Below are 72,089 nucleotides of genomic sequence, written 5' to 3'. Positions count from 1 at the left end.
GTGTGCCGGCACAACTGCAGTGGGCAGGTCAGATGGAGTAGACTGGATCCCCACTGCAGTGCCCAAGTCAGACGGGGTGGTCGTGGACTCCACTGCAGTGCCTAACTCAATAGTAGCGGAATGGGGTTCAGGTGAGGTCAGCAGGTCAGGGGGGGGCACGGTCCCCACATCAGTGGCACAAACTGAACGGGGGTAGAAGAACAAGTGGTAAGGGGGGGGACCTGAGCATTTTGGGGATGGTGTATCTGTGGGAGGGGGAACCTGGGGCAGGGTGCGGCGGGGTAACCTGTGGAGTGGTGGCCTGGGGGATGGAGGACAGAGACTTTGTCGTGGAGCTGCGGGGTGGGGGTGGTGTCTTGCTCTTCCGGCTACGGGGGGACTTACGGGTGGGGGCCTCAGACTGACTGCACCTGGGGGAGGTGTCCGGGTGTGAGGGACACTCCCCTCTGTGTGTGGGGCTTCCTCTTCCCCTTGTAAGCTGGATCTGCTGGGTCGGTGGGGAAGAGGCCAACGTCACAGAGGAAGAGCTTCTGGGGAGATGGGGTTGCAGGTGAAGGGGGCTGGGAGGGAGAGGTATCGGAGGACTGGTATTGGAGTGGTTGTGGATGACTGTGTGTGTGTCTGCAAACCATCCCCTGTGAGTGTGGTATCAGTCCCCTGATGTTGCTTGTGTGCACATCTAGCCCTTGGTTTGGGTGTTTGTGTGCTGCCCGTGTCTGTGGGTTTGTGTGAATGTGCTGGTGTGTGCGTGCTTGGGACAGGTAGGGTGCTAGGAATCGTGGGTGGTGCAGGGATAGGAGGGGTGCAGGACTGTTGGAGGAGGGACACTGCTTTCATCAGGAAGGAGGCCACGGACTGATTGGTCCTCTGTAGGGCATACATGCCCTAAGAAAAGCCCTCCATGAACGACACCAGTTGTGTCAACAGACTGGTGTATGCATTATTATTATTATTATTATTACTGAGTTTTATATAGCGCCTGGTTACCCTTGGGCATCCCCGCGCTCATCCAGAGAAAAAAGACACCATAACACAGAACAGCAGCATTAGGCAGGGAACAGGTGGGTCTTTAAAAGTTTTCGGAAACGTAAAGTACTCGTTTCAGAGCGAAGGAGTAACGGAAGGGAATTCCACAGAATTGCAACATTTATGGAGAATCTTCTGCCACCGGTCCTGGCCTTCCTCACTCTCGCAACTTGCAACAGATGTTGGTGATCCGAGCGCAAGGTACGAGGGGCCTTGTAGGGTTGAACCATCTCCCGTAGGATGGGTGGCCCTTTACCCTGCAGGATTTTGTGGGCCATGCAGAGTGCTTTAAAATTCACCCTCTCTCTGATAGGAAGCTTGTGAAGCACCTTAAGCGCCGGGCGGGCAGATTGACGCCTGGGAAGATCCGTCAGGAGCCTAGCAGCAGCATTTTGTACTTGCTGCAGTTTGTTTAAGGTTGTTTCTGGGGCCCCCAGAAACAGTGCATTGCTGAAATCCAACCGTGAGATGATGAGTCCCTGGATTAGCAGCCTCCTTGAAGCCATCGGGAGAAGAGGTAAGATCTTCCGGGCAGCCCGGAGCAGGCCAAATCACACGCCTGCTGTTATTTTAGCGTGCGTCCTAAAAGAGAGGTCCTGCTCCAGCCACACCCCCAAGCTCTTAATCTCCTGTTTGGGGGTGGGTGCCACTCCCAGGCAGCTGGGCCAGCTGCTCGGTGAGAGGGAGGGAGGGGAGTTCCCCAGCATCATCAATTCGGTTTTCGAACCGTTAAGTTTGAGTGCTGAGCTGCACATCCACGTAAAGATCTGAGATAAACTGGTGTGCAGCCGGTCGGGTTGGTTTGCCGACTGGGGGAGCCCTACCACCAGCTGGGTATCATCAGCGTAGTTGATAATCTTGATACCCAGTGGCAGCACCACACTCTCCAGTGGGGCCATATAAATGTTAAACAATGTAGGGCTCAACGATGAGCCCTGTGGCACACCACACTGGAGACGGACAGATGTTGATTTCTCCTGGCCTTCCCATACCTCAAACGTCCGGCCCTCCAAAAATGACGCGAACCATTTCAGGGCCATCCCGGAGACCCCCACCGCCGACAGCCGTTGGAGTAACACCTGGTGGTCTACGGTGTCAAATGCCGCACTAAGGTCCAGGAGGATCACTGCCACCGATCCCCCTGAATCCAAAAGGCTCCTGGCATTCTCCACGACTGCGAGCAGGGCAGTGTCCGTCCCCTGACCAGGGCGAAAACCCGTTTGGGAATCACCCAGGAGGGAATTGGATTCCAAAAAACCCGATAGACGCCTGTTCACGAGTTTCTCCGCCACCTTGCTAATGCCAGGGAGCAGGGAGATGGGCCTAAAATTAGCAAGGTCCGCGGGGTCCAGGCTAGGCTTCTTCAAAAGGGCCTTGACAACCGCTCCCTTCCAGCTGGGGGGCACCACTCCTTTGGAGAAAGAAAGATTTATAAGATCAGTCACAGGGCCGCCGATGATAGAGGCGACCTGCTTCAGATATTTAATCGGTACAGGGTCTCTCGGTGACCCACTCTTCACAGTTGCCAGAACCCCGAGAGCTTCCTCCACCGTGACTAGGCCAAAGGAATCCAGCTCCACTGCCCGCGGCCCGGGGCAAAGCCATGGGCTGCCACCCGAGTGTGTCTCCTGGGCTAGCTGAGGAAGAGATGCCAAGATGTTTTCAACTTTGGTCTTGAAGAAAGAAGCAAGTTCGAAACATTTCTCACGTGGGTTATCGTGAGTAACCGGGGGTTCAGGAGTTTGCAGGAGTTCTCTGATAACCCTGAAGGATTCTTTCGAAGAGTTGGAAGAGAGACCTATTCTCTCCTCGAAAAACACAGCCTTCGCTGCCTTGATGGCAGATTTATAAGTACCGAGAGCCACCCGATATTCTATCCGGCTGTTTTCACTCCAGTCCTTCCTCCAAGTCCGCTCCATCCTCTTGCAGCCCTTCCTGAGTATTCTCAACTCTGGTGAATACCAAGGGGCTGATCCCACTCTTCTACCCCTAGTAAGTAAACATTTCTTAGGTAGAATGGCATCGAGCGAATTGGTCAGCCAGGTGCTAAGGTTCACATCGGCTACCAACGGATCAGACCCAGGAAGGGGCCAGGACGACTCCAAATGTGTTGCCCATTTGTCCACTGGAAGCCTTGACCAGGCTCTTTCAACCGTAAATACCCTGGGAGTTGATGCCACTGCGACATCAAACTGCCATTGGGCCGGGACCATAAAATGGTCTGTCCAGGGCAGAGCCAGCGCGGGCAATATTTTGAGGCGATCCGAGTTTGAAAATATGGGATCAAGCAGATGTCCCTTCGCATGCGTTGCACCCGAGTTGGCCAGGCTGATCTCAAACGCCTTGATGTCGGACTGCAGATCTGTACCCAGGGAGCAAGAGGGGTCGTCAAAGTGAATGTTGAAATCACCCAATGCCACAAAGTTGGCAGTAGAGGAGGCAAGGAGCGCGACCGTTTCGAGAAAGGAGTTGATAAAATTGCCCATGGTCCCAGGGTGGCGGTAAATCAAAAGGCCAGCCAGGGACGCCGTAGGCGACAGGCGTAGGGAGAACTGACAGCTCTCGCAGTCACTCAACCCTCCATCTCGAGCCTTACACACTAACGTATCCCTGTAAAGGATGGCAATTCCTCCGCCCCGGCCCACAGGTCTATCTAGATGGAATATGAGGAAGCCTGGTGGAAGTGCTCTAACCATGTCCGGGCCGGAGCATGAGGAAATCCAGGTCTCCGTTAGGAACAGGACATCCAATTTATGGTCAAGGATGAGGGAGTTGATTTCCGTCGCGTGGTTGGATAACGAGCGGCAGTTCAGCAAAGCTAGTGATAACACAGAGTTATCCAAATCCGGATTGCAGGCCCTACAAGGGAGGAACGGGTACCCACCCTCATGAGCAAAGCTACAAGTAGATACCATGGGGGACCGCCAAGAAAGAAGATCATCCCTCCTATACCTGATACATGTAGAAGGTGGCTCCTGTGAGACAGGCAGGGGGGCCAGCCCTGAGCCCGTCTGGGCCCGAACGGGCCCAGACGGGCTGAACTCTGGCGTAACTCCGGCGTCAGTCCGGCGTCCCCGCTGCACGTGGCCGCTGCGCGTCAACATGGCTACCTAAATACTCTCCTAGCGAGGTAGAGATAGGACTTCAGCACGCGCTAGGACCCACTCACCTAAGATGGCCGCCACGGGACAGGGGCAGAGGACCCACAAAGAGCGGTGATTTCACTATTAAAGTGCAAGTATGGTGACAGAGGTGGGGGTATGCGAGGCCAGGCTGATTAAAAACAAGGAATAAGTGTTCAAAAAGCAAGCTCAATAAAAAGCAAAAAACGGGTATTTTAAAATCAAGGAACTGCCAAGAGCAGCGCTCCAGGTATAGCGCTCACACTGAAATAGAGCAGCGCTGCGGGATTTGCCTGCCTAAGTACTCTCCTAGCGAGGTAGAGAGAGGACTTCAGCACGCGCTAGGACCCACTCACCTAAGATGGCCGCCACGGGACAGGGGCAGAGGACCCACAAAGAGCGGTGATTTCACTATTAAAGTGCAAGTATGGTGACAGAGGTGGGGGTATGCGAGGCCAGGCTGATTAAAAACAAGGAATCAGTGTTCAAAAAGCAAGCTCAATAAAAAGCAAAAAAACGGTATTTTAAAATCAAGGAACTGCCAAGAGCAGCGCTCCAGGTATAGCACTCACACTGAAATAGAGCAGCGCTGCAGGATTTGCCTGCCTAAGTACTCTCCTAGCGAGGTAGAGAGAGGACTTCAGCACGCGCTAGGACCCACTCACCTAAGATGGCCGCCACGGGACAGGGGCAGAGGACCCACAAAGAGCGGTGATTTCACTATTAAAGTGCAAGTATGGTGACAGAGGTGGGGGTATGCGAGGCCAGGCTGATTAAAAACAAGGAATAAGTGTTCAAAAAGTAAGCTCAATAAAAAGCAAAAAACGGGTATTTTAACATCAAGGAACTGCCAATAGCAGCGCTCCAGGTATAGCGCTCACACTGAAATAGAGCATGGAGGACACTCAGCATTGATGTCTGCCCTACATGGATCTGTAGAAGCAAGTCCACAGACTCCTCACTCAGGGCAGCAGGGGACACAGGGGTAGGGGGTGCGGTGCTTGGCACAAAAGAGACATGCTCCCGAACACGGGAGCCTCCATGGACCTCTGGGATGGGAGCCAATGGGAGGGTGGTGATGGTGGTGGTGGGGGCGGTGGTGGGGACAGCCTCACTAGCTGGAGTTTGGGGGCTGCTGACACCCGCCTCCACAAGGGAGTCATCCTCCGAGCTGTTGTGGCCCTCAGCTGGGGTGGATGGTGCTGAGGACTCCTCGGTGTGGCTCCACTCACCCTCCCTGCCACTGGGCCCCTCCAACTCCTCGCCTTCTGTCACAGTCAGGCTCTGTGGCTCCTCCTGGTCAGTGAAGCTGTCCCCTCCTGTGGCTGTTTATGTATCTGGATAGAATTAGGAAAAAAGAGAACAACATCAGTCACCTGCATTGACTGCACACACCACAGTGAGTACATCACAGGGCAAGCCCTGGCATCATCAGCTGAATACTGCTCAAGTGCTCACACTATTTAGAATAACCCAATTGTCAGTCTCACCATCAACTATGGCACACATATCCCTCCTGGACTTGCACCCATATGTCTGTTGCATGTTGGATGCTAATACCCCAATGTGCCGACATGCACCACCTACACATTTGTTGGACATGCAAGTGAACATGTAGGAGTATGTCACTATACACACATAACATCTCTTGCCACTGACTCAGTACAGGTGTCAGGATGAAGGGATGGCCAGAGTGTCATTTCACATGCTTGTGATGCATGCCAGCAACACACACTATGATGTTCTCGTGTCCTGATAGTCAATGCCACAATGGGGTGCATGGTGCACACTTGAACACAATGCAGGATCACTCCTAGCAAGTTAAATGCCATATCACTGGCATGCCTGAAAAGTCAGTCAACACTGTCTCCTGTCACAGGGACTGGGCATCCAGACAACAACAGTATGCACTATGTCACAATCATTGGTCATGGGTAAAGCAAACTCTGCAGCTGACAAGTGCACTTGTCCATCCCCTGCAAACAACATATCCCGGACCCAGAAGACCCCACATCATACAAAACAGACATATGAGTCTCTGTGAACACAACTCCCAGTACATGAGCACATCAAAGTCTGCTGTGCATGAAACACAGCTGCCTGAAGTTCACAGTTGCATTCACCATTGTGTACTGTCAAGTGATCACTCACCTAGATGTCATGCAGGTCTTGTCTCTCATAGTCACAACTCAGATGTCATGCTGACCCTGAAACTCATGAACACCACAGTTGTACGGAAAAGGAAGCCACACCACAATGACACAGAGGCAGACACCTGAAGGCACATGTCACTAAGCACAACCTGTAAGTTGATACACAGGAGTGGGATTACAGAGTGTTTCTAAATGCCCTTGAGTAGGCATGACTACCCAGGTCTACGTGAAACAGTGTTTAGCCCTGGACAGTAGTCAGGTGGCTAAGCAAGTGTGACACACTTGATATACATACTCCTGAGGCACACAAATTGGAGTCCCCTGCTGCATGGGTTTGTTTGAAATACCCCAACCACATGTGATGAGTCAGACAAGCAATTGTAACACATATCAAGGGCACACACAGATCATATGTCAGATCTCAGGCATTGTGTAAACAATTGACCCACCCATGAAACCCACAACAGAGTCACGGTAACAGATGCTGTCCGGACGCTGAAGCATAGCTGACTGCAGGGACACAGTGCCCTAGTGATACAAGCAACAGACTGTAGGGTCCACACCTGCGGATCAGATGAGGAGGGTGCATCACACAATTGAGGGACATGAGTACTGGACTACAAGACCTACGTAATGTGGAAGTGTGACCAGGCTAAAAGACTGCAAATAGCATGTCAGACATAGTACACAGATTAGGCATGGACTTACCCCCTCCTTGCTGCTGTCTGGCCTTCAGCTGCCCACTGCCAGGATCCTGAGCATGTGGGGGGTCAGGGTCCGGTGTCTGCCCCTCCTGCGAGGAGGCGACAGCTTCAGCTGGACCCTTGCGATCCTCCGGGTCCAGCCCCGAAGGTCCTGCCACCTCTTCTGGCAGTTGCGGATCTGGCGCTTGTAGACCCCCACCGAACGAACTGCCCGGGCGATGGTCAGCCATATCTCCTGCTTCTGGTGCGCATCAACCTGTGAGGATGACAAAGTTAAAAGTCCATTAACACACATGGCCCATATTTGTGCTTCACACAGTTGGATATACATGTTGTCATCACGAAGGGGTGCTTGGTGGCGCAAGTGCGGAATGGCCGACATTGCGTGAGGCTCCAGCTGCCCGGTGTTGAAATCTGTCAGTTGATCCTTCTCTATTGCCAGTAACCGTCTGTAAATGGCGCATTTGCGGTATTGGTGTACTGCAGCAGAACCGTGGGAAGTTTCAGGTGAGTTGGTGCCAGGCAGCGTATGGTGGCGGAGGTGAAGGATACTGCCGCTGCGACGCCCAGAACGGCCAGGAGCTGTGACCCGGCAGAGCCAGCCTGCGTGAGGCCGTGGTGCCCACGAGGTGCACAGGCCTCGCCTACCCGGGTGAGTGACTCTGCACTGCAGCATTGGATTAAGGCAGCAGTGGTGCAAATGACCCAGTAGGAGGAGAGCTATGTGAGCAGATCGGGTGGCAGGCCGGCCATCTAGAGGCAAACACCAGGCACTGTGTCACGCTTTCTGTATGATCCCCTGCTAACAGCGGACAGCATTCAGTTAATCTACCGACCTGCTGCTGCAATGTCCAAGAGGCTTCTATTGTACAGACTTGCGCTAAACAGTCTGTAGGCGACAGAACTGAGGAGCTAGTGTGCTGAGGCAGAGGCGCCGAAATTTTCGGGCAAGTTGGTGCATGGCAGCGTCTGCTGGCGGGGGTTGACGGGTCCCACTGCTGCGAGACCCAGAGCGATTAGGAGCAGCGATTCTGCAGAGCTAGCCTGCGCGAGGCCGTGGTGACCACGAGGCACGCAGGCCTCGCCTACCCTGATGAGTCGATCTACGCTGCAGCGCGACTAGAGGCGCCGCGACATTCCCCGCAAACTTTGGTTCTGGGCAGCAGTTGAGCCGATGACCTAGCGGGGGGAGAGATAAGTAAGCAGATCGGGTGGCAGACCGGCCATCAAGAAGCTACACCAGGCACTGTGTTGCGCTGTATATGTGACCCCCTGCTTACAGCAGATATTCTTCAGCTAACTTGAGGGCCTGCAGCTGCGATATTGAAGGGGCTTCAGGCTTATAGTGAATGAATGTTAAATAATATGGCCCTATAGATTTATGCTCAATACGTGGCCTGCAGAAATTAAAGCGAGTTGGCATCAAAGTGCGGCTGAGGGAGGCGGAGACAACACATATCGCCGTGAGGCCTGGGGTGCGACAGGATCGGATTGCGAAGGGCCGTGGCTTTGGGGAGGAGCACAGGCCTCGGCTGTCTCCCACTCTGAGCATTCCAAGGTGCAGTGCCTTAGGAGGTGCTGATTCGGGCACAATGCCAACCTGTTGAGAAGCGCAGCGAAAGGTGGACGGAAGACGGGAGGATCATTTAAGGTGCAGTAGACGGAGCGCGGGGCTTGCTGTGCAGCATTCGTGGAGACACCATACATCTGCGGGAGCTGGCGGTGTGGCGCCGCTACTCTTGTCGGCATTGGCCATGAAACAGCGCACAAACAAGTTGCATGCTGAGAACAGCACGGGACGTGGAGGTGCTGTCGTCGCGCACTGTGGGCCCTGCAAAGGGAAGACATCGGGGATCCTGCGCCCTGCTATAGGCGCGACCATGTCGATGCTGATGTCTGTGTGGCTGACAGTGGTGGTATCACAAGGAGGCGAGGAACCGCACAAACACTGCGGAAGGGATCACGCTAGACAGTGTACTCTGCCCTGAGCACTACATGGATACCTGAGGACGATATGAAGGCCATTTTGTTGGAGGTCCGGCAAGGCATTGCAGCTATTGCCGACAAAATGGATGTGATGAACACGCGCATGGAAAATATTGTTCGTAAAATTGATGGCCATGAGGAAAGGATCAAGGAGACTGAACGCCGTATTTCGGACGCAGAAGATGCCAACACACATATACAGAGCACAGTAACCAAAATGGACAAGCTATTAAAAGTCATCGCTGCCAAAAACGAGGACATCGAAGCGAGGAGTCGCAGAAATAACATCAGGGTCCTAGGCATACCAGAAAGTACCAACACGGGCAAAATGGAGGTATACATCGAGAAACTTTTGCTGGCGGTGATAGGGGCGGAGGCCCTCTCCTCTCAATTCGTGGTGGAGAGAGCCTACCGCTCTTTGGGCCCTAGACCCCCTGTGGGTGGTCCCGCACGTCCCATCACAACCCATCTCTTAAACTACAGGGACCGTGATGTTGCCCTTCGAGAGGCACGGGAGCAGAAACAGCTGCACTATGAGGGGGTGCCGTTCACCATCTATCCGGACTTCACCGCTGCTGTACAGGAAAATAGACGTAAATTTCTCTCGGTAAAGCAGAAGTTGAGACAGGCCCAAATAGATTATGCACTGTTATACCCTGCCTGCCTTCGCATTACCTATCAAGGTAAACAAACTTTCTGCACAAAACCTCAAGAGGCCGAAGACTTCCTGAAACAGCTAAAACTGCATAATAAAGCATCACACTCCACTGACAACTCACTGACACTAGCTACCTCAGACATTGACTGACAGGGCCTGTCGAGGGGAGCCGATATGCGTACACCAGAGAAGGGTATATATTGTCCGACTTTGATTCTTGAGGCATGTTTGACATTTTTTGCAGGACATTGAAAATGACAACTTTGTATTTCAGATCTGGCATTGGAGTCGAAAGGTACCGGGCGCCCTCACTCCCTCACTGGGGTTGACAGCATCATCCCACACCCCTGAGGGAGTGAGTGACACTTGTGTGCCGCTTAGATATAGTCCCCACTTGGGAGAGCCCTCTTTTCAGTTTCACATCTACCCAGAAGGGCTCCAATTGCTCTGGTAGTTTGGGTTTGTGGGATAGAGAGGGGGGAGCGGTGTAATTTTCTGGCATGTTTGGGATGCTTCAGTGGGAGGGGGAGGTAGGGGGGTTATCGTTCAGAGTTTAGTAAAGGTTCTACTATTTACAGACAAAGAATACAATGCTCGCACAATTTTGTTCTAAGCGTGGCAAGTAAAGTCTTGCACATTGCCCACACTGTCAATGATGGGAAGTATGGCTGGCTCGATACCTGATAATCGACTGGGAATTCTGTCTTGGAATGTGCGTGGGCTAGGGGACCCCAGGAAGCGTAGACAGATAATTACATACCTAGATCGCCATAAAATCAGTATAGCATTCATACAGGAAACGCACTTTAGCCCACAACATCCTATTTCATTTGCGGGTAAATGGGCAGTTCACAGACTGTTCTCCTCATACTCTTCCTATGCACGGGGTACAGCGATACTCATCAAAAGACACATGCCGTTCACACCCCAGGGAGAGATCATAGACCCGCAAGGGAGATATGTTATTGTATGGGAACGCCTGGGGGCGGACATTGTCACGTTGGTGAGCTGTTATGGCCCGAATATTGACACGCCTGAATTCTTTACTATCCTGTGGGGGAAAATTGCGGATATAGGCACCACCCATGTGATCTGGAGTGGGGACTTTAATGTGGCCTTCAACCCAATATATGATAGGTCTAATGCGGCACCACATCACTATACCAGATCGCAAGCAACATTGCAGGGAATCCTGGAAGAGGGGAGCCTCATTGATACCTGGCCCCACATTCACCCCACTGCTAAAGCGGACACACATTTTCCACCTACGGCTGCATCTTGGGCCCGTATAGGTTACTGCCTCGTATGGAGAGGTCTGGGGCCGTCCATCGTTGGAGTGACCCATCTCCTAGAACTTATTCTGATCACTCGCCCGTGCAGCTACTGATTGCACTTCCGGGTTGTGAGCTACCCAGGTATAATTGGAGGTTGCAGCCAACTGCCCTGCTGGACGCGGTGTTCCACGCTGAATTGTCAGAGGAGATTCAGGAGTTCTTCCAGAGGAATAGGGAGTCTGTTGACTCGGCAGAAATAATATGGGAGGCCTTCAAGGTCATGATCAGGGGAGTTTGCATTTCCAAGAGTTTTGGCGTGCTTCGAGATATCCGAGGTACGCTGCAAAAATTGGAGAAGGACCTTAAATTACTAGCGACGCGGATGGCCAGGGGGGAGGTAGGGCCAACACAACTAGAATTTCGGGAAAAATTGTCAGACAACACGGACACTGCGATTCGTGAATCCAAATTTATGGGGAAATCCTGGAAGGCCCGGAGATATGGAGAGGGGGAGCGATCGGGAAAGGGGATGTATGATGTAACAACGCGTGTGTTTACAACGAGTGCAGTTACATCGCGGTTTTTACAACAAACGCGATGTAACCACGCGATGCCATCACAGCGCAAGTCTGTACATCGACTTGCGCTAGATGGCGTGCTAACATTAGAAAAGCGTAATTTACTATTCCAACTCCAGTCCACTTAACAGTAGGGAAGGTGTTGGGATAGTAAACTACACTATTTGTAATGTTAGCACGCCATCTAGCGCAAGTCGATGTAAAGACTTGCGTTGTAATGGCATTGCGTGGTTACATCGCGTTCGTTGTAAAATCCGCGATGTAACTGCACGCGTTGTCAAAGTTTCGTTGTAAAGGTTGTTTTCCCGGGAAAGGCCTTGGCTGACGTCATACAGAAACCCTGTTTCTCCAGTTACATTTTGGAAGTAATGGACCCTAATGGGGAGACGCACAGGGACATGGAGGGTATACTAGCTACATTCACCACGCACTACTCCACACTATATACATCGCAACGCAGGGATCACTTCGAGCTCAACACTTTCTTAGGAGACGGCGAGTTGGGTTGGCTAGAGGACCATCACAATAATGCAACAAAAATCTGGCAAGGCGCCAGGACTAGACGGCATCCCCGCCGAATTTTACAAAACCTATATAGATATCCTAGCCCCCATACTGAAGGAACTATATGAGGAATCCTTAGAATGCGGCACACTTCCCCCATCAATGAGAGAGGCCTTGATAACTTCCCTCCTGAAACCAGGCAAAGCGTCCATCTCCTGCGATTCCTATAGACCATTGTCACTCCTTAATTGTGACACCAAAATAATAGCTAAGATCATTGCGAATCGGGTACTCCAACTGATAGGGAAACTGGTGTTACCAGACCAGGCGGGCTTCCTTCCTGGACGTGCCACCATGCATAATCTTCGCACATTGTTCTCGATTGTGCAAAACGTGTCGCCCGAACTCCCCTTGGCTGCTATCTTCTTAGATGCCACTAAGGCGTTTGATTCAGTCGAGTGGGACTATCTCTTTGGCATACTGCTCCAAATGGGTTTTCCCCCTCTTTTTGTGTCCTGGATACAGCTGTTTTATCACAGGCCCACTGCCAGGGTGCTTATAAATGGCCGCTTGTCATCCTCATTTCACATCACCAGGGGCACTAGACAAGGATGTCCGCTATCCCCCCTCTTATCTGCCCTCGTGATTGAGCCCCTGGCATGCAATCTGCACCAGCACCATAAGGATAGAGCGCTCCGGTGTCCCTTGCGCCAAATCTTGATCTCACTATATGCGGATGACTTGACACTATATGTTCGCAACCCCCAAAATAACCTTAATCCTTTATTACGTGACTTCATTGTCTTTGGGAAGCTTTCCGGGGTCCACATTAATTGGGAAAAATCGCAACTACTCCCCCTGACATCGGCGGTTGCCAAATTCCCTCTGGACTATCCGCTCGAATGGTGTGATACAGATTTGCGGGATTCAAGTCTCGGGGAACAGAGACGAAATACTCCGCCTCAATTATGGAACCGCTATAGAATGTCTTACAACTAACGTCACGCGTTGGATATCTCTCCCCCTGTCTATGGCAGGGAGGGCTTCTCTGATTAAGATGGTGGTACTCCCTCAAATTTTTATACCTCTTCCTGAATCTTCCCTATAACCCGGGATGGTACTTCTTCAAAACACTTCGATCTGAACTCATACGATTGTACTGGGGTGGCAAACAACCACGGGTGCAATGGGCGGTACTTACAAGGCCTTGTGCGCAAGGCGGGTTCAATATTCCAGACTTCGAACTGTACTTTGCCTGGGCTCTGGCCCATTATGCATATTTCTGGATCCACCCACTGGCATGCATGCCACAGGTCGTGGCAGAACATTGGCTAGCAGACCCCATCCCGCTCGATGGGATGATACAAGCACCCCCTCGCTCACGGGACACTGCGCCAACCACCATCATGAGCACAGTAGACGCCTGGCATTATATTATGCACACCCTAGAAGAATCAACACTCTACTCCTCGGTTTTACCCCTGTCGTACCACCTGCGTCTCTCTCTACTGCAGGAAACAGGCTTCCGACAACTATGCAATAGTGTGCACATTACGACCTGGGAGATCTATTCCGCAACGGTATTTTCGGCACATCAGAACAATTTTTTGGGGACATACGTCCCACCTCTTTGGATCTCTTCTTATATGTGCGTCTGCGACAGGGCATGCGTGCTATTCTTCCGAACTTCCCACAGGAGCCCGCAAACCTTAAGCCACTTCATCAGTTGTTGCAAAATGCAAGCCCTAGGCATCTGGTGTCCAAGTTGTATCGGATGATTCGAGCGGAGCGCGAGGTGCCCCACAGCGCTGCCCGTGCACATTGGACTGCAGATCTGGGCAATGAAATAACAGATGAACAATGGCAATATTGTTGTTCACAAACTGCACACATATCTGCTAGTTGCAGGCTATGTATAATCCACTACAAGTTCCTACAGCGAATATACTGTGCCCCAGCCAAGATGTGTCGCTTTGGGTTACGGGACACAGACCACTGTGATAGATGCAGCAGTCCAGGGGCCGGGTTCCTGCACTTGTCCTGGGAGTGCCCGCGGGTGATGGAATACTGGGTGCAAATATTTGAAGCTCTAACTGACATGACGTCTCTAGCGTTAGAATGTGATACCCTGACTGCGCTCCTAGGCTACACTAAACAAATCCCTAAAACATACCGCCGTTACATCACACTCTCCTTATTGTTAGCAAAACGTAGAGTAGCCTGTAGGTGGGGTAGATGGCGAGCCCCTACATTTAAGGAATGGTTGGATGACATGGTATATTGTCAGGAACAACTTGCAATACACGCAGAGACGCTCCCCCGCACTTCTAGGCCTAGAAATATTTGGGGTCCTCTCACGCACTATTTGTTGGAACACACTGCGTACCCTCCCCCAGACAAATCTGACACCACTGATATATATATAGCAGTCCCCCTACCACAGAGCAGTCCTAGAAGGTAGGGGACGAAAGGAGTCCCTAATCCATGTTGTTCTAGGATTGATGTGTTTGCGTTTATGGATCGCTATGGGAGACGCAATTTAAGTTGGACGTCTGCTATAAATGTTGTTGAGCAACTGAGCCTCCTGTGAGATACTGGAATGCATCGCAATGCCCGTAGCTAATACTGGCAGGGAAAAGATCTGTAAGGTGATAGTAGCCCCTTGGACGAGACTCAAGACATTATTGGGCATTTGTGGATGAATTACACCAACGATAGCAATCTGTACTTAATGCATTTTTCTGTTTGTCTGTAACCGTTATTTTTCTGTTTATGATACATATTCTTTATGTTGAAAATCATAAATAAAGTTTTAAAAAAATAAATAAATACATGTCGTCATCACAAAGGAAAATGAGTTACACAGGTAGTGCACCCAAGGAAATGGACAAATGCCCTGCATGTCTGACATTTTAACAATGCCTGGGAAGTTTAAACTTGCACAAATGCACTTTAGCTGCAGAACACCTGTTCATTACATGTACCTACACACTTTGGGGGATGAAAGTACTCAGTGAGTACGCTTGCCACTGGTGTACACACTGCTAGTACTGCTAGTCAGACAACATGTACAATTAGGAAGTCAGTGGACTGCACACTCACCTGCTCCCCTGGTTTCCCATGCAGCTTGCTGTACTGTGGAAGGAGCCCGTCCAGCAGGGCCTGGTTCTCATCCTCAGTGAAGGCTGGGGCCCTCTCCAGAGTACGTGCCATAGCAGTAGCCAGAGGATGCAGAGACAGCAGCACTGGTAGCAGGGATGTGGTCTAGTAGCATGTAGTGCAGGCAAGTGAGCTCCCTGGGGGCCAGACAGCCTTATATCTGTGCTGCAGAATCAGAATCTGTGCCATGTGTCCCAAGTGATAGGTCCAACACGGTTGCCTTCTATGAATCTGGCCAATCCATGGACATGTACGACTCGTACACGTCTTCCGCATCGTTCAAATCTTCACCTTCATAAAACCCTAGGAATTGCAACATTGTTGTAGGCATCCAACTGAATTTTCAGCGCGCGACTCGTACAAGTTTTGAAACGCATCCGTCTCCATGACAGTCCAGAGCCAATGGGTGCACACGGATCGGTCAACTGACTGCACAACGCGTAGTTTGAAAATACACACGCACCCGTCTCCATATGATTCAATGGCCAAGGCGTACGCCGGTCTCGGTCCATGCCTGCCCGACGTGTATGCATGATAGTCACCCGTGTCGGTCCTCATTGCAGTCAATGGCTAAGCGTACGTACGGCCCGGTCCTGAACTGTGCAATGCGTATGCATATTCACCCACGTCAGTCCTCAGTACAGTCAATGTCCAAGTGTATGCACGACTTGGTCCTGAACTGTGCAATGCGTACGCATAGTCACCCGCGTCGGTCCTCATTGCAGTCAATGGCTAAGCGCATGCATTGCTCAATCCTGAACTGTGCAATGCGTACGCATTGTCACCCGCGTCGGTCCTCATTGCAGTCAATGGCTAAGCGTACGCACGGCTCAGTCCTGAACTGTGCAATGCGTACAGATAGTCACCTGCGTCGGTTCTCATTGCAGTCAATGGCTAAGCGTACGCACGGCTCGGTCCTAAACGGTGCAATGCGTACGCATTGTCACCCGTGTCGGTCCTTATTGCAATCAATGGCTAAGCATACGCACGGCTCAGCCCTGAACTGTGCAATGCGTACACATAGTCACCCGCATCGGTTCTCATTGGTGTGACGTTTTTGACGGCTTCCACAAACAATTATTTGCCAGGGACTCAGGTGCACACCTACCACACTACAGCATGTGCCACACTGTCCCCTCACAAAACCAAAGGAAATGATGGACGGATTGTTGAACATTGCAAGCACTCACCCCCAGTCAACTGATCTGGGTTTAATCCATCACCATTCTTTAGCCCACTCTGCCACCCCAGTTCAGACATGGCCATATGCAAATCAGTCTGACCCTGTGCCTCATGGGAACAGTCCAGCCCGAACTGCCAAGCCATGTCTTCCCTGGAGCGGTAACAAGCTTCCTAGGACCGGTTTCTGGCATTTCAGCCGTCTTCAGCCAGGCTTGCTTGAATCCAGTGGCAAAGTGAGCAAGGGACTCACGTCTGAGCATACCCTGCCAACTTATGGCAAACAAAGCAAAACCAAAGGAAATGATGGACGGAGTGTTGAACATTGCAAGCACTCACCCCCAATCAACTGATCTGGGTTTAATTCATCACCATTCTTTAACCAACTCTACCACCCCAGTTCAGACATGGCCATATGCAAATCAGTCTAACCCTGTGCCTCATGGGAACAGTCCAGCCCGAACTGCCAAGCCATGTCTTCCCTGGACCGGAAACAAGCTTCCTTAGACCAGTTTCTGGCATTTCAGCCGTCTTCAGCCAGGCTTGCTTGAATCCAGTGGTAAAGTGAGCAAGGGACTCACATCTGAGCATACCCTGCCAACTTATGGCAAACAAAGCAAAACCAAAGAAAATGATGAACGGAGTGTTGAACATTGCAAGCACTCACCCCCAGTCAACTGATCTGGGTTTAATCCATCACCATTCTTTAACCAACTCTGCCACCCCAGTTCAGACATGGCCATATGCAAATCAGTCTAACCCTGTGCTTCATGGGAACAGTCCAGCCCAAACTGCCAAGCCATGTCTTCCCTGGACCGGAAACAAGCTTCCTGGGACCCGTTTCTGGCATTTCAGCCGTCTTCAGCCAGGCTTGCTTGAATCCAGTGGCAAAGTGAGCAAGGGACTCAAGTCTGAGCATACCCTGCCAACTTATGGCAAACAAAGCAAAACCAATGGAAATGATGGACGGAGTGATGAACATTGCAAGCACTCACCCCCAGTCAACCGATCTGGGTTTAATCCATCACCATTTTTTAGCCCACTCTGCCACCCCAGTTCAGATATGGCCATATGAAAATCAGTCTGACCCTGTGCCTCATGGGAACAGTCCAGCCCCAACTGCCAAGCCATGTCTTCCCTGGACCAGAAACAAGCTTCTTAGGACCGGTTTCTGGCATTTCAGCCGTCTTCAGCCAGGCTTGCTTGAATCTAGTGGCAAAGTGAGCAAGGGACTCACGTCTGAGCATACCCTGACAACTTATGGCAAACAAAGCAAAACCAAATGAAATGATGGACGGAGTGTTGAACATTGCAAGCACTCACCCCCAGTCAACTGATCTGGGTTTAATCCATCACCATTCTTTAGCCCACTCTGCCACCCCAGTTCAGACATGGCCATATGCAAATCAGTCTGACCCTGTGCCTCATGGGAACAGTCCATCCCAAACTGCCAAGCCATGTCTTCCCTGGACCGGAAACATGCTTCCTAGGACCGGTTTCTGGCATTTCAGCCGTCTTCAGCCAGGCTTGCTTGAATCCAGTGGCAAAGTGAGCAAGGGACTCAAGTCTGAGCATACCCTGCCAACTTATGGCAAACAAAGCAAAACCAATGGAAATGATGGACGGAGTGATGAACATTGCAAGCACTCACCCCCAGTCAACCGATCTGGGTTTAATCCATCACCATTTTTTAGCTCACTCTGCCACCCCAGTTCAGATATGGCCATATGCAAATCAGTCTGACCCTGTGCCTCATGGGAACAGTCCAGCCCCAACTGCCAAGCCATGTCTTCCCTGGACCAGAAACAAGCTTCTTAGGACCGGTTTCTGGCATTTCAGCCGTCTTCAGCCAGGCTTGCTTGAATCTAGTGGCAAAGTGAGCAAGGGACTCACGTCTGAGCATACCCTGCCAACTTATGGCAAACAAAGCAAAACCAAAAGAAATGATGGACGGAGTGTTGAACATTGCAAGCACTCACCCCCAGTCAACTGATCTGGGTTTAATCCATCACCATTCTTTAGCCCACTCTGTCACCCCCGTTCAGACATGGCCATATGCAAATCAGTCTGAACCTGTGCCTCATGGGAACAGTCCACCCCGAACTGCCAAGCCATGTCTTCCCTGGACCGGAAACAAGCTTCCTAGGACCAGTTTCTGGCATTTCAGCCGTCTTCAGCCAGGCTTGCTTGAATCCAGTGGCAAAGTGAGCAAGGGACTCACGTCTGAGCATACCCTACCAACTTATGGCGAACAAAGCAAAAACCAAAGGAAATGATGGACGGAGTGTTGAACATTGCAAGCACTCACCCCCAGTCAACTGATCTGGGTTTAATCCATCACCGTTCTTTAGCCCACTCTGCCACCCCAGTTCAGACATGGCCATATGCAAATCAGTCTGAACCTGTGCCTCATGGGAACAGTCCACCCCGAACTGCCAAGCCATGTCTTCCCTGGACCGGAAACAAGCTTCCTAGGACCGGTTTCTGGCAGGGAAGACTTGGCTTGGCAGTTCGGGCTTGACTGTTCCCATGAGGCACAGGTTCAGACTGATTTGCATATGGCCATGTCTGAACTGGGGTGGCAGAGTGGGCTAAAGAATGGTGATGGATTAAACCCAGATCAGTTGACTGGGGGTGAGTGCTTGCAATGTTCAACACTCCGTCCATCATTTCCTTTGGTTTTTGCTTTGTTCGCCATAAGTTGGCAGGGTATGCTCAGACGTGAGTCCCTTGTTCACTTTGCCACTAGATTTAAGCAAGCTTGGTTTAAGTCGGTTGAAATGCCAGAAACTGGTCCTAGGAAGCTTGTTTCCGGTCCAGGTAAGACATGGCTTGGCAGTTCGGGCTGTACTGTTACTGTGAGGCACAGGGTCAGACTGATTTGCATATGGCCATGTCTGAACTGGGGTGGCAGAGGTGGCTAAAGAACGATGATGGATTAAACCCAGATCAGTTGACTGGGGGTGAGTGCTTGCAATGTTCAACACTCTGTCCATCATTTACTTTGGTTTTTGCTTTGCTCGCCATAAGTTGGCAGGGTATGCTCAGACGTGAGTCCCTTGCTCACTTTGCCACTGGATTCAAGTAAGCCTGGCTGAAGACGGCTGAAATGCCAGAAACCGGTCCTAGGAAGCTTGTTTCTGGTCCAGGGAAGACATGGCTTGGCAGTTCGGGCTGGACTGTTCCCATGAGGCACAGGGTCAGACTGATTTGCATATGGCCATGTCTGAACTGGGGTGGCAGAGTGGGCTAAAGAACGGTGATGGATTAAACCCAGATCAGTTGACTGGGGGTGAGTGCTTGCAATGTTCAACACTCCGTCCATCATTTCCTTTGGTTTTTGCTTTTTTCGCCATAAGTTGGCAGGGTATGCTCAGACGTGAGTCCCTTGCTCACTTTGCCACTGGATTCAAGCAAGCCTGGCTGAAGACGGCTGAAATGCCAGAAACAGGTCCTAGGAAGCTTGTTTCCGGTCCAGGGAAGACACGGCTTGGCAGTTCCAGCTGGACTGTTCTCATGAGGCACAGGGTCGGACTGATTTGCATATGGCCATGTCTGAACTGGGGTGGCGGAGTGGGCTAAAGAACGGTAATGGATTAAACCCAGATCTGTTGACTGGGGGTGAGTGCTTGCAATGTTCAACACTCAGTCCATCATTTCCTTTGGTTTTTACACTGTGTCCCATGGCATGTAAGGCTGCATTCCCTGTGTGTTTGGGAGGGCCAAAATTTGGTTTGTTGTGTGGCACTTTTGTGCAGCCACTCCCAGGCTGTGCACATGTTCATGGGGGCAGAATCCTTTGTGTGTTGTGCACATTACCACTGTGATGTGCAACTGTACAGTTATGGGCATGAGTCATGGACACAGTTTCAGGTTGGATATGTTTAGGACATGTCACATACACCCTGAGTCCTGGGGGTGATGGTATGTACATCACAGTGAGACCTATAGCCCTAATTCTGATGTACACCCACAGTATGTGTGCATGTTGTGTCTCAGATGTGGCTGAACAAATGTGCCCAATGGGAGACAGTCTCCACATCCATGTGGTTTGTGCATCAACATTGATGTTGTGTGTGTGTCTACGAGACGTACATGTAGGGCCTGCAGAGACAACAGTGGCCACTACCTGTGGGAATCACGGTTGTCTTGTGGTGTTTACATCATGCGCCATGTCATGCCAGTGTCCATGTGGCAATACAGGAACCCTGGGTATCTGCATGGCAAAGATCTGTAATGCCTGGGAGACATCAGGCCTCACTTGTCACTGTGGTGTGTGTTTGTAACGTGACAGCAGTACATAGGTAGTGTGACACAGCCCAATGATTGGCCATTGCACTACATGGGACTTATGTAGACATGTGGACTTGAGATGTGAGGTGATGGGCATGTAGGTGACATATGTGTCCATGCCCAACAGCACACACCTCAGTACATTGTGTATTGTCATGATGTATCATGTGATATTTTGCTTGGCCACAGCCACATGGGTGAATGAATCGACAATCTTCCTTTGTTCATCTCTGTACTGCAGGGCACCAGCTGTCCATAGACCGTTCCCAGACCTTGAAACCATGCAGGAACGCGACTGCATCCAACGGTACCGCTTCACCAGGCCACTGATTGAGGAGTTGGCGGAGCAGTTGGCGCCACATCTGCTACCTGGCCGGACATACCCTACAGCACTGACCGCAGAGGTGAAGGTAATGGCAGCCCTGCACTTCTTTGCTACTGGTACCTTCCAGTACACTGTGGCTACTGCTGGTGGTATGTTGCAAACTATGTTCCGTCGTGTGCTACGCGATGTCTTGGAGGGGATGTTTCATTTCCTTGACCTGTACATCAAGTTTCCTAGCCCAGGTCAACTCACTGAAATAAAGCATGCTTTTTGTACACTGGGGAGGATGCCGAACGTCATCGGATCTATTGATGGTACACATGAGGCCCTCATATCACCACAGGCACATGAGCAGGCATACCGGAACAGGAAAATTTCCACTCCATCAATGCTCTGGTGGTCTGTCTTGCAGACATGTGTATCACACATGTGTGTGCACTTTTCCCCGGTTCTGCGGACAATGCCTACATCAAGAGGAGTAGTCGCATTGCAACACTGATGTCACAGATGCCAGAACAGCATGCCTGGCTTGCGGTGTGTACTGACTGTTTACCATTGTGTGTGTTTGGCAATATTGTATTCCACCCTCTTTCAAAACTCAGCTAATTGTTCAATTGTTTGTATGTAGGTGACTCCGGATACCCCAACATGCTGTGGTTGCTGACACCCCTCAGGAACCCTGTGACACCAGCCGAGATGTGCTACAATGAGGCACATGGTTGGAGCAGGAGGGTGATTGAGCGGACATTTGGTCTCCTCAAAAGCCGCTTCCGCTGCCTGGACAAGACCGGAGGAGCCCTCCCATATGACCCTGCAAAGGTGTGCAAAATTATCCTTGTATGCTGCATACTACACAACATGGCAGTGCGGAAGAAGTTGCCTCTCATCCAGGATGACGATGACCTACCTCTGCCACCTGTGGAGGATCCAGGCCTGGACCACGACGCCAGTGATGATGATGATGAGGGTGATGTCCGCACACAGCTCAACAACAACTTCTTCATCTGAATGTGAGTTTACAGGGTTGTTATGTCAATGTATTGAGTTAGCCTGAAATGTGTTGGGGCTGCTCTGTTGCTGTTTGAGTGTGTCTGTGTGCCACTTGACTGGATGCGTGCACTGATGTTTCCTTTCAGGTGGTCTGTACTCCATAATAGTGTCGAACTGCTACCTTTTTTCTGTGTAGGTTTATTTTAACATGTTTTGTGCATGTGTATTGCATTTCTCTCCTGTTGTGCTGTGCTTTTGACTGTGTCTTGTGTCTGTCCTTCCCAGGGTACTTTGCCTGTTGTTTGGTCAACACTGACCCCCAACACCCAGAATCCAACACCAGTGTGGAATTTGTCAATTCCCATCAAGTGATGTGCCACACACCCCTGGACTTCAATTCTCCGACAATTTGTGACTGTGTGTCCACTGTAACGTACAATTACCTTGCAACTATTGTGGAATAAACATGCTGATGATGTGTAATGAACCTGTGCTACGCTTTGTTAGGTGCATTGTCTGTCTTCCCACATCTGAATGACATTTGCTTAGCTCACCTGTGGGCTTGTTACCACTGACTGTGGAGAGGTGTGGTGTCTGTGCATACCAATGTATTTCAGGTCAACATTATTGTGTGGGATGAGTTACATGGACATGGTGGGTATGTGTTGTGGTGCCATAGTGGTGTGTCTCCCTGACATGTGTCACATCACCATTACTCACTTAACGGTGGTCATATTGTTGTAGTACTTGGTATGCACTGTGTTGTTTAGCAGATCAACATCTGCATGACACATTACAAGCTGGAATCACAACAGAGGCAAGTATGGTGTACTGGTGAGTTTATTTACAAACATTTGTGAGGATAGGGCACAGGATGGTGGGTGCTGTACATTGGGTCTTGAATCCAAAGTTCACAGTAGAGTTGGAAGTGTTGGTAGCTGAAATGTCCAGACTAAAGTCCACAGTCATCTGCTACATTGGACCAACATGAACCCTCCATGTCATGTAGGCGAGTTGTGTCAGACACGACAAGGTGAATTGGTTGCGTACAAAGAACATTGACGAGAACAGGTTTAGAGGCCCTGGGGGATGTGCAGGGACATCTGCGTCTCACTTGTCCGTCTTCGGACATCCCCTCTTCTTCTTCGGGGGGGATCCTCAGGTGCAGGCGTCTGCAGTGCAGGGGACTCTCCACCAGAGTCATCCTCCCATCCTGAGGCACTGGCAGATGGTGTGGCAACAGATGTTGTGGCCACACAGGGAGGTGTAGACATGTTTGTGCTTATCTGGCGGAGGCATTGGAGTATGTCCCGATGCATCGCAGTAAGTGCATCCCACTTTGCCTCCATGTGGGCATGGTGGGCAGCCTGCTCCTGTTGAATATCCTTGAGGATCCCCACTACCTGGCCGAATCCTCTGGTGCTATTCTGGTATGCATCTATGATGCGTGCCAGTTGGGGGTCATCATGCAGTCCAGACCCCTCTGCAAGGCGAGGCCCTCTGCCTACCACCCCTCCCAGCACCCCTAGCCACACGGGCAGGACCTGCGGCGGCACACACAGGTGACACTGGGCCCCCTTGGGTGTTGTTGCTGGTGGTGTTGTCCATAGCTTCCTGGGGGTCCTGTGCCCCTGTGCTGTCGGTGTTCTCTGGCCTTGGTCTGTCCGTGTTGGCGGGGGTGCCCTGTCTGTTGCCAGATGCTGGAGGCATGGGTACAGGGGGTGCAGATGTTGGTACTGCTGGTGCTGCATGATGACTCACACCGGAGGTGCCAGGTTGTTCGTTGTCATCCGAAGAGGACAGAGATGGATACACACCAGAGAGCTGAGGTTCCACCAGAATCTGGGACAGGGACTCCTCTTCATTTGGTGCTGTGTCCCCAGCACCACCTGTGTTTGGAAGAGACACACAATGTAAGTTATGTTTCTACAGGCATCAATGGTTCACATACATGACATTTTCTACTGTACGTCAGGATGCGTGCCTGTACACTGCTTTGTCCAAGGTTGTCACGGACAGAGATTGATATTGTTGTGGCACATTGCCCAGCCAAAATGAAACATTTCAATGTGCATGTCGAAGTGTGTGCATGCCCAGCTCATGTATAGATTTGTCTGTACATGACCATTACTACTCAAGGGCCATCACGTTGCTGACACAGGTGTGTCATCCCTGTACACTTTTGAGCTTTAACAAGGACATACATGCAATTCCACTGAGGATATGTTGTAAGATTGGGGTATGTGTGGTAGCAGATTTTGCTAGTCTTTGTGTGTCACATTGGTGTATTGGTACGACATGGTCACAGTCCGGTATGCCTGTGATCTCTTTGGAGAAAGTGTTTTTTTACAGTGTTGCTATTTCCCATCTCATTTGTGATGATCTCACCATCGTTAATGAGTCTCGTGCTGAGTTTTGTACATGCATGTGTGATTTGACTTGTCAATGTTCTCCATGGTGACATGGATTGTGCAAGGTAGCACTCTGGCTTTTCAATGCTCATGACAGTGAGAGCCGGTGGTGTGTGTGTTGCAGTTTGGCTGCTGTGAGTAGCATGTCTCCTTCAATGCAGTCCAGGTTAGACCTTGTGTCTACAGTGTCTATGTCAGTGAGTGGTGTGTTGTGTGAAGGATGCATATGTTGCAGCACGATGTGGGAGTGGAATGCAGCTCACAACAGCACCGAGTGTGAATGAGACCATGCTATGGTGTCGGCTATATTGGTGTGTCCATCCCATTCACTGTCAGATGTCCCATGTCAATGATGTATATGTGAGTTCCTGTGTGTTTTGTGCAATGTAGTATATATGGCTCTTCACACTTGTCATCTGCAAGGTTCACCACCCCAGCCAGGCCAGGGGGCACCCCTGGACACTGCATCCCCAGACAGTGAGTTTGAACATATGGTTGCAATGGCTGTGTGCGCGACCGTGTTTTGTTTGGCCAGTGCATATGTGTGATTTTCAGCCACATCATTTCACAGGCCCACGTGTCAGACATCTTGCCCGGGCATCATCTTTGTGAGTGACTGGTACCACGTGTGCAATGTGTTTTAGCATAGAAGGTGTGTGTATGGCCAGCATCGGTGTTATTTGTTTTTAAGTCAGGGGCCTCCTTCTCCCCATGCCAGTTATCCCATCATGAAGCGTTCCACCATTGCAGTGGGTGCAGGTTAACTTTCAGGATGTCAGTCAGTGCAGTCCTGGTGTTTGTTGTTGCCCAGTTCCCAGCATGGCGAGGTGAGCATGGTTCAGTGTGAGCTTGCTGGGCCATGTGGGTGGGTGGGGAATGTCTGTGACTGCAACTCCCATCATGCTCTTGGCTACACCCCCCTTCCCAGCATGCCCATACTTCCTTTCTTTTGACTCTGGTTCCCTGTGAGCGGGTGTGACAGCAATGGCAAGATGGCTGACTGTGAAATCCTGGTGTTTGGCTACAAGTCCAAAGAGTGCCCCTGTGCTTCACACAGCAGCACCCAGTGCGGTGTATCTTTGGGTGATATTTCACTACAGTGTGAGTTAATGCATTCTACCCGGTGAGTTGTGTGGAGTTTGTGTTGAGGGTTGTGTGTGTCTCCACATGCTGGTAAGTATGGTCAGAGTTGTCAGTCCTCCTTCCCACCCGGCCAGACATCCCACCATGAAACGTGTTTCCATTGGAGGGCGTGCAAGTTGTATTTCAGGATGTCAGTCAGTGGTGTTCTGCTTCTGATTTGCGCACAACCCCAACCAGGGCCTTGTGCTCCCCACAGCAGGACCCAGTGTCAGCCATCTTGTCATTCATTTTCCACTCCCTGTGATGTGGGCATGGTTCAGAGAGGTCTTGATGGGCCAATTTGGAGGGGGAGCATTATCTGTGACTACAAACCCCATCATGCTTTTGGATACACTCACTTCACCTGCATACCCACTATTCCTTCCTGTCAGTCAGCTGCACTGTGAGGTAGTGTGTTTGTGGTGGCAAATTGTCTGACAGTGTTTATTGGGCTTTGTGCCACTGCCTTGCTCTATTTGTTGGTAGGTTGGTGCATGTCATGACACAGTTACAAGTCACTATGAGATGGCATGTATTGTGTTTTTCTGACTAGCATACACATCTTGGGATGATTATCTATTGGTTACTGTGGTTTTGCTAACGGTGCATGGTTTCACTGTCCCCTTTCCACACAATATTGAGTATGTTGATTGTGTACTCACCAGGCTCTGGTATGTCTGCTAGACCATGGACGCTCTCTGGTGGTAGGATGTCCCACACCTTCTCCTCCCAGGACCTGAAGTATACTGGTTTGGCAGGAGGGCCACACCCAGTGCGCTGACTCAAGGCGTGATCTTTCTCGATGAGTTTCTTGACCCTCCTGCGCACGTCATACCACCTGTTCTGGATATTGTCCTTTGTGAGCAATGTTGGTGCTTGTGCCTTCACCTTGTCCACAATCCTGGCCCACATATTTGTTTTCTGTGACATGTGGGTACTTTGGACCGATGTACCAAACAAATGTGGCTCTACTCTGATGATCTCGTCTACCAGCACTTCTAACTCACTATCTGTGAACTTTGGATTCTTCTTTGGGGCATGGTGATGGGTGGTGGTGGTGAGTGATGTGTGTGTGAGGGTGCAAGTGAGAGTGGGTGAGTGTCAGTTTTGCTAGCTGTATGTGTGGGTGCTTTTGGTGAGGTGCTAATGGTGTGAAAGTTGTGTGATGGGTGAGTTGTGAGTGTGTCTGTGGTTGCTGTGTGAGGGTGTTTTCTGCTGGCTGTTGTATTCAATTTGCAAAGGATCATGGTAGTGATTGGTGTCCTTTATATAGGTGCAGTTGTGGGTGTGTCTTTGTTCCAAGTTTTTTTAAAATATATTTATTGGCTTTGTCATTGCTTGTTTTGTCCTTTTTTTGTATTTTTTCCTTTGGGTTTTCTAGGCATGAAGGAGACGTTCTTCTGACCGAGACGGACACTGATGTTGGCTCGTGTGGGCTTCTCTGGCTCGTTCGCACTGACTTTCTTCTGTGCTTCATACGCGTCGGTCGCGGAGATCTCTATTGCTTCAGGTCTCTGTTTTCTTGGCGTGTCGGTCATGCGGCTTGGGCTCCGTGTGAGTCGGTCTGGGTTTACATGCATTGCATCGTACTGCGTGGATTGGACATCGCGGGTACATGTCGGTCAGGTTTATTCCTGGTACGTGTCGGTCGGTGCAAATCGCGTCCGTTTTCCGGGCGAATCACTCTTTTCCCTATGTCGTACGGCTTGTATTCCGTATGTGTCAGTTGTAATTCACACGCGTTGCATCGTACTGCACGGGTCGTATGGTGCCGGTCTGTGTCGGTCAGTCTCCGTTCCAGGTCCGTGTCGGTCGGTACGTTTTGCGGCCAGAATCGGAATCGGCCCCTCAGTGTTAAAATCGTCTAGTAAGTGCATCGACAACCTATACAAACATAATCTGGTTTTTTAGATTACACTGTGTTACATTTTGTAATCTCTTCTTCAAAACTATGAACTGTAATATATGAGTCCTGTACTGCAACTCCTCCTCTTAACAACTCCTCATTTTCCCTGGAATCCTGCCCAGGACCAAAGAAACAAAACTGAAAATCACCCCACACCTTTTTTGCATCTGCCACAGTAGTAACTAAAAGTGTTCACATTGTTGAGTGGTGTACAGCTAACATCTTGAAATGATGAAAGGTGCTTTGGCACAGTTTGGGGGTCATTACGATAGCGGGCGAATAACCACCGCTCGTATGGCGGTGGCGATCCGCCCGCTAAACTCCTCCACCCGCATGACTTTTCCCCCGCAACATTGCGATGGCGGGATGACCCCAGCGGACGGGAAGACCGTCCGCCTGTTTTCCGCCGGTAGGCAATCCACTCGATTGCCTACCGGGTGGAAAAGCCCAGGAATATGGTGGCGGTGCCTTGCAGGCTCCGCCATCCATATTTGGATGATGGCAGGGAATTGCCTTTCCATGGCAGAGACTCTGCCATGGAAAGGCAGGCAGTTTTGGTTTGGGCGCCCGTTGCGGGCCCCCAGGGTGTTCAAGGGGGGTGGGAGGTGCACAGGGGGGGTCCTATGGTACCCCCCTGCATTGTCATGGACATGGTGGCAGGCACCTTCATGAAAGGGCTCTTTCAATGCTTTTGCATTTGACTCGTGAGGGACATCTAGTAACGACGAGTGGAACTGCAGCTTGATGTAATAATAATTTCAATGCTTTTGCATTTAACTTGTGAGGGACATCTAGGAACGACTAGTTGAACTGCAGCTCTTTGTAGAATTATTTTGATATTGGACACTATAATATTTACTGCCCACTGCTAATCTCGTCCCATAATGCTTTGCAGGGCCTTTGGTTGGGATTGTATTTTTGCCCATAACTGTGCTTGGGTTGGTCCTAGGAGGAAGGGACCACCACTGAATCGTTCACCAGCATGATATGCTCTTTGTGTTCAAGGTATCTGCATGGTCCTCCCCCTAGGTTAGGGGGGACCCCAAAATTATCACCTCTCTCATTGCTTAATATTTTCATTTACAGTTCACTCTTGTGAATTGGTTACATGTCTTTTAGCATGTAAAATTGCTTTATCAAAGTAATTGTGTATATTGTTCTTATTTGCTCTGTGAGCAAAGCCTAGTACTATGCCTAGGTTAAGTCATCACACAGTCACAGAGTCTTCTCTGCAGGAGAAGACCAACCTATGTCTCTGTAGCAATAATGGTTTCAGACAAATGTCACAAATCAATCAATCAATCAGGAATTTGTAAAGCGCTTCTACTCACCCATGAGGTTCTCAAAAGGCATTGCTTTGACTCCGCCCAGCCCCACGCCGCTCTGATGACTGGAATGTCTTTAAAGACCTGGAGCATATTCTCAAAGACTTACTACCGATATAATGGCACTTTAGAGCTGCAAAAGTGGCAACACATTTATTGCCCTATTCTCAAGCTGGTGAAAACTGCCGATATTGCCAGTTTTCCAGCGATAGCTGCCGCAAAAAACATCGCCACGGATGAGAGCGACAACTAACGCTAATGATATGCAGAGTAGGCGTTCCCATGCAAAAACACATAAAAACAGCACTTCTCGATATTCTCAATGATCAGCCAAATCTGCGATGCGATCCAAAAACAGGCGATAAGGCGTGTTAGTAGCAGGGATTTAACACCTGCCTCTTACTGGTGTTAAGCAGGATGACAGCTTGCAGTATGAAAGGGAGCCTAGCCCAGAGCCACATCTGAAGACCAACACATGTCACAGAGCTATTGATCATGCAGCTTGAGACCCAAGGGTTCTGGTTGTCCTCTGTACTTGCTCCGGCTACCTTCATTGTGCTTCACAGTTGTTTTGGTTTTGTTTGTGGGTTTTTTCTGCTTTTATAGTGATTTTTCCTGCCTGACGTGTGGGAATTACAGGGCTGGTACAGCTTATCGCAGATTTTTTTATCACGATTGGGTTTATCGCAATTTTTTTCACGTTCGGGTTTAGATTTTTATCGCCGTCGTAATTTTATCGTGGACATTTGATGCGTTGTCGGGAAACTACTGCATGTTACTGCCGTGTTGTCAATAAGACGTTAACACAGAGTTATTTTCCTGCGATAGACGGCGATATGAAAAATTGCGTTAACCTATTTTGGCAGTGATTATCGCACGTTCTTAGGAATATCCCCCCTGATCTCTCTCACCAGGGGGGGCTGTGAACAGCTCATTTGTACCATTCAAAACCTGTATTTTGAGAAAATAAACCCTGTGCCCATGATGGTGAGACAAATAATGTGGAAATGTTGTTGCACACATATGCAAAAATCTAATACTATTACGCACAAACTATTCAAATGAATTTATGAACTATAGGCATACTATCAAAACACAAGAAAATTTAATGCGCATTGTTCACCATAATAATGACAACAAATGTATCTACTATTGCAATTGAAAACAACATATATGACCTAAAGCAGCAATGAAGCACCAAGCAAAAGGAAGCCATAAGAGGACTCATAATATACTTAATCTGCTAAATATATGACATTTGTTAATGAGTGAAGGTCGTACTGCTGACACATGTGCTCCAACTTCCCTAAGAGACAAACAGACTTGGGGGCATATCAGCAAGGACCGGCGATAATTATCGCTAAGCGCACTTAGCGCTAGGATAATTATCGCCGGCTATCGTGGAATTTTATCGCTGAGATAGCGTGCTATCAGCAACTCTTATCTCAAAAGCGATAAAATCGCTCGCGCTAACAGCCAAAAGTGAGATTATCGCTGGAAATCCAGCGATAATCTCACACATTTTGGCGTTATCTTGCTGATAAGGCAGGGCATACTTAGCCATTATATCCACCTTACATTGGATATAATGGCTAAGTTAGGGTGAAAGCAGGCGTAAGGAAAGTAGCGTTAACTGTGGTTAGCGCTACTTTTCTTATAGCTATGCCTGTTAGTGATTCCCTTGATAATTGGAGAAATGTCGCTTAGCGACATTTCTCCAGGTATTTTGGGACGGAACGCCCACTTTGCATCTCATTAGAGATGCAAAGGTGGGCGTTATGGGAAAGGGACCTAAAGCAAGGAATCACGCATTAGCGTGACCTTGATGATTAAGCGATTTAAATTATCGCCGCTTTTCGTCCGAAAACGGACGCTAAAGCGGCGATAATTTTTCATCGCTAGCTTGCTGATATGCCCCTTGGCTACTGCATCATGTTTCGAATTTGTCAAAGAGTTAAGTGACCCCCATTATCTATGTAAGTAGGGTAAGAAAGAAACTGACTCTTCCTGGCTAAGGTGCAAACATTGGTGAAAACCAAATGACTCATGAGAGGCAATGACAAATAATGAAAACAGGAGAGAACAAGCATTTGCAATGCAATAGGTCTTGCATTTACGCGAGTTTAAGCTATTGGCATTGTAAATGACAATGCTTTTTATTTATGTATTGGTTTTAAAAACATAAATAAAAGGCATTGCCATTTACAATGCCAATAGCTCAAACTTGCATAAATGAGAGACATATTGCATTGCCAATGCTTGTTTTTAAGTCTAGCCTGACCCAGCGCATGTGCTGGTCTGGCGAGACTTATTGAGAGATCTCCAAAAAATGTTACCAGGCCAGCCTAGAGCTTCAGTGCGCGTGCCGCTTTGATGTTTGATCGTGATCCAGATCGCGATCACTGTCACTTTCGCGGCCGCTTGTTTAGCTGGTTGTGGGCCTGTTTTAAGGTCTGCCGGGTCGGTTTTCACTGTTGATTTCCCTTATATTAATAGAAACATAGCCTGTAGCAAGCTCACATTCATGCAGTTTTCCATACCTTGCAAAACACCTGTACAGCCTATACTCTGCAATGTCAAACTGCCCTGATTTTCAAACATGGCCACTTTTGCAGCTGTCTGATCCACGGATAGGAGCCACTTTCATTTTCTGACCCTGGTGGTCATGGTTCTGGCTATGGCTCCCTTCACCGTAATTTCAGTACTGAAGCGTGATGCAGGATTGGGATAAACTAATGCAGCCTACCAACCTGGCACAAGGTGTCCGTGTTTTTTTTTGCATCTTTTATATAGCGCAAACTCGACACAAAGGTATTGGAGCGCTGTACATGAGCACCGTATTTACATTACATATTCAGGCATGGGGGGCTGATTCACAGAACTAACTTAAGACAAAATCCTAAACTTACTACTTTTGGTATTCACAGAAGTTAGGATTTTGCCTTAAGTTTGTCTTAAAACAAACTTAAGACAGACTTAAGACAGACTTAACACAGACTTAACACAGACTTAAGACAAACTTACGACAGACTTAAGACAGACTTAAGACAGACTTAAGACAAACTTAAGACAAAATCCTAACTTAAGTCTGTCTTAAGTCTATCTTAAGTCTGTCTTAAGTTTGTCTTAAGTGTGTCTCAAGTCTGTCTCAAGTTTGTCTAAAGTCTGTCTTAAGTTTGTCTTAAGACAAACTTAAGACAAAATCCTAACTTCTGTGAATACCAAAAGTAGTAAGTTTAGGATTTTGTCTTAAGTTAGTTCTGTGAATCGGGCCCGGGGAGATTAAGCGATTTGCCCAGAATCACAGGATGTGGACGCGACCTCGAGGCTCGAACCCTGGTTTCCTGCACCAAAGTCGGCAGTTTAAGCCGACGGACCACATCCTCTCGTTAGACGAGAAGGGTGTTTTGTGATGTGTATTGCAAGCGATCTGGATGCATGAGCAGAGCAGGACCAAGGGGCAGAGCTGTGAGGGGGTGCCAGTGCTGACGCAGCTACGGAGGTCAGTGGTCTCGTCCACACTGGGCCATGCTGTGCAGCGGGCGTGCACGTGCGCTGCCAGTCTTGGCCCACTGGCACCAGGCTGCCACGTGCATTCCAGCTAAGAGGAAGTCGTCTCTTCACTGTCACATCTCACTGCCTGCCCAGTAACTCGAGCTAAGGCCATAGTAGTGCGTTCCGCTTCTCGGATGAGGGCCTAGGATTGATGCGACCTCTGGGCTCCCTGTGTTGTTTGTGTTGGACACAGACAGAATAACAACCAGCAGTCAGCCAGATGAAAACCATCGCACCTCATCAGGATCCATTTTGCAAAGACAGAAATAAACACAGCAACAGCGCTAAACAGATCCTAGCACTTGAAGACACAACAAGGATTCCCCTGCGCACATCCACCAGTAGTGCTTACGTTACATACCGCTGCATTAGGTGTATTTTAGCACCTATAAAACCTGCCAGAATGAAAGGGCGAATTAAGGGGCATATTTTCAAGACAGGCGATAAAATTATCGCCGCTTTAGCGGCAGAAAACCGCCGCTAAAACGGCGATAATGGGCTTGATAATATGCTATATGGAATTCCAATTGAAGCCCATTTTAGATGTGAAGGACATCTAACCTGAGCTTCAATTGGAATTATAGAGATGAGAGATGAGGAGCGGCTGCAAGTCAAACAGGAAGTCCAGATATGCAGTACTCCCGTTTCTCTGTGTCCCTGCACTCGCCATGCCATGGCATGGAGTACCTACCTGTGTTTCTGCTACTGTTAATGTCATGCTTCAGCACCGTCTCTAGTACACACAGCATTGTTATTACCACACTCCAACCATCTTCCCTCAAAAGACATTCAGCACGTGTTCAACAGAAAGTGACTACATACATTTAGCTACACTGTGCCATACATAGGGGCCAGTAAGCTCCACCTAAAAACAAACTGCACTTTGGCGACCACCACAAATATGTGTGTTGTGGGCACAAGAAGTATATTTGTAAAGCACACAGTCATCCACGGGTTTCTTGGCACTGAAATAAGAGATGCTTGTTGTTACCCAACTCAGTGGTACTCATTTTATCAACCTCACAAGGATGAAAGGCTGAGCGGACCCGCCAGGATTCAGACCTGTGACTATGAGGGTAAATACAGAATCTTACATAGGAGACATTAGTCAGCTCAGCTGCTGACCCGACTTTTAAAGAACAAACACGTAAACTGCAAAGTTAATCAGAGAAAATGCCGGGACATTTAATCATCGTATAACATAGCAGTACTTATCACCTCTGCCATGCAGAGTTTAAAGTCACTGAAAGCTGTTCTTTCAATTCTGGAGTCGGGTCATATTATGTGGGTCTCTAGTTGGCAGAGGTAGGTACCTTTGACCAAATAGGGACCCTTGCTTCTAGTCAGGGTATGGGGATACACACTTTAGATAACCCCTGCTCACCCCTTGGTAGCTTGGCACGAGCAGACAGGCTTATCCCAAAGGCAATGTGTAAAGTATTTGTACCAACACTCACAGTAACACAGTGAAAACACCACAAATGGACACCACACCAGTTTAGAACAATAAAATATCTTTATCTAAACTAAACAAGACCAAAACAACAAAATAACAACATACAGATACTCAGTAGAATGTCTTTAAAAAGGTTGTTGCAAAAATAAGCTTGTAGATGGGAAATGCGACACTTTACTCTCAAAGTACCTTGGATGCGTAAAGCAGAATAAACAAAAGGGTCACAGAGAAGGCAATGCGCCGATTCTTCCTGCATGTCGGTTGCGATGCGACAAGATGGTGCCTTGATGCGTTGCGACGATCCGGTGCGATGCGACAAAATGGCATCTTTGATGCGATGCGACAACGTGGAGGTGTTGCGTGCATGCCCAACGGCCATGCGGTGAAATCAGTGGTTTCCTGAGCCGCAACAGGCCCTGGAACATGCCTCTCCGGTGATGCGACGGCACCCTTGGTGGCGGCGGCACGCTTCTCCAGTGATGCGGCGGCGATCAGCGGCACTCTTCCTCAGCGATGCGACGGGGCCCTGCGAGACGCTTCTCCGGTGATACGGCAGTGAACAGCGGCAGCTTCCTCGTGATGCGACGTCAGCTGCTGCGGTGGCGACATGCTTCTCCCTTCCAGCTCCCAACAGCAAGGGCCTCACACACAGTTACAGGCACCTACTGGCAGGTCTGAACTCCCAGCAAGGAAGTTCAGGGAAGCTGGGAGTGAAGTCCTTTTGTTCCTGGGACTTCAAAAACCCGAGGCCAGCTCTTCTCAGCCCCTTGGAGACTTTTCTTCAGATGGACACAGCAAAGTCCTTCTTCAAGCAGGGGACACAGGACACGGAAAAGTTCCTTTGTCCTCTCCTCAGTGGAAATAGCAAACTGCAGGCCAACCCCTGACACAAAGCAAGGGCAGTACTTCTCCTCAGTCTCTTCAGCTGTCCTCTTTGGCAACAGGTTCCTCTTGGTCACGAAGTAGTCTACTTTACAGGGGTGTCAGCTCTTACATTTGTAGGGGAAGAAATAAGGAAAGAGGTTTCCGCAAGGTGGCTGCCATGCCAGGAGACTGCGCCTCTCCCTCACCCGGGATAAAGAGGGATATTGTGAGTAGCGCCTAAAATATTTAAACACACTCAAAGCACTAAGAGGCATCAGCACACCTTTCCTACCCCATTGGACAGAAGGGAGAGTGCTCTAGTGGGACACAGACGAGCCATCGCATTGATACATTTGGCGACACCTCCTCATTTCTTTTTAAGATCCAGTTTTTGTTAACTGGCTGATAAAATGCAGAGCATTTTCTAATGTGTCACTGTTAGACCTGGCATCCTTGGCGTGGTTTCCTCTGACTGTTTTTGCCTCTACCTCCTGTGTTTTTGATGCTGTGCTAGATTTCACTTTTGCTGGTTTAGATGCTTTGGGCACTTTGCCACTGCTGATCAGTGAAACCACAATAAAAATATTGCCAACAATGTACAGAGAAGCAGTGATTTTTTTCTTGGAAAAAAAGATGGAGACAAACATAAATGCGTCAAACTACCACCAGAAATATGTGATACATAGATACTTCAACTCAGCATGAAATAAGAAGAAATGAAGGAAAGGCGTTCATGTTATTTCCAGGAGCAAAACAAGCAGACTAAATGGTGGATGAAACAAATCTTTCCTTAATTCGATTATTAAGCATCCCTTACAAAAACTGCAGGGGCCACCTCATGTTTAAATAAACAGAGTTCATGAGGAAAAATCAATTAAAGATTGTCTCAGGGAGCATAAAGCTCCAAATATCTTGCACCAAATGTCCTGTGAATGTGAATTTGCTCTGCCTAAAATGGCGGTTGCAGATGGCTCGACATGAAGTGAAAGCGCGACTTGATCATTCAAGGTCGCGCTGCCCGAGAAATGCTCTGAAAGTGTGCCCAGGTCATCAGAACATCTTCTGCTGGCAAATGCGCCTAACCATACGTCCTCAGCAGGCTCCGAAATGCGGTCCACCCGCGTCGTCAAAGGGAGCCTCACACGAGCGCCCTCATCCTCTGCGGTGTCAAGCCACGCCCCCCCATCATTCTCCTTTCTAAGTCAAGGGTCTGCCTTTTTGAACCTACGCGCAAGCCAGCCTTGAGGATTGTGGCATTCAGAGTAACTATGATATGGCCAGGCATGTGGTTGATGTCCATAGCTTATGCACTCATGAAGCTTTCACTGTATTGGTCAAATTATTTAAATGTTCTAACTCGTCCTTCTTTTCTTCCCATAGTCATGCCAGATTCACATATATTTCAGACTATTTTATTATCCTCTTCCTATCAAAATATGTCCTACCTATCCAAAGCCAGACAGTCAATCCACAACCAGGCAGAGGCACACAGAAAGGTTGAACAAGAAAATAGCCACTTTCTAAAAGTGCTATTTTCAAACACAGAATTTAAAAACCATCTTCACTAAAAGATGTGTTTTAAATTCTGAGTTCAGGGATATCAGACTCCAATTTTCAATCTCACTCCTGCAGGTAAACATGTTACACAGCATTCCCCATTCTGTCCTATGGGCAAGATAGCCTTTCAATAGTGAATAACAAAATTGGCAGTATATCACTATCAGGACATGGTACACACATCAGTATATGTCCTACCTTTCACATACGCTGCACCCTGCCCAGGGGGGTACCTTGGGCCTGCTACAGGGGTGTCCTATGTGCACAGAAATGGAAGGGCATGGCCTGGCAAGTGGTTGCACTTGTCAGGGCAACATGGCAGTTAACAAACTGCGCGCAGGCACTGCGGGGGCAGGCTTAAGAACTCTTTTTAGGGCTTCTCATGTGGGTGGCACAATCAGTGCTGCAGGCCTACTAGTAGCATTTGATTTTACCAGCCCTGGCACATGTAGTGCACTTTACTAGGGACCTACTGGTGAACAAATATGTCAATCAGTGAGAACCAATCACAGTGTTAATTTATACAAGAGGCACCTGCACTTTGACACTGATCAGCAGTGGCAAAGTGCCCAAACCATCTAAACCAGCAAAAGTGAAATCTAGCACAGCATCAAAAACACAGGAGGTAGAGGCAAAAACAGTCAGAGGAAACCACGCCAAGGATGCCAGGTCTAACAGTGACACATTAGAAAATGCTCTGCATTTTATCAGCCAGTTAACAAAAACTGGATCTTAAAAAGAAATGAGGAGGTGTCGCCAAATGTATCAATGCGATGGCTCGTCTGTGTCCCACTAGAGCACTCTCCCTTCTGTCCAATGGGGTAGGAAAGGTGTGCTGATGCCTCTTAGTGCTTTGAGTGTGTTTAAATATTTTAGGCGCTACTCACAATATCCCTCTTTATCCCGGGTGAGGGAGAGGCGCAGTCTCCTGGCATGGCAGCCACCTTGCGGAAACCTCTTTCCTTATTTCTTCCCCTTTAATACCATTCAGTATATGGTGAAACACAATCGAAACCTGTCTTTTCATTAGGTGCGCGACATCTCAATTCCTCATTGAAAAGTTCAAATTTTTTTTTGTCTTCACAATCTCACGCGCGCAATGTTTGGCAACAAATAAACGGAGATAGAAGAGTCTTCAAAACATATTAATGCAGGACTAATTCACCAGACTGCTTTAAGTGGCTGCTGCGAAAGTGAAAGCTGCATGGTGCGCCGATTGTAAGCAAAGCTTGTTATTGTGCTTGAAGTAGGAGAAACACAATAAAGGAAATAGAACACGTTCTGTGTAACAACCAAGTAAAGGGGCCAGTAGCCATGGGTGGTTACACATCAAGACATGGCCATACTAAGGAGAGACTAATAAGCCTATGAAGCAATCAGACGCCAGCACCTACGAAGGACAAAGACACAAGCCAATGAAAAATAAGGGTGGGGGAGTGGGCGGTGCTTCTCTCCCGCACTGAACTTCCACAGATCAGCCCCAGAGCAGCAATAGTGCGCTGGTTCAGGCTGGACCTAAAAAGAAGGAAGTGGTAAAAATTGGGTCTATTAAAGAGGAGGGAAACAAAAAAGAGAGAAGGAAAGAAATGTTAAATTAATACGATGTATCAAAGAAAAAGAACAAATAAAATTAATGTATAAAAACAAAAGATGTAAAGGATGATGGAACTGGCTAATGAAGTAAAAGCTAGGTGCTGCACCCGACCAACTGTGAGCAGCCAGCACCAGCTAGACAGGGCTGATTCAAACTCCATGCCCAATTCGCCACTCATCTGCTGACCAAGCGGCAGATCCAACAGCGGTCACTATGGGGGGTTTGAAGACCCTGCTTTTGGGTTCACATACTTTAGGAGCCACACTACGGGGCTGAAATCCCAGCCCTTGGCTCAACGAACCTCACAAAATAAAATTGTTTTCTTTATATTTTGACTTAATGTGGGGTCCTTTCAGCCTGCATCTGAGGGATGGGATTTGAGAATTCTACAGCTGCCACATTTGACTCTTTCCATATTTTTTCAGCGCCCTTCGAGTGTGATAATGGCAGCTGCAACATTTTTCCTAAATGCGTGAGCCAATCAAAGGCCATTGTGTCCACCGACTTACTTTACATTGGTGGAGTGAAATTGAGAGCAAAGCTCCCTCGTCCAATCAGATTTGAATAGATTTTTAATATGGGTCCAAGGAAGGTCTGCTAACCCAGGTTCATAGCCCCTCTGCAGAATACCAGTCCCAATTTCTCTGTTACTATTCCTTTAAAGCCTACTAAAAAAAAAAAACAATTCTTGAAAACCACGAAACAGGCTTACACCAAACAAAGTGAAGGTAATTGCTTGAGCAAAATTCTGTTTTCATGTTAAGTTTAGTGTATTTTGGTTAAGCTGATTTTTTCTGTCTATGAGTGCAAAGAATCATATGGGAATTAAAATGTCAAATGACACTTTCTGACCCCATCCCCTTTTGTGGTCCCTTCTTGACGGAACCCTATGAAATTGCCAGGATCAATCCAAATCGAATGTTTTATTTTTTAAATGGAAAGGTTTTTTTTCATATTCATGAAATGGCTGGTTCCAAAGTTATTTACAAAACAAAAAAGGTATTTTCAGTGTCAACTCTGAGTTGACCTTAAGTTACAGAGGTTCTATCGCCACCTGAACAGTTATGTATATTTGTATGTGTATTTGTGTGTATGTGTTTACGTGTACGCAGGTGGTCTTCATGATTGCCCATTGTTGGTTTTATCTGTTGTCTCTGTATTCCTCCCATAGAAGTTTTTTGGGAGACAATGCTGCTTTAGTGCCTCTTCAATGTAGCGTGAAAGTGTTCCTTCTCAGGTCTGCTCAGAACTGTGTATGTGCAGAACCATGCCCAGTGCCTTGAGGATGTTCTGCTGCACCCCATTAGTGTCCCCTTACTAGAGCTAAACACCCCCAATTACCCCACGTCCCAGTCCTCTGTCCATGCACTAGCTTCCTCCGCGGTCACAAATTAGTGCTGCAGGAAGTCCCGCCCATGGCCTCCCGCAGCAGGAAATGGTCACTGTTGGCTGGAGGACCTTAATTACCCTTCTTCCACTTTCCTATGAAAGATGTTCAATTCGTGCATCTGTAGAATTGCAATGCAGCGCAAATCGTTGCCCTGCATTACTCTGCAGCAGGGACGCCTTACATGGGTGTAGTATGGGTGTTCCCACACAGCCACCTATGCATTGTGACACATTCCTAGATTTACCAACAGTTGTAGTCCTGGGAATTCATCAGAATTGTAAGCCTGCCCACCGGAGGCACGACGAGGAGAAACATCTTTATCTCTCGTCGCTCTTTCCTCTACGTGTGCTGCATTGTGCAGCACACATTCAGAAAGAGGAAAATGCTACTGAGGATTGCTTTTTGTGCAGGAAGGTATCCCGTTATAATCCTGCTTACAAAGCAGTCACCCTTGCACCATGGTGCAAGAGTGACTGCATCGTCGCTGGGGAGCACATGATGCGCCAGCGCCAGCGCAAGGAAAGGACAGGAATGCACCATGTTATGTTAAAATACCGTGCATTCCTGCCCTTTCACATAACGAGCGCAGCAAGGCCGCTTGCTGCACTGCACTGAATGAAAGATACATAAAAATGCCCCTTGCTCATTACAATCCCCTTGAGATCCTAGGACCAAGAAGCTGATTTCACCCACTCCCTCATTATCCCTTATATATAGCGCAGCTACAGAATGTCAAAGAGAGCACTCATGCCAACATCCATCGAAGGGAACCCAGGGAAGTCCCGCGCAGCACTGTCTCTGCCAGGAGCACCACGTTATCCATTGTGGCTACACCTGTGAGAAAGTCATCCTTTTTGCCCTGATCACTCCCATTTTATGACAGATACTAGTGGTAACTCACTCTGACTGCGCCCTACGCTCTGCTTACCATGCCCAGGGCCAGTGACCTGATTAAAAAGGTATTCGGTAATTAGGTGTAATTACAATTGGCACTGACAACCTACCTGTAAGTCACTAATATATGGTAGGGCAGGCAGGTTTAGAGGCCCAGCAGCTTTGAGGCACTTAAGTGTGCACTGCTGTGTGGCCGGCTGTCATTTTGAAAGTCAGCCCTGCTTTGCAAGCTGCTTTAAAATTGAACTTACATGGACATTCAACCTTGATTTAGAGGTATTTCCAAAATATTAAACTACCTTATTTGTACCTATAAGTCACCCCTAAGGTCTGCTCTAGGTGTGCCCAGGGTATGGCGCCATGTAAAAATAACTGGTAACTTCATTTTGCCCCCATTGTAGCATTTTAGCTACATAGGCTAATATGGGAATCCCGTAATACAGTGTAACTTTTGACAAGAGTGAGCTAAAATAATATGTCAAAGACAAAAGATTGGTAATGATAAATTTAACAACTTGCCACTGTTACATTTATCATAACTAATGCAGAAAAGAAGTTATAAAACTTTATTTTCTGTGAGCCAAAATCCAGCCTTCCTTGCCAAACTTCTTTGATGAGGTGATAAGTGGCCTGCATAGAGATTGAGGTAATCTGGTGGGGGAGTTCTGCAGCTGCAGAGAACAGGCAAGGAAGGGGGCTGGGTAAACAAACGGGGCTTCAAAGACAGCAGGACAGTACGGAATGCCAGCTCAGCCTATCACCTCTTCCTGTACTGCCCAGTCAGAGGGGAGCCTCAGGAAAGGAATTTGGAGGAAGCCTGGAAAGGGAGTGTTAAGGGAAATTAGCCAAATTAGTAGTTTGGCTTAGCCAGCTCTTACTTCCAAGGAGAGAAGTTCTCCATCTTGAATTTTGAAGTATAGTGCTTTGTGGGACAAGAATATGCCACACTTTGGAGGAAGCTGACATGCTTTTGGGTAGCACTCTGTACCTCATTGGTCAGGGATGCACCCCTGTTTGTCACCCCAGCACATTTGATAAATATGTGTGAGGTGCAAAGCTACTCAGATCTGCTGTCTGAAACTACAAGGAGAAGGACTGCTCTGCAGGAATCCTGGTCTGCACCCAAAGGATTGCACTCTGGAGGAATGCACCTGCTGCACACTTGGAGCTACAGCCCTGAGGACTTTGCCTTGGATTAAGGAGTGGACTCTCTGAAAGCAACATATTAACAGAGCTCATCTGCACCATCTCCCCCAAGAAGTCGCCAGTCTAGAGTGCGACCAGTGGACTTTTAAGGATTTGGCAGGTGCACTGTGGGAATTGTAGTCCCAAACCTCTAAGGACCATCTCAGAGCTTCTAGACCCTTGGATCTGTGTTTTGGACACTTTGAACTCTCAAGAGGAACTTCAGAAAGAAGTTCCAGAAGTTTGGAGCAACGTTTGGAAAAAACTCCATAAAGTAACCGACCTGTCAACGAGTGCCAGACAGGCAACGTCAAACTGCGAGCCAGCCTGAATTTCAAGCTCATTCCGCTGAAAGTGCCGGAGCTCAAGACTTTCAGGATTTCACTAAGGCCTTGCGCTGAGCCAAGCCGCTGTCGTCTACTCGAATCCTGGCCTGAAGAGGATCCTTGCTCAACGACAAGAGAAAATCGTCCAGAAAAGTTTCTAAGGGCGAAAGTAAACTTTTGACCTGGGACTCCCACTTAGTGTATCCGATCAGAGCTCGGATCAGCCTCAAACTTTCACTTTGTCCCAATCAAGCATGACCAGATGTCCCGTTGGCGCTATATGTTTTTAAGCACTAGAAAGTGTTTATTCTTTACAAATTCATAGCTCCAGTTCCCTAAAGTGGATTTCTGTAATTTTGGTGTCAATTTAATCATAACAATATTTCCTATTGGTATAAATTGGTTGTGAATTTTGATTGTGTTGTGTTTTACTTATTTAATGCATTGGTGTTTTTTAATGCTTCATACACCTGTCTCTTAAGGTAAGCCTGCCTGCTCATTGCCGGCTAACAAGGGTTGAGCAAGGGAATCATTTATTGAGACCTTGTCTGGCCTTATTGCTAGTGGGAGGTGTATACTTATCCCTACTAATAATCCACCTTCCAACAGCACCCCGAAAGAAGAAATATCTTAGTGCAGCCCAGCAGTAAAGCTGGAGGGTCTGGACCACCAACGGCTCAGCACCCACCTCCAGCCAGCAAAGTGCCCCCACCTCAAACAGAGGTTCTGTATCACCATCTGGGCAGCACCCCCACCCCCCTTCTATTGAGTCCAATGCTCAAAGGCAGCTCTATCACAGAGAATATAAAATAGTCAGTATAAGGATCCTCTGTGTGGGTATATTGTTGTGTTCAGCTTATTTTCTGACATTTTGCCCCTCTTGCTTGCGTAATGGGGTTTGGCAAGGTGAGTGCAACTCGGCATCGTGGGTAACAGGCTGTGGAGGTGCTACTGATTGGGGCACATAAAAAGAAATCCCATAAAGGAAGGAGGGCAGTGCTTAATTTGAGATGGTTTTTGATGCTCAGCTCCAGCACTTACTTGTCAACACTGGCACTTATGACAGTCTGCCACATGGTGGTGCTTTCTATTTTAGACATGGGCACAACAGCAAAGCAGTTGTTTATTAATTCAATATACATTAAAAACAGCTAATATCTGTCACCAAAGCCATTCTTATAGTGTTGGACGCCTGGAATAATCTAAATTGTCGCACGTGTATGAGCGTGATATTTAGTAGCTGTGTCCGTCCTCTCATTGGCAGCGCTGGTAAGGGCAACGGGTAGTGCAAGCTGCAGTGGCCACCTGATGTGGGCATTGGCACTTATTTGTTTTTCTCAAATTAAATTAAGCACTGTGGAAAAGGCATGCAGCTGAGGGTTTTTAAACCCCCTGCATTCGGTCACTTACTTTATATTTACTAACGTTCAAGGGCCCAGGTTGTGTGCCCTTCACATCGCCTGTGCCCATTGAATATTTTGCCCACCCTGCAATTTCCCCGGTTGCAACAATTAATATCACCCCACCACCATTTGTGGGGGTGTTACTCTTGAGGAAGACATACAGCCATGCAAAACTCAGAGACAGGCACATATGCAATGCAGCATAGCTGCAAGGCACACATTTCAGGTGTGACACCTTCATGTAGTCTTTGGGTTTTGTCCAGCTGTGATTTTCAAACCTACTTTATCACCTGGAAACCAAAACCACAAGTCCCAGAATGCAATATCCCTTGACTAAAAATACAGAGCCACGTTGCAGCAAGGCACATGGATGGGTGGACACATACTTTTAAAACATACATTGGATCGTGTTAACAGTGCAGATGTCACTTGTGTATGGTGTGCCTTTTCACTGAGAAAAGTTGTGTGTTTGGTGACAATTGCACTGAGTTTCATTTATCCAGCTGCTCATTGTTATCCTAGACAGTCTTTACTTTACATCCAGGAAGGGATCATCCCATGCAAGGAACTGTTGCAATGATTAGTTCAAGATAGAGATTTTCCAAACCTTAATCTGCCAAAGTACTGCCTGACTCAAATGATGTATGTGAATATATTATTTACTTTTTTACTGGCCCTGAAGCAAGGGAAACATATCAATGAGGGGAAATAATGATTTGAAGAACAAGTGAAGCATGACACTGGAAGCTCAACCATTCACAAAACTAGCAATTCTAATGCTAAGGTACACACACAATACTACCTCTGCTATCATTCACAGAGCCAGACCTAAAAAAACATACACAGCAGCTTACAATCTGCAATTACAAACCAGCAGATACTACCTCTAACAAGCAACATAAACCATTGTTAAAACACAAACCCTTTACTAAAACTTCCAGGACCAAAGAGATGCTCAAGTATGACAAATTCCATCCTCTGAATTAACGATACAAAGCAGTTATGTTGTATTGATTTGTATAGCGCACTAATCACCCGAGAGGTTATCTAGGCGCTTGAGCAAGGTGTGTATGTGCGTAGTCCCAAGGAGCTTATATGAAGAGCCATGGCTTCAACTTCTGGCGGAACTCAAGAAGCGAGGAGAAGGCTCTGATGTGTTGAGGAAGGTCATTCCATCTCTAGGGTGCAATGTAGGAGAATGAGCGACTTCCAGTTTTGCTTTTTCGGGTGCAGGGAGAGGGGGCAAATAAGAGTGAGGCAGAGCGTAGGCGCTTGTGAATGGGGAGCAAGTAAAGCTTCCGGAGGTGTGGTGTGATGTGGGTGCGGTGTGAGAACTCAGTCGATGGCAATGCTGTTATTGCCATGAGAAACACCCTAGCACAACTACTTGAAGTGGTATGGCCTCGTCCACATCATCCTTCGGGAACAGGTGTGTGCTGAACACAACAAAATAGCAACTGTCAACCCCAGGAGCATTAGCAGTGCTGTTGTCCACAGTGTCCTTCCCTTCCTGAGGAAAAGTGGGCTAGATAGAAGAGATGGTGCTGGAGGGACAAGAGAGAGCAGCTCTTGGCAAAACAGAGATTATGCACACCCACACAAACACATATACATGCATACACCACATCTGTTGCTACCAAACCCCTGAATGACAACCTGAAGACAGCCCCACCCTGAAACTCCACGAGGCATTGGGGATTATCAGACAGGAAGTAGCTGCACTCACATGGCAGGTCATGGCCTGTCTCCATATCCAGATGCCAGTCATATGTAAGGAGACTGGTTAGTACTCGCGTGGAGTAGTTGGACCTAGGTTTAGGCAGGCTGGTGGTTGGTTGGTTGGTGGTGCCCTGTAGGGCACACAACGGTGGGTAGATTATGGGAAAGAGATCATGGAGGGCCGAGGAGATGGAGCATTGGTACTCATGTTTATGGAAGGTAATGATGAAAACCCAAGCTGGCCCATCCAAATATTATTTGGAAAAATGGTTCTATTCTTTGGCAACGGTTGCTAGGATGCCAGATGAAAATGGGTAGGAGTGAGTAACCTTGTCCCTGATATAGTACTGGGCTTTAGAGTCAATGATGTATAGGAAATGAACCATTGTAGAAAGAACATGATCTACTCCCGCTTTTGTAGCTCCTCGACCAGCCTTCGATGCTAGTCATCCGCTGTAGCGCCTGGAAAGAGTGAGAACGCCTGGGTCCATTAGACAGTGCAGTAATGTACAGGAATACTGAGGTTTAATGATGGCGCTACACAAATATTGAATGAAAAACACTGACAACCCAAACATCAGCAAGGAAAGTGTATATACATATGTATAGTTTAAATATACTTCATTTTATATATATGCGCCTTGACAATATATCGCCTCGAGGCACATAGATGTGGAGTTAAGAATAGTACATTCATACTGACCATTATGTTTGTCCATATGTTTGGTTTTTATAAAGCACAAACCTTGCTTTGTAGCTATGGTGGCTGTAGAGGCACGCCCCGGTGCGGATACACAGGAGTATATGATGAGTATAGCACTGCAAAAACCAAAGGAAATGATGGACGGAGTGTTGAACATTGCAAGCACTCACCCCCAGTCAACTGATCTGGGTTTAATCCATCACCGTTCTTTAGCCCACTCTGCCACCCCAGTTCAGACATGGCCATATGCAAATCAGTCTGACCCTGTGCCTCATGGGAACAGTCCAGCCCGAACTGCCAAGCCATGCCTTCCCTGGACCGGAAACAAGCTTCCTAGGACCGGTTTCTGGCATTTCAGCCGTCTTCAGCCAGGCTTGCTTGAATCCAGTGGCAAAGTGAGCAAGGGACTCACGTCTGAGCATACCCTGCCAACTTATGGCGAACAAAGCAAAAACCAAAGGAAATGATGGCCGGAGTGTTGAACATTGCAAGCACTCACCCCCAGTCAACTGATCTGGGTTTAATCCATCACCGTTCTTTAGCCCACTCTGCCACCCCAGTTCAGAATAGTACATTCAAACTGACCATTATGTTTGTCCATATGTTTGGTTTTTATAAAGCACAAACCTTGCTTTGTAGCTATGGTGGCTGTAGAGGCAAGCCCCGGTGCGGATACACAGGAGTATATGATGAGTATAGTACTGCGGCCACATTATAGGACAGTGTTTCTGTAGTCCATATTCTGTCATCTAACTATGCCGCGTGGCAGAGATGCAGAAGCCAGGTGTTTTATTTTATGATGGCTGATGTAGGAATGCATGCTATTTATCATTCATAAGTAAGATATGAAACATACTAACTGCGAAAAGGGCTTTCACATCTAATATACAATAAAATAATTCAACCTTTCCCATATAGGGTATGATACAGTACTTTTAGGTAGGCAACGTGTTGGACTAAGAAGGATTACGAAAGTATAGAAACAAGATGAAATTCAGAAATTTGTATTCTGAGTGTTCACAAATTCATTTGAATATTTATAGATCACCTCAGCTGGAATAAGTAATAAAACAGGCAGGCAACATTACCCCTAAGGAAATGATTTTTATTGTAAACATAGTACTCCATCATGGGTATCCTCTTTGAATTTCTAGATGCTAAAATATCTGTGAGCTGTGTGCAGGATCCCCGAACACAATTTAATCATATAAATGATATTTTGAAAAATTATTTAATAAAAGGAAATAATTTCTATTCAAAGGCATCATTTGTATGGTCTGTTTTAAACAAAAAAACATAATTAAAATATAAATCAGGCAATTGGAAAAGTACATACTGCGAAAGTCAACTTTACAACAGTTAAAAAGCGAGCGGGAAAGTATGCAGATGCAGAACCTCACTCGAGGGGGAGTGTGGTACTCTCGTTTCAAGGAGCTGAGTGAACGGCAGTGGCATTTAGGGGCGCTCATTTTACGAGCTAAATCGGAGAAAAGGTTTAATTTTGTAATTTCCGGGTGCAGTCCTGACTTGGAAGAGAAGAGGGGGGTTTCTTTGAGTAGATAGGACATATTTTGATAGGAAGAGGATAATAAAATAGTCTGAAATATATGTGAATCTGGCATGACTATGGGAAGAAAAGAAGGACGAGTTAGAAAATGAAAATAATTTGACCAATACAGTGAATGCTTCATGAGTGCATAAGCTATGGACATCAACCACATGACTGGCCATATCATAGTTACTCTGAATGCCACAATCCTCAAGGCTGGCTTGCGCGTAGGTCCAAAAAGGCAGACCCTTGACTTAGAAAGGAGAATGATGGGGGGGCGTGGCTTGACACCGCGGAGGATGAGGGCGCTCGTGTGAGGCTCCCTTTGACGACGCAGATGGACCGCATTTCGGAGCCTGCTGAGGATGTATGGTTAGGCGCATTTGCCAGCAGAAGATGTTCTGATGACCTGGGCACACTTTCAGAGCATTTCTCGGGCAGCGCGACCTTGAATGATCAAGTCGCGCTTTCACTTCATGTCGAGCTATCTGCAACCGCTATTTTAGGCACAGCAAATTCACATTCACAGGACATTTGGTGCAAGATATTTGGAGCTTTATGCTCCCTGAGACAATCTTTAATTGATTTTTCCTCATGAACTCTGTTTATTTAAACATGAGGTAGCCCCTGCAGTTTTTGTAAGGGATGCTTAATAATCGAATTAAGGAAAGATTTGTTTCATTCACCATTTAGTCTGCTTGTTTTGCTCCTGGAAATAACATAAATGCCTTTCCTTCATTTCTTCTTATTTCATGCTGAGTTGAAGTATCTATGTATCACATATTTCTGGTGGTAGTTTGACGCATTTATGTTTGTCTCCATCTTTTTTTTCCAAGAAAAAAATCACTGCTTCTCTGTACATTGTTGGCAATATTTTTATTGTGGTTTCATCTTTGAGAGAGCGCCTATTCATTTATTGTTACAGCTGAGCCCCTGTATCTCATCATTTTCAGCCTCTTATGGGCAGATTGAAAAACCTGGGGCCACCTACCTCATGTTCTACGCAGGGCTCGATTAATAATTCTGAGATTTTCTCAGAATTTTCTAAAATGGAGGACTCGTTGCCTTCTATCTCTAAAGACTCTTCACCTTTGAGCACTATCACCCCTGTTGCAGGAAAGGCGACCACCAAACGTTTGAAGAAGGATCTACCATCTCCGCCAAAATCCTCTTCACCTGTCTCTCTAGGCATGTTATTAGAGGAGATATTTGCTCTTTGCCCCTTCATGGAGGAAACAACCACCAAATTGCAATTTCTCACAGAGAATTGGCCTCAGATGAATGACCGTCTTACGTCAGTGAAACATAGCGTCTCTTCCTACGCTCACACCAATGAGAAAGTTAATGATCTTTAATCTCAGGTCTCATCACTTCAGTGACAGGTCGAAGACCTTGAAAACAGGAACAGAAGAAACAATCTCTGTATTTACGGCCTGCCAGAAGGTTCGAAGGGCTCTGACCCTCTCTACTTCTTCAAGTCTTTCCTTCCCAAGTTGCAACATTTACCAGATGGAACGTCGCTCAATATCCAACGTGCTCACAGACTTGGACATCAACATGCAGGTACATCTTCCTCAGGAAGACCTAGAGGAGTTATTATGTACTTTCTCGAATACGAAGACTTAATCTAAGTACTTTCAGCAGTCAAGTCAATTCAACGTGTCTCATGGTCAGGCTCCACTTTGTTTTTTGCTCAAGACTATTCCAAGTCCACAGCGAATAGGCGCAAAGAATTTCTCAACATGAGACCTGATTTACGTGCCTTGGGTGCTCAGTATGGCCTTTTTCATCCCTGTCTCTTCAAGGTCACCTATAAAAATAAGACTACAACATATGAAGATCCTATTAAATTGCAGAGCTTCATCAATTCCTGAAAATCAGAATCTATGGACTTTTTCTGGAGCATCATCATCTCAAAATATCTGATGTATTTTAACTCTCGTAGCAGTTTATTTTCCTTTAACAAATTACTCATTAGTTTAATAATGTTAGCTATTTTGCTATTTTAGCTCTTAACAGATCATTATGTCATTTTATTTTATATCTCTTCTTTGTCTTTATAATAACTGCCTTTTCTCCTCTTTCACAGGGTTGTTGTTGTCTGTTCCTGCCATATACCCTTACCTTATGTGAAGTGGTGTGGTCCATCCTCGTTATACGTACCGTTGAGTCCGGGCGTTCCGTCCGTCCTATGTTGTTTCACCCCCCCACACCCTTTCACCTTCTTATGATATCCTTAGGTTTAGGTATGTTGTACCTTTTTTATTGTTACCTTTTTCTCTTCACATTTTTCTTTCTTTCTTGGTTCTTTTTCCCTCTCTCCTTTCTGCATTTCCTTTTCTGCTTTGGTTGGTTCATTGTTTCACACTTATATTTATATTCATTCTTCTTAAATCTTCTTTATGGTCAGTATATATGCATGCATGGTTGGGATGTTGTTATTAATCTCACTCTATGTTCTCTGATGGTTTGTTTAGCTCACCATGTTCGCTGTTGTTTTTATGTCTTTGAAAATTGTGTTGTGAAATGTTAAAGGTCTGAATTCTCCAATTAAACGGCAACGTGTTTTAACACATTTATCTAAATTAGGAGTTGATATAGCTCTCATACAAGAATCTCATTTAACAGCAACTGAATCTCTGAATCTGAAAAAAGGCTGGGTAGGGAAAATTTTCTTCTCACCAGATGATGGTGAAAGAAATGGAGTATTAACTCTTTGTCATAAATCGATTTCTATTAAATTGCCTTCTCAGTTATCTGATGAGGATGGAAGATGGTTGTATACTAAGTTGCAAATGGGAGGTGCTTTAGTCTCTTTATTTAATATTTATGCCCCCACTAACGGTGACCCCTTGTTTTGGTCCTCTTTAACTCAACAAATCTCATCTTGCATTGATGATAATTTCATTCTTTCAGGAGATTACAATCAAGTAGTTGATCCTTTTATAGATCGTAACTCACAGATTTCTTTCAAATTGCATAATGCCCATAAGTTATTTACTCATACCATCAAGCAGTACAAACTCATAGATGCTTGGAGAATTTTCTACCCTACTACAAGGGAGTATGCACATTATTCTGTGGTCCAACAAAACCCAATCTAGAATTGATTACTTTTTGGTCTCACAGAATATTTCCCAGTCATTAAGAGGTGCAAATATATCAGTCCATTCTAATATCTGATCATGCCCCTATTTCTATTCAATTGGATATTACACCAAATTCTAATATTTCTAAGAGATGACGTTTTAACCCCTTCGCTCCTAGGCATTTCCCCCCCCCTGTGCTGAGCCTTTTTTTGGCTATTTGGGGTAGTTCGCGCTTAGGCCCCTGTAATTGTTTATCCATGCCAAATTTGCGTCCTATTCTTCCAACATCATGGGCATTCTAAAGGTACCCACGGTTTGTGGATTCCCCTGGAGGGGACCCAGAAATTAGCCAAAATACAGCTAAATGTTAGTTTTTATTTTTTTTTTAAATGGGAAAAAAGGGTTACAGTTGAAAGCGTCTTTTTTCCCTGCAAATTGTATCAACAAAGGGGTTGTGGTGCTGAAATCACCATCTTCCCTGCTTTCAGGGACAAGCAGACGTTTGTCAGAAAACCAAAATTTGTTACACAGTTTTGGCATTTTTCTGGGACATAGCCTATTTTTGCTATTTTTTGTGCTTTCCAGTTAATGGTAGAAATGTGTATGAAAGCAATAATGGATCCTGAAAAACTATACATTTTAAAAAAGTAGACAACATTCTGAATGCAGCAAGGGGTCATTTGTGTAGATCCTTCAAAGTTTTTTTATAGAAACTACATTTAAGTATAGGGAAAATTGAAAATTAGTTGAAAAGAACAGCCATTTGTGTCAACGTTTTCACCTGTAATTTTTCTAATTATAACAGCTGTTTAAAGCAATATACCGTTACATCCGCTGGACCTTTCTGGTTATGGGGATATATAGGTTTTGTAGGTTTACCAAGAACCCGACGAACCCAGAGCCAATAACTGAGCAGCGTCTTGCAATGGTTTTTTATTATGCACCGGGTATATAGCAATTATTTTGGGAAAATGTATACATGGAAAAATCGGTATGAAAGACACCTATGTATTTCTGAAATGGGAACAAAATATAGATTTTAGAAACAGTAGATATTTGCACATTTCCGAAATTGTGAGTACCCATACTAGCATGAGAATTATAGGTCATTTTTCAAAATGATTTCTTTTTCACACATTGTTTTTTATTTGGAAGGCAGAAATTCATCAACAGTCAATAGGTAATAACAGTTGCTCTACAATTCTGTGTTACCCTAAGTCTCCCGATGAAAATGGTACCTCACTTGTGTGGGTAGGCATAGTGCCCATGACAGGAAACGGCTTAAAACGCAACGTGGGCACACTTTATTTTTACCGTGAAAACTGACCCCTTTTTTTGCAAAGTGCCTAGCTGTAGTTGTGAACCCTAGCTCTGCCGGCACCTAGGGAAATCTAGCAAACCTATACATTTCTGAAAACTAAACACCCAGGGGAATCCAGTATGGTGTGATTTGACTGGCTCTCACCAGGTTCTTTTACCAAAAATCCCTTGCAAACCTCAAAATGTGTCCAAAAAACACATTTTCCTCACATTTCTGTGGAGGAAAGTTCTGGCATCCGCATGGATCCACAAAATTCCACCCACCCCGCGTTCCCCAAAGTCTTCCAAGAAAAATGGTACCTCACTTTTGTGGGTAGGCCTAGTGCCCGCGACGAGAAACGGCCCAAAAGGCAACGTGGACACACCACATTTTCACAGTGAAAACGGACCCTTTTTTTGCAAAGTGCCTAGCTGTAGTTTTTTAACCCTAGCTCTGCCGGCACCTAGGGAATCCTAGAAAACCTATTCATTTTTGAAAACTAGACAATCAGGGGAATCCAGGATGGGGTGACTTGACTGGCTCTCTCCAGGTTCTGTCACCCGGAATCACTTGCAAACCTAAAAATTTTTCAAACAAACACATTTTCCTCACATTTCTGTGGTGGAAAGTTCTGGAATCTGCGTGGATCCACAAAATTCCACCCACCCCGCGTTCCCCAAAGTCTTCCAGAGAAAAATGGTACCTAGCTTGTGTGGGTAGGCCTAGTGCCCGCGACAGGAAAAGGCCCAAAACGCAACGTGGACACACCACATTTTCACAGTGAAAATGGACCCTTTTTTTGCAAAGTGCCTAGATGTAGTTTTTGAACCCTAGCTCTGCCGGCACCAAGGGAAAGCTAGCAAAACTATACTTTCTTTTTTTTTGGAATAACTTTATTTAATGAGTTTAGGCAGGCAAATTGACATTGAAACAAGCTCGACCTCGCCCATTCGTGACCCAACCAACCCTATGCCCAAAGGTCCCAGCTACCACAACCTACATTGAAGGGCATAGGCCATACCAACACTTCAAAGAGATTCGCCCGTGAGTATCAGGGGAGTCATTAGTCATTAGTCTTCAGATACTCCGTGATGCGTTGATGTACCTGCTGAACAACGTCGGGGCGCTGTAGTAGGGATTCTCGAAGACGCCACCTCCCCACTGGTCGATGTAGAGGGCGAAGGTCAAGCGTGACAGACACAGCATCATGGTCGGAAAGAGCCGCCGGGACAATGTCAACGACCTGGACCAATGCGTTGAGGTCGGAGGACCCTAGAAAGTGATCCAGCCGGGAATACGTGTGGTGTACGTGGGAATAGAAGGAGTAGTGAGTGCTACGGGGTGGGCCGCCCGCCAAAGATCTATCATACCTCTACTCCGCAACCAATCCCGCCCCGTGGTGAGATAGCCCCTGCACATCCCTGGCGGTCACCCGATCAATCCCTCCCAGGGTCCATGACGAGATTGAGGTATCCCCCGATTAAAATGTGTTGGTCGTGGTGCCGAAGGATTTCAGACAGGGAATCAATGAGAAACGTCTCTTGGCGAGCGTTGGGAGCATAGAGGGAACTTACAATAATGGGGGAACCCCCCACTGGCACCCCCTCCCCCCTTCCAAAACACCCCTCTCTTCCCTACTTCCTCCCCCTCCCGCAATCCCCCCCGAAACAGTTCCAAACATCAACAATTGTCCAGTGTCCACAGCCCAGGCCAAGGACCAATGGAAAATGAAGAACTGGGTGATCATGGCGTCTGGGCGACCCAGGCTCCCCGCCCGCCACCCCACCCCCACGGGTGTCAAAGTATGATGCTAAATAAGGTCCCCCGCGGTAAAATTACGGAGAGTCCGGCCTAGAAGTGTCTCTTGTGACGGCCGCCAGGGCCGAGGCCCGTTCGATGGTCTTTGTGGCAGGGTCCGGCTTCACTGCCGTCGCTGGTGATCGGCGACGACCCTTTCGCTGCCAGCCTTCACTGGAAGAGTGCTGTGACTGCTTAGGCGACGGATCGGGGCTGCCCGGAGCGAGGCCAAGCAGATCCGAGACCTCTTGGAACAAGCGGAGTTGGTGCAGCTTACCATTCCACCGGAAGATTAAGCGAAAAGGATGGCCCCACGAGTAGGACACTCCTTTGGCCCTCAGGAAGGTGGTTGCGTCCCTGAAGGCCTTCCGCTTCTGGAGAGTGATAGAGGCCAAGTCTTGATAAAGCGCTATTGCATGCCCCTAATACGTAAGTGGTTGTTTGAGGCGCGCCTCCCTTAAAATGCGTTCCTTCAAGGGGAAGTCTGGCAAGAAAGCTAGGATGTCCGGTGGGGGGGCCGGTGCCTTCCGTCCCAGACCCACCCTGTGGGCGCGATCGATACGAACTTCAAAGTCTGGGCCTGCCCCCAGAATGTCCCGAAAGAGGCCCTGGAGGTATTCAGTCACGTTTGCCCCTTCCGCTTGTAAAGGAACCCCCCTCACGCGGATGTTGTTTCGGCGGGATCTGTTTTCAAGGTCCTCGGTGTGGGCTTGTAGGTCGACTTGCTGATCCCGAACCCGAAGGATTTCTTGCTGTAGCTGCTCAACTTCCGCCGATGTAGAGTGCTCTCCGTTCTCTATGGCTGTGACACGCTCTCCCAGCTCGTCCACATCGCGATGGATGTCACGCACCTCCCCCGCCACCTCCTGCTTAAGAGTCTGAAAGTCCTCCCATAGGGTATTAAAAAGAGACTCCTGAAAGGCCCTGGTGATAGGGAGCTCGCCCTCCTCCTGGCGGGTAGACTGCGTCGGGGGAGGCGGGTGGAGCACCCCCTGTCCCCAGCTGCCGACCCCCTCACGAGCATATCCCTCACGGAGCGATCTCCCTTTTTCTTCATGCTGGCCATGATGACACGTCTGATGGGACGATAGAGCGGCTGCTCGGGGGTGTAGGAAGAAAGCCTCAGGTGGGGTCCACTCTCGGGCTCCGGGAAATGCGGTGCTGTCCTCACCAAAGCGGCCCCCAAGCTGCAATAGGGAGCGGGTGGACGCGAACCCAGTGGGCCCCAACGCCACCGCTCCCTCACTCCGCGCTCTCCCTGGCCAGGAAGTCACACCCCGGGAGATGAGCTGTGGCCGGCCGTCCTCTCCCAACTGTAGGCCGGCCAACTCCGAACTTCATGCATTAATGAGGGGAGGCCGCGCATGTGTAACGCCCTGAACGTCTCAGGATCGTTTAACAGACACGACAATGAGGACGCAACCACTTGTGAAGGGTTAGTTCTTTTAATGAAGGCAAATAAAATACAAAGAACAAACAAAAGTTATAGTCACTGGAATCCTCCAGGCTAAGTACGTTACCAGCCCACAGCACGGATGGTCCTAACCGTCCTCTGCATATACGCCGATCCCGGCGTATGCCAACAGAGGGCAGAAATGAAATGGCCGACAATGCCAATCGGTAGGCTGTGAGGGGCACGAAGAGTGTTGGGGAGAATCGAGGAGTCAGGGAAACACCCAGCCGGGGTCTCTACCTGAAGGGAGCAGCCGCTCAACCTCTTCCTCAGACTGCACCGGGACGCGGAGTCACCTCCTGGTGATGCGTCACCGATACCCCAATCACAAGCAAGAAGACTGAACCGAGAGCAGCCGCTCGATCGATCGATCCTGTGGACTTCCGAGTCTGTAACGCGGCAAACACCTCCTGGTGTGCGTTACAGCTGGCAGTCCCTGTGTCTCTGGTCGGGCTGGGAGTTACGACTCCAACCAGCAAAAGCGCCACTGCGCTTGGACTCAGCCGAGTCAAAAAGCGAAGCTCAATGGTTGACCGGTAGAGCTTCCGGGTCCTTCACAGGTGACGATGGGGCAAGACACGGCCCAGGGAGTAACGACTCGACCTACCTCCGTTCTTGCCTTACTGGAGCACCACTCCGGAACACTGCTCTTCACGAAGCAGGTACGTCGGTGTAAACACAATATCCGACAGCCTTGTACCTCCCGGTTCCTCCCTTTATAGGGCGTGTTTTCCTTGAGTTATGTAACAGCTCTCCTGTTTACATAAGGGCGTGTTTCCCTTGAGTTATGTAACAGCTCTCCTGTTTACATAAGGGCGTGTTTCCCTTGAGTTATGTAACAGCTCTCCTGTTTACATAAGGGCGTGTTTCCCTTGAGTTATGTAACAGCTCTCCTGTTTACATAAGGGCGTGTTTCCCTTGTATGACAGGAATTCTTGACAGTACATCCTCCCTCTCAGCGGCTCCCCACGGGTCCAGCGCTGGCAGGAAAACGCCGATGGAACAAGGAGACCAAGCGCGGAGCATGAACCCCTTCAGCCGGTTCCCATGAATGCTCCTCCGGGCCATAGCCTTTCCACGCAACCAGGTACCACAGCTTCCCCCTGCGCCATTTGGACGCCTGTATGCCCGACACTTCATACTCCACCTCCGACTCCACGCATACCGGCCTAGGTGTCCCAGACGGCTTGGAGGGTGCTGGTTTGAGCAATGATACATGAAAGACAGGGTGTATCCGCAATGACTGGGGCAAGCACACCTTCACGTTCACGGGACCCATACACTTGGTAATTCGATAGGGGCCCATGTACTTGGGATGGAACACACTGTTCTTTCGAAACCTCATGTTTCTTGTGGATATCCAGACGTAGTCTCCAGTGCGGTACAGTGGCCCGGGCCTTCTCTTCCTATCTGCCGCAGCCTTGTATCTTCTCTTGGCCTCTATTAGGACAGCCCTTGAGCGCATCAACGTGTCTTTTATGTGTGCCACCCTGTCCGCTGTGGCGGGAATCCTGTCCTCTCTGAACGGATGTAGAAATGGCAAGAACCTGGGATGTTGGCCATAGTTGCTATAGAACGGAGATGACTGTGTGGAGCTGTGAGTGGCATTGTTATAGGCTATCTCTGCAACCCATAGCAAGTCGACCCATTCTTCCCTGCCCTGGTCCACAAAACATCGCAGATACTGTTTGAGCGTTTGGTTCAGGCGCTCGGTTTGGCCGTCCGTTTGAGGGCGGTAGCTGGTGGACAGGGCGGTCTTAACATGCAGCGCAGTGCACCAAGTCTTCCAGAATTGCGCAGTAAACTGCGACCCCCGGTCCGACACGATCACCCCAGGTAATCCATGCAGTCGTACCACATTCTTTAGGAGTAGTGACGCCAATTCCCCGGCCGTAGGGACTCTCTTGCAGGGGATGAAGTGCCCCATTTTCGTCAAGTAATCCACCACCACCAGTATTGCCGTCATCCCCTGGTCTACCGGTAGGCCCACCACGAAGTCCAGTGATATGCTATCCCATGGTCTATCCGGGGTCGGAAGTGGATGTAAGAGCCCTTGGGTTCGGCCATGGTCGGCCTTCATGGTAGCACACGTAGGACACTCCTGTCCCCACCTCCTGACATCCACTCTCATGGTTGGCCACCAGAAATGCCGTCCCATGCTAGCCACCGTTTTTTCAAAGCCCAAATGACCTGCGCATGGAGAGTCATGGCACCAGATGAATGCTTGTTTCCTTAGCCTAGGCGTGGGTATCAATAGGCACCTGCCCTTCAGGGGTATCCCGTCCTTCAGCTGCCATTCTCTGTGACTGAGGAGCCACCTCCGCCATGCGAATGACCTGATCCCTCTCTTTATTCCCCTCAGGAAAGTATCCGGTTGGATAACCCCCAATACCATCCTCGGGGAAATGATGGAACGCTCGGTTGCAGGCAATGGTTCCTTAACTGCAGATTGACGGGACAGGGCGTCCGCCTTCCGGTTTTCAGTCCCCGGCCGATATGTGATGCGGAAGTTGAACCCCGCAAAGAAGATCATCCACCGCAGCTGCCTGGGAGAAAGGTGTCTAGTGGCCGTCATGAACTGTAGGTTCCGATGGTCCGTGTACACCGATACCACATGTCTTGCCCCCATCAACCAATGCCTCCATTCGGTGAAGGCGTCCTTGATTGCGAGAAGCTCCTTCTCCGCAATATGGTAGTTGCGTTCGGCGTCGTTGAGTTTGCGGGACATGTACGCAACGGGATGAAGCACCCCTGTGTCGTGGTTGCGTTGGGACAAGATAGCCCCCAGCGCCACATCCGACGCGTCCGCTTCCACCACGTAGGGGAGATCCGGATCGGGGTGAGCCAACACCGGCGCCTTACCAAAGGCGCTTTTCAGGGCCTCAAAGGCTTTGTTCGCTTCAGGGGACCAGACAAACTCCTTGGACTTCCTCAGTAGCTGTGTGATTGGGGCCACCACTCCTGAAAATCCATCTATAAACCGCCTGTAAAAGTTGGCGAAGCCAATGAAACTTTGGACGTCCTTCACGCTTTGGGGCACCGGCCATTCTTTCACCGCCTTGATCTTTCGTTCTGCCATCTCCTGTCCCTCTGGACTCAGCATCACTCCGAGGAATTCCACGGATATGACGTGGAAGTCACACTTGCTGAGTTTACAAAACAGCATGTTTTCCCTCAGCTTTTGGAGCACAGCTTTGACGTGGTGTACGTGCTCCTCCACACTGGACGAATAGATGAGGATGTCGTCGATATATACGACCACGTAGATATCCAACTCCTCTCTGAATACCTCATTCAAAAAGTACTGAAAGGCTGCCGGGGCGTTGCACAGACCGAACGGCATGACGAGGTACTCAAAAAGGCCGAACCTGGTCTTAAAGGCGGTCTTCCACTCGTCTCCGTCCCTCATGCGCACCAGATGGTATGCCCCTTTCAAATCCAACTTGGTGTAGATACGAGCTTTCTTGACCTGTTCCAGAAGTACACTGATGAGAGGCAAGGGGTACCGATTTTTTATGGTTATCGCATTCAATGCCCTAAAGTCCACACAGGCTCTCAGCTCCCCATTAGCCTTCGGGATGAAGAAGAGTGGCGAGGCGGCCGGAGACTTGGACGGGCGGATGAATCCTAGCCTGAGGAGTTTATCCAGGTACCCCCGGAGATGCACGTTTTCAGGCTCCGTCAGGGCATACAGCCTGCCGCTGGGAACGCTGGCCCCTGGCACCAGGTCGATCTGGCAGTCAAACTGTCTATGTGGTGGTAGCACTTCCGCCTTCACCTCATCAAATACATCCTCAAAACTGTGATAAGCCTGGGGGAGAGCCACATCTTTTTCTGCCGCTGTAGCCACCGTCTGACTCCCGCTCTCATCTGCGTCAAGGGATTCCGTTCTTATTCCACAATGCAGGATGCAATACGGTGACGTCATTTCGATGCGATGTGTTGGCCAATCCACAAAGGGGTTGTGTTTCTGTAGCCACGGCAATCCCAATATGACGCCATATTGGGGCGCTCGGATGATGTTAAAATCGATTTGTTCCAAATGGTTCCTCCCATATCTCATCGGAAGGACCCCCGTGTGCTGTCCGATGGGCCCCGTCACCAATCGCCTTCCGTCTACCGCATAGACGTCTTCGGGTACTGCTTTGGGAAGAAGCACTAGCCCTAGCCTGCATGCCTCGTTGTGGTCCATAAACATGCCAGTGGCCCCTGAATCCACCATGGCCACAACGGGTATCCACTGGTCATGCACTCCCACGTGCACCGTGATAAACAGGTGTCGTTGTGCCTTAGTGACCGAGTTGGAAAGTGAAGGGATGGATGAGTGACTCCGAGATGCCCCTTCTCTGGTCTTGGAGTCCTCTAGTTTTCCGCCGGTATGTCCACCACGGCTGTTACCGACCGGTTGGCCCGATAACGTGACGTCTTCGGTTTGGCAGGGCATTCACGTACGTAGTGGCCTTTTTTGCCACAATATAGGCACAATCCTTGTTTACGGCGTGACTCTTTCTCCGTGGCTGTGAGGCTCGCTCGTATTGCGCTGATGTCCATGGGTTCTCCCTTGGATGCGGTGGAAGTTTCAGGACTTCCCACCGTCACATAGTATGGAAGGGATTTTCCTTTTCTCCCATGATCCCCCTTTCTTTCACTTAGCCTATGTTCCAGCCGTAATACCAGGTTGATAAGGCCCTCACATGTCTTGGGTTGAGGGTCAATATGAGCCACGGCGTCCTTGAGCTCATCGCACAGCCCTTGATGGAAGAGCGCCGTCTGTTTAGCAACAGGCCACTTGGTTTCCGCAACCAGCCTTCGGAACGCGTTGAGATACTGCACCAGGTCGTTGGATCCCTGTCTCAACTCAAGCATTTCACGGTCCGCCGTGTACGAGTCAGCCCTTCTGTCGAATACCTTCAGGAATTCCTCGCGAAAAGCACCCCAATCACATAAGAGGGGGTCGTCCCTGCTCACCAGAGGTACGGCCCATTGTGCCGCGTTTCCAGCCAAATAGGATATAAGGAAAGCCACACGAGCCTGACTCGTGGGGAACGCCTTTGGTTTGCACGATAAATGTAGCGCCACTTGTGTGAGGAATACCTGCACTGTGTTAGGATCCCCACTGTACCTCTCTGGTGTTGCCAAGGGGATGGCTACCGGCATTTCCACTACTACCGCAGGGGTCTGGTTCGTGAGGGAGGTGCTGGGCGTGAGCGGGTCCAATTGGATAGCATCCAGTCTGGCTTTTACATCGGCTGTTTCTTGCCTAGAGGCAGCCACTTCAACTTGCATGGCCGCTAAAGCAGCCAGCACATCATCAAGTGTTGCCATGTCTGTTATCGACCGGGAGACAGTTAGTGTTATTAAGGTCGGATATTTTGTAACGCCCTGAACGTCTCAGGATCGTTTAACAGACACGACAATGAGGACGCAACCACTTGTGAAGGGTTAGTTCTTTTAATGAAGGCAAATAAAATACAAAGAACAAACAAAAGTTATAGTCACTGGAATCCTCCAGGCTAAGTACGTTACCAGCCCACAGCACGGATGGTCCTAACCGTCCTCTGCATATACGCCGATCCCGGCGTATGCCAACAGAGGGCAGAAATGAAATGGCCGACAATGCCAATCGGTAGGCTGTGAGGGGCACGAAGAGTGTTGGGGAGAATCGAGGAGTCAGGGAAACACCCAGCCGGGGTCTCTACCTGAAGGGAGCAGCCGCTCAACCTCTTCCTCAGACTGCACCGGGACGCGGAGTCACCTCCTGGTGATGCGTCACCGATACCCCAATCACAAGCAAGAAGACTGAACCGAGAGCAGCCGCTCGATCGATCGATCCTGTGGACTTCCGAGTCTGTAACGCGGCAAACACCTCCTGGTGTGCGTTACAGCTGGCAGTCCCTGTGTCTCTGGTCGGGCTGGGAGTTACGACTCCAACCAGCAAAAGCGCCACTGCGCTTGGACTCAGCCGAGTCAAAAAGCGAAGCTCAATGGTTGACCGGTAGAGCTTCCGGGTCCTTCACAGGTGACGATGGGGCAAGACACGGCCCAGGGAGTAACGACTCGACCTACCTCCGTTCTTGCCTTACTGGAGCACCACTCCGGAACACTGCTCTTCACGAAGCAGGTACGTCGGTGTAAACACAATATCCGACAGCCTTGTACCTCCCGGTTCCTCCCTTTATAGGGCGTGTTTTCCTTGAGTTATGTAACAGCTCTCCTGTTTACATAAGGGCGTGTTTCCCTTGAGTTATGTAACAGCTCTCCTGTTTACATAAGGGCGTGTTTCCCTTGAGTTATGTAACAGCTCTCCTGTTTACATAAGGGCGTGTTTCCCTTGAGTTATGTAACAGCTCTCCTGTTTACATAAGGGCGTGTTTCCCTTGTATGACAGGAATTCTTGACAGCATGTTTCCAAAACACAGGGCCGCTTCATGAAGCTCCAGTAGGGCACCGGGAGCCAGCACCCTCACGGCGAACAAATCGGAGCACCACAACGCTCCACAGGAATGCCCCGGATGAAATTGATTGGCGTAAACCCCCTCCGTACCCCCCACACACCTCTCAGATGCAGGCAGGGGGTTAAAACCACCACCAGGAAAGTCACAGGCGCCGCCGCCCCAATAGTCTCACCGGGCACTCCACAACCAGGGACGTCAATCCTATAGAGGTGGCTCTCTCGCTCCTCATGTAGGGAAGTTCAGCTGCCCAATGCCAGGTCCAGCCCCCGGCAACCAGAGACAGGCAGACGCGCTAGGCACGGCACCACGGCCTCAATTTTCATGCCGGCCGACCAGCGCCGCCGCAGGCAGTCCCATGGCAAGCAGGGGGGCCGCGCTCGTCTCCCCCCCAGCGTCCGCTCCAAGCCAGCCACCGACAGCCACAACCTCCGCCTGCGTAGATGCCCCTCAGCCTAACCCACAGAGGGTAACTACGCTCCCGGGCCTCGGCCTGAGAGTGACTGCCAATTCAAGGGAGGCAGAATAGTCCAGTGTGAGGAGAAGCGGCTCAACAGGTTTGCTACCCAATGCAGATGCCAGTCCACAGCCACAAGAGACAGCCGGTGGGCACGCGCCCATGAGGCAGCGCTCCAGCGCCGCTAGGCCCGGCGCCACGGCCTCAATTTTCACGCTGGCCGCCCAGCACCACCTCTGGCCGCCCCAGGGCAATAGGGGGGCCGCGCTCACCTCCTTCCGCCTTCAGCGCCGATCTCTGCAAGGGGCACTCTCTGGGATCCGACTCGCAGAAGCCCGGTCCCAGGGGCAGCGTAAACTCCTGCAGCCACCCGCCGCCGGAGCCGCTAGCAGAGCGCCGGCGCCATTTTATCACCAGTCACCGAGCCCTCCACCTCCAACAGCCACGAACTCCACGTCACAGAGGCCCGTCAGCCCTCGATACCAAGGGTCGCCACGCTCCTGATACCTGGTAGGGGGGTATTGCTAATTTAGGGGGTACTGCAAGCGCATATTAACCCAGGGCGAGGGGCCGCGGTGGGGAGCCTCCGAGCTCCACGTCTATTCAGGTCACCATCTTGGCCACGCCCCCCCAAACTATACATTTTTTAATACTAGACACCCAGGGGAATCCAGGATGGGGTGACTTGACTGGCTCTCACCAGGTTTTGTTACCCAGATTCCCTTGCAAACCTAAAAAATTGTCAAACAAACACATTTTTCTCATATTTCTGTGGTGGAAAGTTCTGGAATCTGCGTGGATCCACAAAATTCCACCCACCCCGCATTTCCCCAGGTCTCCCGATGAAAATGGTACCTCACTTGCGGGGGTAGGCATAGTGGCTGCAACAGGAAATTGCCCAAATCGTACTGTGGAGACTTCAAAATTACCTATAACAAAGCTACCTGGTTTGGGGGAACACCTGGGGTATTGGCCCCGGGTTCAGTGGCCATCTTGGGAAACTACCAAACCAAAACATTTCCTAAAACTAGACACCCGGGGGAGTCCAATGAAGTATGGCTTGCGTGGATCCCCCAACATTTTCCTACCCAGAATGCCCTGCAAAACCTTACATTTAACTGAAAAAGCACATTTTCCACATATTTTTGTGTGGAATCACTGTGCCGTCAAAAATGTCCTACCCTACAGCTTTCTTCTTAGTGTCCTGAGTAAAATGATACCTGACTTGTGTGGGTGTCCAATGCAGAATTGGCTAAAAACATATTTTTAAAACAAATGTAGCGCTTAGAATTCTTGGTGCTATACCCTTAATCCCTATGTTTCGGGCTCTTCCCAGTCACAGGCCCTTGCCCCACCCACACAAGTGAGGTATCATTTTACTCAGGAGACTCAGTGGAACGCTGTGGGTTAAGACATTTGTGCCGGCACGGTTATTCCACAAACAAAATGTGGAAAATGGGTTTTTTTCAGCTGAATTTGAGGTTTGCAGGGCATTCTGGGTAGGAAAACGTTGGGGGATCCACGCAAGCATACCTCATTTGACTCTAGTCTAGTTTTCAGAAATGTTTGGGTTTGGTAGTCTCCCAAGATGGCCGCCGAGCCCGGAGACAAAACACCAGGTGCCCCTCCAAAACCAAGTAGTTTTGGTATAGGTAATTTCGAAGTCTCCACAATACGATTTGTGCCATTTCCTACTGCAGCGACTATGCCTACCCACACAAGTGAGGTACCACTTTTATTGGGAGACCTGGGGGAACGCTGGGTGGGAGGAAATGTGTGGATCCACGCAGATTCCAGATCTTTCCCACACAGAAATTTGAGAAATAGTGACTTTTTCAGCAAGATTTGAGGTTTGCCAGGGATTTTGGGTAGGAGAATGTTGGGGGACCCATGCAAGCGATACCTCGCGGACTCCCCTGGGTGTCTAATTTTCAGAAATGTGGATGTTGGGTAGGTTTACCTACTTGGCCGCTGAGCCCCGGGCCAAAAACTCATGGGACCCCCCTTGTAAAATAAGGTTGGTTTGTAATAGGTAATTTTGATGTCGCCTTAATAGGTTTTGGGCCCTTGCCTGTCGCGGTTCCTTGACCCACCCTCGCGAGTGGGGTACCATTTTTATTGGGAGACATGGGGGAATGCTGGGTGGGAGGAATTTTGTGGATCCACGCAAATTCCAGAACTTTCCCACACAGAAATCTGAGAAGAAAAGTGATTTTTTCAACTAAATTTGAGGTTTGCAGGGGATTCTGGGTAGGAGAATGTTTGGAAATCCATGCAAGGTATAACTCGCTGGTGTCTAGTTTTCAGAAATGTTTGGGTTTGGTAGTTTTCCAAGATGGTCGCCAGGACAATGGGTGGGAGCAAATTTGCGGATCCACGCAGATTCCAGAACTTTCCACACAGAAATATGAGAAAAAGGTGATTTATTCAGCGAAATTTGAGGTTTGCAGAGGATTCTGGGTAGGAGAATTTTGGGGGACCCATGCAAGCCATACCTCGCTGGACTCCCCCGGGTGTCTAGTTTTCATAAATGTGTGGGTTTGGTAGGTTTCCTTAAATGGCCAAAGAGCACCAGGCCAAAAACTCATGGGACCCCCCCCTTGCAAAACCAGGTTGGTTTGTGATAGTTAATTTTGATGTCGCCTCAATAGGTTTTGGGCCATTGCCTGTCGCGGGTCCTTGACCCACCCACGCAAGTGAGGTACCATTTTTATTAGGAGACCTGGAGGAACGCTGGGTGAGAGGAAATTCGTGATTCCACGCAGATTCCATGACTTTCCCACACAGAAATGTGAGAAGAAAAGTGATTTTTTTTCAGCTAAATTGGAGGTTTGCAGGGGATTCTGGGTAGGAGAATGTTGGGGCACCCACGCAAGCCATACTTGGAGAAATACTTGGAGAAATGCTGGGGGGTCAGAAATTTGTTGTTTCTTTCTGCAGCGTTAACATTTTGGCACAATAATGCAAGGAAAATGTGACAGTCACATTTTGAGGTTTGCAGGACAATGTGGGTAAGAATACTTGTTGGGATCCACAAGCGAGACATCACCATGTACTCCCATGGGTGTTTAGTTTATGACAATATCTACAGTTGGTAGGTTTTTCTTAGATGAAATGTACACCTTGGCAGAGAGACAAAAAAGACAAAGATTACTGCACAGCCATCTATTCCTTAAGCACACACACATACTGATTGGATTTGGCACAAAGGCGAGTGATGGTTCAGTATATAAAACATTTTTAACAAGAGATTTCACAAAAATGAAATGAACTGTCAATAATTGAAAGCACAAAAAACGGAACCCGTGACTTGCAGCTCGTGAGCTGTAAAGCTACGTCAAGGCCCCAACCGTTTTACAGGCCATTCACACACCTTTCATCCGTGATACACACAAGACCATTCACACCACCAGGCATGAAACCAACACATTTCAACATTCACAAAAAGGGACAAGGTACACCCTGCTTGAGAAAGACAGAAAAGACAAATATTTCTACACAACCACCTATTCCTCAAGCACACATACATACTGGTTGGATTTGGCACAAGGGTGAGTGATGGTTCAGTATATACAGTTGTATTAACCAGAGATTTCACAAAAATAAAATGCACTGTTAATAATTGAAAGGAAGAGAAACTGAACCATTGACTCACAGCTTGTGAGCTGTTAAGCCATGACAAGGCACCAACCTCTTTACAGGCCATTCATACACCTTTCATATGTGTGATCACATACAAAACCATTCACTCCACCAGCCACGGGCCCAGCACATTACAATACTCACACCAGCAGACAGCGCCATTCAAGGGCCCATCACTTTCACACGCCCACAATCCTGACACAGCAACCACACTAGCTCACGGATTGTGTGGAGTGGCGTATGGCTAGCAGTGTGTGTAGTGACCAGCAGCAAGTCACTACTCAAACACCGCCAGCCAAGCACCAGTCCATGCATACCGCCAGCCGAGCGCCAGTCCATGCACACCGCCAGCCAAGTGCCAGTCCACGCACACCACCAGCCACTCGCCAGTCCACGAACATCACTAGCCGAGCGCCCGTCCACGCACACCGTCAGCCAAGCGCCAGTCCACGCAAACCACCAGCCATGCGCCAGTCCACGCACACCGCCAGCCAAGCACCTGTCCAGGCAGTTCACTTTACCACTCATAGATGCTCCCAAAAATGATTTTGCGTGTGGTACATTCTAGAACAAGCAGGCACACACAGCGCAGGGTTAGAAGGACACTCGGGGCAGTACATACGAGTCTCCTTCCACGTACCTCTTCGCCAACAGACTCTACATCTCCTACTGGGAGAGTCTTTTGAGGGTGTGGGAGGAATGTGATCAGGAAAGTGGCGATCTTTCAATCTATCCAAAAATCAAAAGGGAGTGGATCACTAGTCCCAAAGAACCAGGGTGTGCAAAAGGCAGTATAAGGTACTGTTAAAAACCCTCAATCACGTTATACAGAGATCGATGTTAGCGGTATATTTTCATTCTCCGCTTCGTTATTAGTAACGTGACAGCATCATCATTGGGTTTGTTGTAATGCTTTCTCCACCTGGAGAACGTACCACTGGTTATGTTGGTAGTGATCGTAGATAAAAAGAGAGTGAATTTGGTGAAGTGTTAAGTGGTGAGAAGGATATATTTAAAAATCCCACAGAGCCAGTAAAAAATCTTTAATTGTACTGGATGTAGGAGAATTTCATAGGTTCTTCGGTGTGCACTCAGGGGTGAATTAGGACCCTGTGCATTCTAAAACAGTGTCCATAAAAAAGGTCGACATGTTTCAGCCCTTGTTATGCCCCGAAGGGTCAAACGGGCTTTCTTCAGGACCTAAGTAGTGAAAAAGACCTGAATATTCACAGGATCTTTGCGGTGAGGAGAGTTGGGTTAATTAGTCCCAAGAGTAACTGTTCATTTGAACCTATAATCATTGTTCCGAACAGTAGAGGTAGGAGAGAGAGTAGGGGGAAGAAAACAGACCTTGTTAAAACAGTAAAGATTTCATTAAGATAAAAAACAGAAAGCAAACAGTCTAATGTTACTGGTTTCTCTTCAAACATTTTAAGTGTCTGCAACAACTAAAAAATGGCAATTCTTTCTTGTATCGAGTTGAGACACTAAAGAGTGTCCTCGCTCTGTGTGGCAAAATTCGTCCCTCCTTTCGATACTAGTAAGAGAACACACATTCCATCTTGTCATACATGGTATAGAAAGTACTTATTGTAATGGCAATATTTCCTTTTTACAGTGTAAGTTGGGAAGCGGGGGTGTGGGTAGGGGGGAGGGGGTAAGAGACTTGTAGGTACATATACATGAACGCATCAACGTTATTGAGATAATCCAGATAATTAGGCAGTATGGATATCATGTGTATGCGAGGTCATTACTAGACAAAGGGATAAAAATATATAGAGGACCCAGTATATTTATAAGGGTCAGAAATCGCTTACGCGCTTGAATGTAGCTTAACAGAAAAGGTAGCGAGCTAGATTATGAAAACGCGTGATTTTGTCAGCAGTTGAGAGCTCGTAGCAAAAAATGCGACCTAGTATGTTCTCGCACATGAATATAGCATTGTAGTAATCGTAGGAGTCTGAATTTTAAAGACGCGTAATATTTTGCAGCTGTTGGGCGCTCGTGCCAACAAGCGTTGGCTGGATTAGAGGGACGCAATACATTTTCAAACACATTAAGATAATACGGAAGAGAAGAACAACTGTACCTGTCTCCCGTTATTGTGGGCAACAGCGGGTGTTTAGTAGGGCGGTCGCTCAAGCTCTTAAAAATGAAGAAAGAGAGGGGAAAGAAAATCTGTCAAGTATTTGACCAAGTTATACGTTACGGTTCTTCCGTGATGTTTTGGCCGCCATCCTTCTAACCTCTTCGGCGCTGAACGTGGGTTCTGTGCTGACTCTGCCCTTGATGACCCGGTACTACAAGGGGAGCCTGTGCACTCACGTTATAAGCGATGTAGGAGGCAGGGAAATAGAGGAGGGACTAACTTGGAATAACTCTGTGAAACGAAATATTCATATCGGTGTGTAGTTGTCTCTAATAGTTTTTATAGTCTCATCAAGTTGGTGAGGTAGAGGCAGGTTAGTTTTGATACAATTAAGGGGGTGACATTATTTTTAGATTAAGTGAGACCATGATAACAACCAATAGTAATCTATACAGTCTCGTCAGATTAAAATGCTCTCTGATAAGACAGCATGTGGTTGTATGTGAAATAGGGAAAAAGGAGGTAGTACAATTATTTAAATGTACTGCCCCCCCGGGTGTCTCTAGGGTGATATTTTGTTAACACAGCCTCATGTGTATGTGGTATCTATTTTGTATGTGTACTTTGTCAATAAAGTTATTCCAAAGTTGGACTTTCATTATCTCAAGACGCTCAACCAGGGTATGTTATCATTCAGACCCTGAGTATTTGTGCAAAGTCGGTGTACCCATCTTTGTTCTTTTTCGAACAGCACCTTTTCAGCGTGGTTGTTCTTGATGGTGAGAGTTTCCAAGATTACCCAACGCAGATCATTGACAGTGTGTCCTAGCTCCAGATAATGATTGCTCATCTTGGTAGTGCTTCTCTTGCACTTGATGTTGCTGCGATGCTCGCAGAGTCTTTGTTTTACTTTCCTACAGGTCATTCCAATATAGCGCAAACCACATGGGCAAGTGATCATGTAGATAGCGTGGGTGGTATTACAGTTAGTGAGAGGCCAGACCACCAACAGGTCAAGGCGCAAAGGGGTCACCTGGTCAGACCAGCAGCGCCAAGTCCACACAAGGAGCATGACGGGCGCGAAACCAGGGACCAGCACAACAACCTGATCTTCAACCTCACTAATGTAACACTCACGAAAGAACAAGAAGACGTTCTCAACAAAGGTCTTAGCTATGTACCCACACCACCTCTAGACATCTTCAGACTCCAGTGCGAAATGGCAGAGTTCTGTTGAAAAATCAAGCTGAAAGCCTTTTTCAACAGACAAGAAGAAGTAACCAAAGACGGCGACACGACACTCCGCCGTAAATCCAATTTCTGTCCACTGAACAACCAAGTCCCAGTAGAAGTACTAGCCTTCGAACAGGCAATAATGAAGGAAGTGGGAGATCTAAAGGACCAAACTAAAAGACCTTTCATGAACATATCTAACGCTGAACAAAGAGCACTAGATACACTACGGCAGGACGAAGAACTAATAATTAAACCAGCGGATAAAGGAGGCGGTATCGTACTACTCAGCAAGGAAGGGTACCATCAACAGTGCACTGAGTTGCTTTCTGACGAAAAGTTCTATGAAATTATTCTCACAGACCCAACCCCACGCTTACAAAACACCATCGCTATTATGGTTGACGAAGCAGAAGCCAACAATTGGGTCTCCAAGACTGAAGCAGATTTCCTGATAACAAAGACACCAAGAATGCCCTATTTCTATTCTCTGCCAAAAATCCACAAAGAACGACGCCCGCCACCCGGACGTCCCATTGTTTCTGGGATTGGTTCTCTTCTAGAACCCTTGTCACAATTCGCTGACCATTACTTGAGACCACTAGTACAACAAACTCCCACCTATTTAAAGGACACAAAAGATCTCCTTAATCTCCTACAGAATCTACAATACTCAGAGGACAGAATGTTACTAGTGGGGCTTGATGTTGAAAGTTTATATACCAGCCTCCCACAACAGAGAACTTTGGAAACCTTAGAGACGTTACTCTTTAACCAACAATGGGAACACAGAACACCGAGACATTTCGTACTCGAATGCTGTAGGTTAGCACTTACAGAAAATCATTTTGAATACGATAAGATCATGTACAAACAGCGCCATGGTACTTCAATGGGTAGTACCTTCGCGCCGAGCGTAGCGGGGCTTTACGTCAGTGATTTTGAGGCCACTCACATCCATGACCCCTCTAATCCCTTCCTGAGTCACATCGTTTTCTGGAAACGTTATATAGATGACGTTCTCCTGATATGGGAAGGAGATAATGAGGATTTGAGCGAGTTCCATCAATGGCTCAATACCAGAAATGAATGTTTGAAGTTTACATATACAGCAAATTCAAGCAAACTGGACTTCTTAGATGTCACTATCTTCATTGAAGGGGATAAACTACAGACAAAGACCTACTTCAAACCAACGGCCAAGAACAGCCTGTTATCCTATAAAAGCTTCCATCCATGCCCATTGAGGGAAAACCTCCCTTACGGACAGTTCCTTAGACTCAGACGGAATTGTAGCAACATCACAGACTATAAAAGTCAAGCGAAGGAACTTAGTGAGAGATTACAAATCAGAGATTATCCCATGAACATCATTAAAAAATGCCAGAAAAGGGCAAGGAACCAACAAAGGGAGACCCTGCTAGGCAATACAACGAAAGAACCCACCACGGATTTGATGACCTGTGTGAGCACTTACAGCACAGTGACAAACGATGTCAAAAAAATCATCAATAAGAACTGGCGAATTCTAACTTCAGGAACCCTGAAATGGCCAAAACCCAGATTCTCAAACAAAAGGACCAAAAACCTTAAAGACATACTCGTACATACAAGACCCTTGGAAAAACCAGCTACGAAGACCCAACAGGGACTTTGGCACAATACACCTGTTACAGGACATTTTCCATGCGGGTCATGTTCAGTCTGCCACCTGACAACGGCAACAAAAAATCTACAACTGTTACCCAATCTAAAATGGACCATGAGATCCCACACTAACTGTAATACCACCCACGCTATCTACATGATCACTTGCCCATGTGGTTTGCGCTATATTGGAATGACCTGTAGGAAAGTAAAACAAAGACTCTGCGAGCATCGCAGCAACATCAAGTGCAAGAGAAGCACTACCAAGATGAGCAATCATTATCTGGAGCTAGGACACACTGTCAATGATCTGCGTTGGGTAATCTTGGAAACTTTCACCATCAAGAACAACCACGCTGAAAAGGTGCTGTTCGAAAAAGAACAAAGATGGGTCCACCGACTTTGCACAAATACTCAGGGTCTGAATGATAACATACCCTGGTTGAGCGTCTTGAGATAATGAAAGTCCAACTTTGGAATAACTTTATTGACAAAGTACACATACAAAATAGATACCACCTACACATGAGGCTGTGTTAACAAAATATCACCCTAGAGACACCCGGGGGGGGCAGTACATTTAAATCATTGTACTACCTCCTTTTTCCCTATTTCACATACAACCACATGCTGTCTTATCAGAGAGCATTTTAATCTGACGAGACTGTATAGATTACTATTGGTTGTTATCATGGTCTCACTTAATCTAAAAATAACGTCACCCCCTTAATTGTATCAAAACTAACCTGCCTCTACCTCACCAACTTGATGAGACTATAAAAACTATTAGAGACAACTACACACCGATATGAATATTTCGTTTCACAGAGTTATTCCAAGTTAGTCCCTCCTCTATTTCCACGCCTCCTACATCGTTTATAACGTGAGTGTGTGGTAAATATTTAAATTACCTGTACTATTTTTTATGCGGACAAGTCTAGTAAGAATAACTCAGTCAAAATAAGAGGCAGAATCCGTGGTATTAGAGGTTCTGAAAAGGGCTTTATTCCTTACAAAGGAATTATGGTTCGAACCAGGCAATCTTATTCCATCACCACGAAGGTTCAGGAAGGGATAGGCAATACATTATTGACAAGTAATCATATATATATGAAAAGCATTACATTAAGACAGATGCAGGAGGCGTAACAGCTGATAATACAGATAAGAATACACATACGTAATGAAAATAGGCGTAATAATAGGCGTATACTAGAAACGTCATTTAAAATGATGTCACAAGTGGGTGGATCCATAAGAGAATCCTGCAGTGTCAGCAGAAATATTTGGCAGAGATGCGCGCGCAGCCGCATGACGTGTGATTGACGTGCAACTAGAGGGTGAAGGGGAATTGACATTTAGCTCTACATGTGGAGACAGAAGTCTGGGGGGTCAGGTCAACCTAATCCCAAATCGTATCTAATATCTTTGTTTAAGGAACTGTTTTATCCAAAAGGAAAGGTCTCTCGGACGGAATCTATTCTATACTGACTGTTAGTGCATGTACAAGGGTCTATGTGTCTACATGAGATGCGAGGGTGCAGGAATCTTCCATGGTAACAGGGGCTATGAATTACTTGCATAAAGACAGCGAGGCCGAGCCCTTTGCTCGGTAGCTGGAAGGATGTTTACCTAAACTACTAGACAGGAATGCATTGGATGAGGAGCGGAGCAGATAACTTGAAGGCTGAATACAGTTTTTGGCAGGCAACAGGCCGCGTCAGGCACCGTTAGCCGCGCAGGGAGTAGGACAAGGTTCATGGATACGGATGCAGGTCCAAGCTGGAGCATTTCAGAGGCAGAAGCAGGAAAAGGCTTGATGGCAGAATTCAGGGCCTACTCGCCTGAACTGTAAAACATGAAAGGTGAACCATATAAAGTCGGTGGCCAATCATACTTAGGAATGGAATATTCGACCCATTCATGGCGGATCTGAAAGAGGACATGTTAACATTGGACGCACATGTATTTGCGTCTTCATAGCTGGAACTGGAGGGAACATACATGTACTTGTAGC

This window comes from Triturus cristatus, chromosome 4_2 (genome assembly GCF_964204655.1).
Source record: "Triturus cristatus chromosome 4_2, aTriCri1.1, whole genome shotgun sequence".
Taxonomy (NCBI): domain Eukaryota; kingdom Metazoa; phylum Chordata; class Amphibia; order Caudata; family Salamandridae; genus Triturus; species Triturus cristatus.
Note: the sequence above shows the minus strand (reverse complement) of the source record.